The sequence below is a fragment of the Chionomys nivalis genome, chromosome X (assembly GCF_950005125.1).
Source record: "Chionomys nivalis chromosome X, mChiNiv1.1, whole genome shotgun sequence".
Taxonomy (NCBI): domain Eukaryota; kingdom Metazoa; phylum Chordata; class Mammalia; order Rodentia; family Cricetidae; genus Chionomys; species Chionomys nivalis.
This window is the reverse complement of record NC_080112.1, coordinates 83358483-83430571: the sequence shown is the minus strand read 5'-3', so window position 1 is coordinate 83430571 and position 72089 is coordinate 83358483.

Genomic DNA, 72089 nt, shown 5'->3' with positions numbered 1-72089 from the left:
CCTTACTTCTTTGCTCATCTCCATCCTTCTGCTCTTCAAGTTGACCTTGGGAGTTCAGTCCAGTGCTCTGATGTGGGTCTCTGTCTCTATCTCCATCCATCCCCGGACAAGGTTCTATGGTAATATTCGAGATATTCATCAATATGACTATGGGACAAGACCAGTTCAGGCACCCTCTCCTCTGCTGCCCATGGACCTATCTGGGGACATCCCTGTGGACACCTGGGATCCCCTCTAGAGCCAAGTCTCTTGACAACCCTAAAATGGATCCCTTAATTAAGATATCTTCTTCCCTGTTCCTATTTCTGCCCTTCCTCCATTTCAACCCTCCCACTCCCCCAAACTCTCCCCATTCCATCCCTTCTCCTTTCTCTCTCACTAACAAATTGGGAGTCAACCTAACTCAGGATCCAGGAATACCACTCTTGGGAATATACCCAAGAGATGCCCAATCATACTACAAAAGCATTTGTTCAACTATGTTCATAACAACATTATTTATAATAGCCAGAACCTGGAAACAACCTAGATGCCCCTCAATGGAAGAATAGATAAAGAAAGTGTGGAACATATACACATTAGTGTACTACTCAAGAGACTAGACTGTAAAAAACTAATCAACCAAATTATAAAATGGGGCACTGAGCTGAACAGAGAATTATCAACAGAAGAAGTTCAAATGGCCAAAAGACACTTAAGATCATGCTCAACTTCCTTAGCAATCAGGGAAATGCAAACCAAGACAACATTAAGATACCATCTTACACCTGTCAGAATGGCTAAAATACAAAACATCAATGATAGCCTCTGCTGGAGAGGTTGTGGTGTAAGGGGTACAATCATACATTGCTGGTGGGAATGCAAACTTGGGCAACCACTTTGGAAAGCAGTGTGGTGGTTTCTCAGGAAATTCGGGATCAACCTACCCCTGGACCCAGCAATACCACTCTTGGGAATATACCCAAGAGATGCCCTATCATACAGCAAAAGTATATGCTCAACTATGTTCATAGCAGCATTGTTTGTAATAGCCAGAACCTGGAAACAACCTAGATGCCCTTCAATGGAAGAATGGATGAAGAAAGTATGGAATATATACATATTAGAGTACTACTCAGCAGTAAAAAACAATGACTTCTTGAATTTTGCATGCAAATGTATGGAAATAGAAAACACTAGCCTGAGTGAGATACCCAGACCCAAAAAGATGAATATGGTATGTATTCACTCATTAGTGGACTCTAGCCATAAACAAAGGACATTGAGCCTATAGTTCACGAGCCTAGAGAAGCCAAATAATAAGGCGAACCCAAAGAAAAACATATATAGATCCTCCTGGAAATTGGAAGCAGACAATATCGCTGGACAAAAGTTGGGAGCATGGGGGTGGGAGTAGGGTGGGGGAAGGGGAGAGGGGGAGAGAGAAGGGACCAGTAAAGAATTTAATGCATTTCCCCAGTCCAGTTAAGAAATAACTTTAAAACACATATGGGAATGTATTTTAATAGTCTGAGATGATGGTGAAAGGGAGATTAAACTGGATCCAGCTAACTTTACTTATATAATTTCACTGAAATGATATTCTAGAATTAATATTGAGGCCAGCAAATTTTTAAAAAATGTACCAAGTTTATTTGTTTGATTGGCTGAATTTGTGAATCAGTGGGCTACTGAGAAAAAGACAGAGATTCCTGAAATTATTGGCCTTGGTGTTGATGAAGGAATCATAAAACTCAAAAATTGAAATATTCTAGTAGATTTGTTGTATAAAATCCAATCCTCCACAATGGGATGTAGGACAAGTTCTAATAGGTCTTAATAATAAAAATCCAGAGTCAGATATTGAGGAAAATGCTTAAAGATCAGACTGATGAAGGAGAAGAACCATGGTGACCTTAACTTTCCACTGCACAACCTAAAACACACTGAATCCCTGTTTCTTCCCACCTTATCACTTCTTTTTTCTGTCCAATGATTTCACTTCCTGTCTGTCTGTACAGGCCTCCAGACCTCTATGATTAGCTAGTGGCTTGCTCTGCTTTCTGATCTTCAGGCAAGTTTTATTCATACAAACAACATATCACCACATTTCCCCTATTTTTGTCTAATAATTTTAAAAGGTTATAAGTAATATAAGAAAAACTATATATAGTAAGTACAGTTACTATATATAATACATATAGACAATAAATACATTAACAATCTCTAGTTCATTAATAATTGACAAATTCAAAGACCCCGTACCTACCCTATCTTGGTGAATTAGAATTCGTTTTCTATTCTAATTTGCATTACCAAAAACTCTTTTTATGTCTCTTAAACTTTTACACTTTACATATCTTTAAAGAATTTATTTTCTGAATCTGTTAACAAGAAAAACGATAAGTATAAAATCATCAACTCCATCAGAGATCCAAGAAGGAAATAATACTACATGAGTAAGAAGGAAGTACAAACAAGAGATTTCCAAGAATAGTGAGAAGTAACAGAAACAGCTGGCTGCATGGACACTCATCCAAGTTTCCTTTGAAAGGTTGGGACATCCATATTTGGCATATATGCCTAGCATACTTGACAGACTTTTCTATGGAGCAAGATATTCTGAAGAACTTTCCTAAATTGTCTTGGCAAAGTTTGGCAGTCCTTTCTTTTGGTTCCTGCTAGTACAATTTGGACAACATACTGTCAGCAGTCAAGGAAAGAACACTTTTTTACCCATTGGTTAACTTTTACCACGAAGAACGTAAACTCTATATCATATCAAGTTTCTTCAATGGCCATTATCTTCTCTGAGGTAGATTGGTGCTGCCAGGAGCAGATATGTCTCATTGCAATAATAAAAAAGAATTCTGGAAAGAGAAAAAGCTCAGTTTGCAGTCACCACCCAGATGCAGAGAAAGCAAGATAGAAATGCTGCACTGAGAAAAGGTACATAGATAAGAATTATGAGTTAATTTAAGTTGTAAGAGCTAGTTAATAATAAGCCTGAGCTAATAGGCCAAACAGTTTATGATTAATATAAGCCTCTGTGTAGTTTTAGGGCAAATGGCTGTGGAACAAGGCAGGATAGAAATTTCTTTCTACACCACCACGTCTAAACAATGACAGATACCTTTAACACATTATTGACCAAAAATCACCTATGCCACCTCTTAGGCATGTGGGCATTGTATTCTCAAATTTACTTCCTGCTGTTTGGGGGCAATAGCATCGTTAGGGGATCCTAAAAAGAAGATTTAGTTTAATTGTCAAGTCCTGGGAGAGGTGGTTGTATCATTTATTGTCCAGACTCTGTGCAATGAGACAGTGCTGTGCTTGTCTCAAGTCCTGGCTAGGATAGTCTATAAGGCTGGATTATCTCATCTTGAAATTGTTCTGATCAGTTTGGAGTCCAAAGATGAACTTTAGGTGGTATAAGTTTAGTGGTGTTGTCATAGTCTTGGAAGAATTGTTGTGACTTCTTCAAATGTCAGTTTTAGGCATTATCTTGGTTGTCTGAAAAAAAAAAAAACACCTTAAACATTTTAAATGTCTTGTGTAACAAATCTCAAATAGTTTAAAGAAAAGTTTGAAAAACTCAAAACTGAAAATAGAGGCAAAAGACTATGAGATTAGTAGCAATAAAATAGTCCTTTAATTTTACTTTTCTTCTGGCCCATACCAGCTGGCTGTTTTGACATGAGACAGAGATTTTGGATATTTATTATCAAGCATTCTTGGGTTTAGAGGAGAGAGTCACATTTCAACTCCAAAGCCAGCTTTAATTTTTAATTGAACTGGGACTACAAAAAGACCATTTGTATTACATGTCCATCAAGAATAGCACAAATAAACATTTGTGAAAATGTATGAAATTTTATCTTTTTGGAATTATGTTATACAAATAGCCCATTTACTCTTTTTATTGGAACCTTTTCTTCTGGATGAGTTGAACTTTATCTTTGTCTTTTGTCTAGGATTCTTTGATTCTTCACTTGGATGAATATATTTTCTTGAAAAGACAAAAACAAAACTGTTTCTAAACCTCAACTTTTGAAAGGTTTCTTTATGGCAAGTTATATCTGATCAAATGAAAAGCATTTGTTAGTTTTAAAGTTAGTTTAAAGTGAACAGCCATGCTGTTTTACTAAATATTACATTTCTAATGAAGGGATGTTTCTTGTTCAAATCTAATCTTAACCAGTTTTGATGGCATCTATGGCTTTTCTTCTTCTGCATATATAAGCAAAACCCCTTCCTCAATATAACATATATCCTGATTTCCATTCTGGGGCCAGCACATCTTTAAAGTATACTGGCTGACATAATTCCATAATTTTTTCTACTATCCAATGTCTCCCTACAGCTTTTGTTCTTTATTATATTGAGACAATTCAAGGTTAACAAAGCATTATGCAATCTATTTGTTGGAGACTTTGTTATTCCTTTCTGCTTATTTAACACATCCTTTAGAGTTCAATTTGATCTTTCTATAACTGCCTGCCCTATAGGATTGTGTAGTATACCTATAAAATGCTTTATATTACAGTAAGCAGAAAAAATGTTTCATTTCTAAGAGACATAATCTGGAACATTGTTTGTCTTTATTTGTACAGTTATACCCATGATAATCACAACTTCTAGCAAATGTGCGATTATTGAATCAGTTTTTTATTAACACAAAGTAGTTGCCCACTGAAAATCTGAATAGGTATCAATAGTGTGGTATATACAATCTAGTTTTGCAGATTCTATACAATAGATCACATCCATCTGCCAGATTTCATTCTTTTGAGTAACCTTTGGGTTACTTCCTGTAGGTAGTTATATAAAGAACAAGTAGGATATTTTCTAATCATTTCTTTGGTTTTTGGCTATCTGATGGAAAAGTCTTTTTGAAACTTTTGTTTCAACATGTCTTTTTATGAAATTTTAATGCCCCAGCACATTTCCAATCAATAATTGATCAATTTCTGCATTAAGAGAACCATATGGAATTGAATGTGTTATATATATATATGGGATATTCCTATTTCTTATTATTTCTTATAACTGAATAAAAATAAAGTCAATTCTGTATCATCTGATGTAGATTCAGTGCTTTTAATATGCAAAACAACTCTCCATATTGCAGTAACTCTCTTGAGAGATTCCTTAAAATCCATCAGTACCATGAATATAGTACCAAATCTTGAATTTTGGACAGAATGATGAGGGCTTATATCCAATTTACTTAAAGTTTCTGATTTTTAGCCTGCCTTTTCTGATTTATTTGGACCAGTATAGAATGTAGGGGCTACAGATATTGGTGTTTACCAAATAATTTTAGGAAAGATCCAGCTAGATCTCTTCATAATCTTATTTATGTGATATTTGTTGTTAATCTCTCCTGAAAAAATTACTGCAAGCTCTTTGCCAGTGTTCATTTTCTGCCCATAATTTGTCAATTTCATTGACAGTAAATGGTACTGCAATTTCTGCTGGGTCCATTCCTGCTAATTGACAAAGTCTCAATTTTCCTTTTAGAATTAACTAGGAGATCTTTTCCATATAAGTTTTTAATTTTTTACTCACTTTATGTGGTAAAAGATCCATTCTAAGACAATATTTTCTCTCTGCAATAAAATTTCTACAGGAGAATGTTTAGATGGTAACATGACGAGAATGCAGTTAAACTTCAGACCAACAAGATCCATATGAGCGATCTGTAATTTCTCTTCCACAAAAGCCAATTCTCTTTTAGGTTCAGCTGATAATTTCATGGGACTATTTAAGTCCTTTTTACCATCTAAAGTTTTGTTTAAATTAATCAGTTAATTGGGTTTTATATTAATAGTAGGCCTTAGATTGGAAATGTTTCCTAGCAATCTTTGAAAGTCACTAAGATTCTGCTATTGATCTTTGCTAATTTGTACCTTTTGGGGTTTAATTTTTCATAAACCTGTTTTATAGCCTCAGTAATCAATAGAATTTCCTCCACATTTTTTTCTGGGGTGATTTGTAATCCCCAACTATGTAATTTTTTTTTTATTTCTTCACTTATTCTTTCTAAAATATCTACATTTGAATCAGTTAATAGAATGTCATATATGTAATAGTAAACTATAGACTGAGGATATAGGTTATGGATTATTATCATCCAGAGCGGTATGGTTTATTAATATAAGCATTAGGTTTTTTTATATGCTTGGGGAAGTAATTTCCTTTATGGTTACAGAAAATGATTGATCCAAATTTGGCAAGTGGGCCTCTGAGAGGGCCCTCAAGGAGGTTTTCAGCTGTAAAACATTACTTTGACTGTTCCTTGTTGACCTACATTCATTTGTACGATGTCTGCCTTAGACACACCTTCTCAATAATCCAAAAGGGAGAGGCATTCTGTTTGAATCATGCTTAGAAAAAAAATTATTTCTGGGAATGACCTGTTTATAATCCCTTTTTAGGTGACTATATTTGCCACAGTTGAAGTATGTGACAATTCAATTTTTCTTCAAATCTCTGAAAATTACTGATCTTGCCTTTAAAGGTCTAATTATCCTTTTGCATTGAGAATAAGCATTTTCAAAAGCCAGAGATTTAATTATTATGTGACTAACTTCTGAATCTGTTATCATTCTATTTATTGCTGAAGTCTGTCTTTGTACAAAATCCATGAAGGTTATGTGTCATACATTTGGTTTGTGATCATTATATAGAGATTGCCTTTGTACATCAGCATAATCTCCCTCTCCAAGAAGTTGGTCTTGAAAGATTTCCATACCTCTCACCCTACTTCGTTGTTCACTGCTCTTATTCTTTTCTTTAAACCAGTTCATCCATTTTAATTGAGGACCAGACTATAAGCCTGCTTTAGCAAAGTCTCTCCAGTTTCTAGGGATAATTTCATTACAAATTGACATTTGCTTCACAAAAGGTGAATGCATGCCATATGAGACTATTGCTTCCTTGAATTTCCTTAAATCTAACATTTCCACGGGAGTCCATTTAACTCTTGCATAGCCTTGGGGGTATCTATAATTTGGAAGTTCCTGTAAGGTGACTGTATAAAATAAAGTGGGTTATTTGAAAATCTTAGGCTGTTCCTCTATAACCTTATAATGCAATGCTAAAATTGATTCTCCATTAAATTCACTTGTCTGGATCTGAATATATCTATGACTTTTTAATTTTTTTAAAACCTGTATCTTAGCACTCATATTAATGAACTTTTTCCATGAAAAAATAAAAATGATAAAATCGATAATGTTTATAATTGACATTACATAAGTTATCTATATGAGTTATTTTCTTATTTAATTGTTCCATTTAAAATTGTCCAGCATTTATCGTATGGAGAACTAAATCCCTTCAGAGTAATAGTGTTTCCAATTTTTTAACATGGGGAAAAGACTGTGTCTTTTAACAAGTTTGTCCATTTAACAAATCCCAATTATCCTACCTGGCAATGTCCATGAACTGTGAGGCATAACACATCTGTGCAGGGAACACAGACAATGAACAACCTGGCTGAGGATATCTGTGGCTGCTAGTGTACAGCTGTGGGCGGCAGCCCAATGAGAGAGGGTATAAGGAAATACTGTAACCCATGGTGGAAAGAGAGAAGGGCTTTCTTTAAAACATATGTGCTGAAGAAGCACATATGTTTGTGGGCTGTCTGAAAGCAGAGCTAGTCATTCCAGAGTAGGTAAGTCCTGTGGTGTTTTGAGCCCATGTGCTTCTGGAGTTTGAGTAGCATCTGGAGACTCTTTCAAAGAGGCTACAGTAGGAAAATCCCAAATTCGTTCAGAGTCAGGCAAAAAGGAAAAGAAAGCCTAGCTGGGCATGGCAGAAGACCTCTGTGCAGCTCCTTGGGGAGCTCCACTTACAGCTCTGGCCTGTGTCAGTGGCTAAAAGCCACAGGTAAGAGGCTTTTTGTGAATTCTTATGCCACATTGGGTGCCAATATGGAGTACAAGTTCTAGCATGTTTTCATAATAAAAGCCCAGAGTCAGATATTAGGGAAAATACTGAGAGATCAGAGACATGAAAAAACAATACCATGGCCACCTTATTTCTTCATTTCACAGCCAAAAAGAGATTGAGTTACTGTTTCCTCCTGCCTTATTACTTTGTCTCTCTGCCCAGTCATACCATTCCCTGTCTATCTGTACAGACCAGCAGACCTCTATGATTAACTAGTGGCTAGCTCTGCACTGTTATCTTCAGGCAAGCATTATTTGTACAAACTAGATATTACCAAAATGGGGAAGCCCAGAAGAAAAAATTAAGTGTTAAGATAATTTTACTTTGATTTATTTATATTACTATGTATGCTTTTATTATTTATTTGAGAAGTTTATACATCAGCTTTGTTTTCATTATTTCTATACCACTTTCTCCTACCAACTCCTTTCATGCATACTCTACTACCTCTCAATTCATAATGTAGTTTTATTTTACTTTATTTTTGACATTTTAAATGTGTATTTTATTTGTTATTTTAAGAATTTCATACATATGTACAATATATTTTATCTTATCTGATGCCCACTTTATCTCAACTCCTCCCATACCAGATCTACCAAAATCTACCCCCCCAATTTGATGTTTTCTTTTTAATTTGAGGAATTTATATATCATTACACTGTATTTTAATCCCTGCCATGCCCCTCTCTTCCCCTCTAATTTCTCCCATGTCCTTCCCCAACAATCCTCCCCTTGAATTCATAAATTCTTTGCCTATATGTATTTTTGTTACACACACACACACACACTCACACATATACACATACCCTACTGAGTTCAGTTAGTGTTGTTCTTATTTGCATTATTATTTGTATTTTAGACTGACTGTCTCATTTTTATAATTATTATATTTGCATAATAATTCAGTTTATATTTGTATTTTACACTGACTGTCTCATTTTTATAATTATTATTAAATTTATTTTTAAACAATCTTTTCTCAGTTTACATACCTATCCCTATTCCCACTTCCTCTTCTCCTCCCACTCTTCCCAACTACCACCACCCCAAACCCCAATTCACTCCTTCCAGAGAGCAAGGCTTACCAAGGGGAGTCAACAAAGTCTGACATCACTTTGAGGCAGTACCAAGGCCCTCCCCATTATATCTAGGCTTCATGAGACCAGTCAAGAGAAGGAGGAGTGATAATATGGGCAAAGGGTTCATGACCATAATGGGGATACCCACAGAAACAGCTGGCTTGAGCTAGTGAGCGCTCACTTACTCTGAACTGATAATGGAAGAACCTACATAGGACCAAACTAAGCCAACTGAATTTCGGTGACAGTTGTATGGCTTGGAGAGTCTGTGGGGCCACTGGCAGTGGGACCAGGATTTATCCCTAGTGCTTTAAATGGCATTGTGGAGCTCATTCTTTTAGAATGCGTACCTTTCTCAGCCTAAAAATAGGGAGTAGAACCTGATTCCTGGCTCAATGTGATACATTCTTAGATTATGGTCTTATACCCATATACAAATACACACAATTCTAAATAAATACAAAAATATAACCTACTGGTCCATTTAGTGTTCTTCATATGCCTATGTGTATATGGATAACCACTTGGAACTGGATAACCTATCAGGAGCTAGTCCCTGGAGAAGATTGATTCTCCCTCTCTTAGAAGACATTAATAGCTTGTAGCCTTTTCAGTAGGGGTGTTGGCATGTTAATTGTTGTCATTTTGAGGGTTTTACTTATATAACCATATGGGTCAGAATACACTGGGTGCATATTCCATATCAAATAGAGAAGACTTTATCTTACAGCAGACATTACATTATAGTTCTCTGGATCTTATAATCTTTCAGCTTCTGCTTCTGTGGTGTTCCTTGAAACTTAAATCTAGGGGTTGTATTGTAGATGTATCCATTGGAAATTGATACCCAATGGTCAATTGTTCACTGCATTTTAACAAGTTGTGGATTTCTGCTTGGTCTCTGCTGCCAAACTGTCTTTATTTTGTTTAACCTAAATTTAAGTTTTATCTGAAAATAATCATATCATATCTCATGTAAAATTTATATATTGTATGTAATACATGAATATTTTGGCAGATCTTTTTAATGTAATTTAATACTTTTGTTTGATACTATAAATAACTTAGACAAACAAAAGTATCTGTTGAATGAATGAATTGGATATCTTCCCTCAATAATCAATTACTCAAAGTAGCAAACATCTTGTCACACATTAATTGCCAGGTATTTTTATGAAGATATATGATATTTTAGCTCTATATTTAGCTTCTGAGTATTATATGGAAATATTTTTAAAGGCTTGACATGAACAAAAAGAGACAAGTATAAGAGGAAATATAATTGTTTAAATACTTTTAGTTGCATGAAATATAACCTTACACATACCACCAAAAAGAAAACAATACCTCACATATACAAAGGACACTACCTGACATGTTAAAATTATTATTGTGTGATAGACGTGGCTTGTAAATAGCAAAAAAAGGGCAAAACTGAAGGGTGAAGGGTCAGAAATACTAGAAATTCCTTTTAAAAATTGTAGTAGAAAGATGGTGAATGACTCAAAATATATTTTATGGATTCTCAGTTAACAGGCTCTGGTATTTTGATGTTATAACTGGGTTACAGGCTGAGTGATTTGTAAGGAACATAATTTATTTGGCTCATAGTTCTAATGGTTGATAAGTTTAGGAACAAGATGCTTGTATCTAGCAGGTATCTGCCTGTTACATAATAAAGCATAATATAATGTATTGAATATCATAAAAGAGAGGGAGAGAAAAGGAGATTAACCCACACTTTTTAATCAAGATCCCACCTTAAAGAAAGCACAAGCTATTATGATGATGATATAACCTCTTTATGAATGAGGTAACTACAGCTTGATGTCTCTCTCCTGAGATAATAATACGGTGTCTTGTATCAAGTTTTGGAGAATAAACAAGAGCAATGTTAACAGCTGTTTTGCTTTGGGGGAATCTAAGAAAGTCCACTGATTTACCACTAGAAACAAGATAATCTGTGGGCTTAAATTTAATATTCTATTGCGCCTGGTGTTGTCACTCCCCCCCCAAATAGTAACTCCATTACATTCTTTTTACTATTGTGTGTATGTGTGTGTGTTTGTGAGTGTTTTAGGAAACTTCTATATCAATAGGTTTCCATATGGATTTGTCATACAGATCTTCAGTGTTTGTTATCTTTCCTCATTTCTGCTCCTGTACTTTCCCTTCCCATTCCAAACTCTATTTAATACTCTCTGCCCCAGTATTTCCCTTTAATGACCTTACTACTAAAAAAAAGTTTACAATTGCTGTTAGGTTTCTACATGAGATTCTAGGGTGCTATTAAAGCCACCACAAAGGTTAAATATCTTAAAGGAGGCCAAATTTAGAATGGTTAGGAAGCAGAGTAGTGGCAATTCCCCTTCTATTGAATGTGACAGAACTCTATAACCAAGGCAACTTACAAAAAGAAAGCGTTTAATTTTGGACCCATGGTTCCAGGACACATAATCAGAAACCATTTGGCAGAGAGAGAAAATTGGGAATGGAGTAGATTTTGAAACCACAAAGCCTGCCCCCGATGATATACCTCTTTCAACAAGATTACAAGCCCCTAATCTTTCTTATCAATTGGGAACCAAGCATTCAAATCTGTGAGTCTTTGGAGGATATTCTCATTCAAATAACCACAAAAGTTAAGGGTTGAAATCCATGAACTTGAGAGATGAATATAGAAGGATCAGGAGTTCAAGGCCATCTTCAGTTATCTAAAAAGTTTTTCCTTATCAGTGTTTTATCGCTGTGAAGATATATCATGACCATTGCAACCCTTATAAAAAAGCATTTAATTGGGCTGACTTATATCCAGATGATTAATATGTTATCATCATGGCAGGGAGAGAATGAGAAACTTTTAATAATGGTACAGTCTTTACATACTGATAATGAGAAGTTAGCTGAAGGATTCATGCCATTGAAAATGATAACCTTAATTTGACAGGCAAAATTCAATCCATGTCAATGGGTTATAAAACCTTACAAAATGATACTGAGCTATTATCTGAAAAGATTCATGCTGTTTAAATTGACAATCAAAATCTTTTTAAAAGTTATGATAAACTAGCAGATAGAACATGCCTCCTGGAAGGTAACCTACATGCCATCCAAAAAACTCCAATGATGCAAAGATATAATTAATGGAAAAATTGCAGAACTTGGAGTCACATGTATAGAATGAGAACCAGAAATTAATTGATTATTTGAAATCATTAGAAATATTCACAGGTCAAGAGATTCAGACATTACAAAACACAGTGATAAAAATATTTGAATAAATTAAACTTGTCAGAACTGATAAGCAAGGAGAGGAAGTACATGTAAAACACAATAATAAAGATTTAACATCACCACTACCTCTGAGAGTCAGAGATGCCTTACCAAGTGTTTTAGCTACTTATCCTGTTACTACCTCTGGAAAGCCAGCAAATACTCAATACCCAAGAGGGTATAGAGAAATGGAAACCTATAATATGAAATATCTAAAATATATTGACCATGCAGTAGTATCTTATGATATCCATTCACCATATTTTAGGGAGGTGGTAAATATATGTGCTTAAAGAAATAAAGTCACTCCATATGATTGGCTTTTATTAGTCTCAACTGTACTAGAACATGGTCCATAGCTACAGTAGATATGCTATTGGAGAGAGGAAGCCAAGGCTCTTGAACATCAAAATACAGCCAGAGAATTTGAGGACTTCCAAGATCAAATTCTTGCTGAGCCCCATTATGCTGATCCAGATAGTCAGGGTACATACAGTGAATACATCTTGTCCCTCTGCTGTGGAGCAGGCTTGAATACATGGGACAACATTTAAGAACTAAGAAGAAGAAGTAAATCATATACTAAAATCATACTAGGACCAAGAGAACACTTTAGTGACTTTTTACAAAGATTAACTACAGCTGTACAAATAGGGGTAACAGATCCAGAAACTAGATGGGTACTTAGTGAATCACTGACTTTTGAAAACACCAATTTAGAATGTAAAAAGATACTTTGGCTTTTAAAGTTCAGATAAATGGACCATGCATAAAGTTAATGTTGAGTCATATGATTATAATGCTGAGGCTTTGGGTTGGAGAAGTGATTTACAAAGGTATGAAGAGACATCAAAATACCAAATGTTTTAATTGTGGTAGAATAGGCCATCTGAGACAGAGTTGTAGACAGGGCATTCCTAGATAGAATGTTTCTTCTGGGAATGAGAAAAAATAAAAGGCCTCAATCTTCTGGGTTATATAGAAGATGTGCCAAAAGACGACATTGGACCAATTGCTGTGGATCAACAAGAGATAAACAAGGCAACCTGTTACAATTTGGAAATTGCTGGGGGATCATCTCACAGGCTCCCAAGTCAAGCTTGGTCCTGTCATCTCTAGTCACTGTGTAGGATATACCTCTCCAGAAAAATTAGGAAATCTAATGCCTGCTGGGGAAAAAAAAAACATACTGCAATGGATAATAGAATAATCATAGAGGATGAATCAAACAATCCAGTAGAAATTTGAAAACATATATTTACCAGACTTCTATAAATGATCAAAGACAAAAGCTGAGAGTACAAATAAATAGCGTTGGAAAAATCATTGGACATGAGTGCAGATGTGACTATTTCTCCAGAATTGTGGCAACTGATTTGGTCTCTTCAGGAGGCAAATGTTCAATTCCTAGAAATTGGAACTCTATCTCAAGCAAAACAAATCATGAGATGGGTTGAATCCATAGGTTCAGAAGAAAAGAGAGAAATTCTGAGGCCATATGTGGTTAATATTGTAGTGAATCCATTGGTCATGATCTGTAGTAGCAATGGAATACTCAGAGTGACATGACTGCAGTATCAGAAATGGACCATAAATCAACTCATGATTCTGGAAAGGGTATATTCAGGAACTATAAAAAACAGTTACCAACCATTCAGCCTGTACAAAACACAAAACAACAACTAACAAACACTCAAAGGTACCAATGACCCTACCTTTAAAACAGATAACTCAGAAGCCTATATGTGTTAAACAATGGGCTTTAATAATGGAGAAACTGCAGGCTTTAGAACAGCTGGTACAGGAGCAACTAGATGTTCATAATATTGAAGAATCAAACAGCTCTTGGAATTCTCCTCTATTTGTTTTGAAAAAGGAATCTTAAAAATGAAGAATGGCGACAGATTTAAGTTCTGTTAATAAGGTATTCAACCAGTGGGTCCTCTACAATCTGCAATTTCTGTGCCTTTCCTAGTGCCTAAAAGATAACCTCTTATAGTTATTGACTTCAAAGATTGCCTCTTCACTACATCTTTGCAAGAAAAAGACAGAGAAAAATTTGCCTTCACATGGCTTAGTTATAATAATTCTCAACCATTTGAGAGCTATCAATGGAAGGTCCTCATATGGTGAAAGTTAAATTACCATCTGCAATATTTTGTAAGTCAGTCATTGGAAATGATACATAAGCAATTTTCTGGACCTATAGTTTACCATTACATGGAAGACATTTTGCTATTTTGTTCAAATGTAGATACCTTAGAAAGGGTATTTGCAGAAGAAAAGAAAGTTTTGTCTTTTGGGGATTACAAATTGCTCCAGAAAAAAAATAGAAAGAGGAGATTCTATTAATTATTTAGGTTAGTAACTAGGTTTACAGAAAATTAAAACACAAAAAGTACAAATTAAGAGAGATTGATTCCAGACTCTTAATGACTTCCAAATATTGATAGGACACATTTCCAATCTACATACCACAATTGGGATAGGTCCTGATGAACTGATTTATATAAATAAAACCTCAGATGGTGAGAAGGACTTAAATAGTCCCATGGAAATATCAACTGAAGCTGAGACAGAATTGACTTTGATTTTATAAAAATTGCAAGAGGCATATGTTGATCATGTGGATTCAAATCTTAACTGCATTATTGTCAATATTACCTTCCAAATATTCCTGTACAAGAATTTTAATACAGAGAGAAGATATTGTCTTAGAATGGATCTTTTTACCATAGAAACCTATGAAAAATATAAAATCTTATGTGGAAAAGTTCTCTGAGATAATTCTAAATGGAAGATTGAGACTTTGTTAATTAGAAAGAATAGACCCACCAGAAATTGTAGTACCACTAACTAACTAATGATGAAACTGACAAATTATGGGAAGAAAGCGAACCCTGGCAAAGAGCTTGTAGTAGTTTTTTAGGAGCGATTAGTAACAACTATGCTGAAAGTGAGAGAATTTGACATATAAAGAGAACTAATTGGATTTTCCCTTACGTTGTAAGAAACACACCAATAACTGGAGCCCCAAAGTTCTATACTGATATAAATAAGTCAGGAAAGGCAGGATACAAGGAAAAAATCTGCCAAACCTTACCAATAAAAATGGTCTATCAGATACTCTGCACCTTAGCTAAAATTGGTTGCTCCAATCTTACAAATGATAATTTGGGTGATTGCCCAGGTAGTCAGTTGTCTCTGTCATTTCTTGCACCTTTTGGAAAGTTGCCTGATTACACTGACTGTTTATTCAGGTAATATTATTGCCCTTTTCAGGTCTTTGGTAGAGTTGAAGACAGATAGTTACAGTAATACTTTTCCTTAGTTATGATAAAAGATAAATTAGATACAAAACTTTAGACTCACAAAACATATTGTAACTGTAATTCTTGCTTGATATCTGTTTTTATATGTAAATTTACTGTGTTAAAGTTAAAACCTTCTTTTTTATTTATACAAAAAGGGGGAGATGATATGGGACACCCTTCTGTATATGTGTTACTTTTATTGGTTAATGAATAAAAGGTTTGGAGCAATAACTTATTATAGTAAAGCCAGGCAGGAAATTCAAACACACACATAAAGAGAGTAGGCAGAGTCAAGGAGATGTCATGTAGATGCCAAAAGAGAAAGACAGTCTCTGTTTATAGGCATACCATACCAAAATTAATCAGATCCAAAGCCTATACAGCTCAGTGAACTTCTATACAGCAAGACTAAATTAAATCCCACATTTAAAATAAATATTTCACATTTTAAGTGAAATTTTAACTAGTTATGATCTTTATACCTTTCTAGATTGCTCAATAATCTCTAGTCATTCTTAGTGCTTTCATAAAACACTGAAGATTGCTTACCTTTTCTTCCCCTGGATCAAATATCTCTTCTTCCAAACAAATATGCTTGTATTACCGTCTTCCTGTATAGTCCTTATCTTAGGATGTTCCAACTAGACTAACATATGAGAACTGTATTTTAGGTTAATCATACTTAATTCAAGTATCGAAATATGTACAGCCTATTATACCCAGATAAAAAGTTACCTTATTGATTAAGTTGTTATAAATCTCTAAACCAAAGATAGAAAAAGAATATGCATGACAAAAGTATTGAAAATAAAATTTTAAAAAATTAATAATTGATTTAATTGATGAAGTTAATGAAAAGACAAAGTAAAAACAACAGATTTGGGTTTTATTTTATTTTATTTTTGGTTTTTCGAGACAGGGTTTCTCTGTGGTTTTGGAGAAAACAACAGTTTGGATACTAAGGGGGTAAGGTGCTAGAAAATTAGAGGAATTGGGATTTATGATATGAATTTATTGAAAAATCAAAAAAATATGTTTAAAAATTATATTAGGTCTGGTGGTGGTGGCTCACACATTTATTTCCAGCACTCGAGATGGCAGGGGCAGACAGATCTCTTTAAGTTCAGTGATAACCACTCTACATAGCTAGTTACAGGAGAACTAGTAAATTCTGACTCTAAAAAGCAAACAAACAAACAAAAATTTCATTTCTGTCTTGGTATACAATTACAAAATTGGGGTGAATTGTGAGAAAAAAGATTAAAATTTAGTCTGAAATATATAAAGTATGAAATATCTCTGGGAAAGCAAAGTCAAAATTCCTAGAATCTGTTTAGATGCAAATATCTACACATTGAGCAAAAAGTGAGAAAATACAATATAATTTTACAGAGTAATACAGAAGAAAATCAGAAAAGGTACAAGTGAGAGTATATTTAGGTAAGGAAAAGAATTTATTAAAATAAAATTCCAAGCAAGTTGAATATCAAATGATTCAGTTAAATATGCAATCCATAATGAAAAAAATAGAGAAAGAAAGAATGATCCCCAGTGGAACTGTCAGATACTAAGCTGAACAAATTTATTCTTCTCTGCTCACGCAGATACCATCCACTCCAATTACTCTATACAATGCTTCAGATTAATATGACTAAGTAGAATGCCATTGAAATATTTCATCTGAAACACATTTGTAGATTAAGGAAAGTATCACTTGCTTTATTTGTCATTGTTTCACTTTTACCTTAATTATTTATTGTAAAATATGGTCAACATTAGTAGATAGTTACAGCACCTTTACACTTCCAATTCTATGTAGAATCCAAAATAGACGCATTTGTAAATGTGTGCTGTAATTTATTCATCACCTCTCAAGTAAGATGGAGTCTAGTGCATATAATGATACTGTGTCCTCTCCAACAAAAGAGTACAATAATCAATGGTTAACTACAGTGTATGATTTATGCAGAGATTTACTTTACCTGTTTTTAGAATACCACATCAATAGTTTTTGCCAACAGTAAAACAGTTAAGTCATAAGCCTAGAATTTCTTCCTTTTGCATTCCTACTTACTTATCAAGAAGTATACTTGCACTTTATAAGTAAATTGATGCAATTCATTTATACATCAAGACAAACAATTATATTCAGTGTAACATGCATCTATAGAATTTAATGAGAGAAGCAATGCTTATTATCAATACTCAAAATGTCTTGTGTGTAGCTTACAACCCCTCCGATAATGTACAATTCTGTAGGATGATACAAGGTCACAATCTAAAGATGTTGGCTTCACTTTAAAAATTCTTGCAAGATGGTTCTGAACACTGGAAATTACAAACATTTGTTTTTCCTATTAAGTATTCATATGTAAGTAGCTGTCCATAGGTCAGAATTAGTACATAGCCAGTACTTTGCAAACTCTGAAATCACTGCCAATTCCATCCCATCTTTAGCTTTCTTTACTTAGCACCTTAAATACTAGTCTCTCTCTCTCTCTCTCTCTCTCTCTCTCTCTCTCTCTCTCTCTCTCTCTCTCTCTCTCTCTCCTCTCTCTCTCTCTCTCTCTCTCCTTTCTGGAAAAGGCAGAGGTCTAATTATTCAGAAACCTCTTCAGAGGGCATCCATATGAACAAATGAAGAGAAAACCTTCAGATGATCTCTGCAACTCTGATTCAACCTAGTCTATATGCTCTTCTTGCCCTTATTTGTTTGTCACTGGTCTCAGACACCCTATGAAATCCATAGTACTACCAGAGTCTTTTTGTCAAAGATTCTCTTAACAGTGTCAAGACATTCATGTCCATGCCATTATATCTGACTCTTGACTGGAACAGAATTCCAAAGGGAAAAATGAGAGACTTTATTGACTCAGATATTAGATGTATGCATATAGTATTTCAATAGTATTTAAATATGTGATTTAAATCTATTTTTATGTCTACTCATTTCAATCACCACATCCGTTAAGATATGACAGCTGAGTCATTTCACCTAGCTCAGCTGAACATCTGACAAATTCAGAATTAACATATATGTTTCAAGATTCTTTCTCCATATTTACACAGTGTAGTTGATAACATTCTGTGCATATTTAGTTGGTATTGGTAAATTCAATTAATATGATAATCATGGAATAAAAGTATCAAAGAGGATGTTCAGAAGATGCATATTGTAGCTTATATGACAAATTCAAATCATTCATTTTTGCTTATGATGAAATATTATCTAGCTCATGCTTATAACAACAGGTTTCTTATAGTACATCCTGTGTGTTCATTATTTTGTAATGAAGAAAGTTGTGATGAAAATGTAATCAAGAATAGCATTATGGAATAAAACTGCCTGTACATAAATTCCATTTGCAGTGTTTAATGATTGACCATCTGCTGGTAAATTCAGGCACTTTGTAGGCCCCTTTGCTTCATTGTGAAATGGAATTATGATAGTCCTGAGGTTTAAATGAAACAATATAATCTCACATCTAAAGTGTTTATTATGTCCAATTTCTTATTGACATTCTTGTAATAACATGAAGTATTTACCTTTCATGATTCTGGGAATTGATCCTCCATCATAGAACTATTGGAGATTTTGAGTTAAATGTAGTTTACTAGGACTTACACTAAAGGAACTGTATTAAAGTTCTATGTGTAAGATTTATGAATGTATATTGCATTAAAAATTCATTAGCTCATATTCATTGTGCATAGTATCAATACTTGTATTCTAGCATATTATGTACTTAGATTACATAAGCTCCCATTACTTTCTCCTGTTCTTCATTTCTCACCCAATAGTTCTTTCCTCTTTGAAAACAGTCCTTTCTTCTTCATCATCACATATATGTATGTTTTTTATGACTTCAGTCCTAATGTTAATTCCTAATGTAGATGAATGCGATTGTTGTGTAAGAATAGACATGCAACACTTAACTTTCAGAATCTCGCTCATTTTCTGTAATATTATGATCTCTAATTCCATCTATTTTTCTTCAAATGACATAATTTCTATACTGATTGGACTGAGATGTCCTCCATAATTTCAGGTGTACAAGAACTCAACCTCATGTTACTGGAGCTGCTTGAGGATTTGTGAGGTCTAGACTTGTGGGAAAACCTGTGCTACTGGAGTCATTCTTTGAGAGATTAAACAACTATATCATTTCTTGTTTTTTCTCTGATTTGTGCTGGTGGATCAAGAAGGGAGCGCTCAGCTTCTGCTCCAGCTACCATGCCTGTCATGCCATGCCTCAGCTCTGCCACCATGAACTATTACCTCTCTAAAACTACAAGGCCAAATAAACATTTTTTCTATATGTCTCTTTGGTCCTGATGTTTTATCACAGTAATATAAAAGTAGCTAATACAATTTTGGGGTTATTTTTGGCACCCTCAGTATATACCTCATGCTGACATAGAACTCAAAGTAATCTTCCACTGCACTCACACCCAGTTCTGGTATAAACCACTGTGCCTGACTTTATGCCTAGCTTTTCTTTATACATGAATAAAACTTTATTTTATTACATACTACATTTTCTTCACACATTCATCTACTGATGGGCACCTAGACTAATTCCAACATATGCCATTTGTGAATAGTTAATAGTGCCATAATAAGCAAGGATGTTTCAGATGTGCTGTTAAGTCTCAAATGTGTGCTTTTTTTTTTTTTTTTTGGTTTTTCGAGACAGGGTTTCTCTGTGGCTTTGGAGCCTGTCCTGAAACTAGCTCTGTAGACCAGGCTGGTCTCGAACTCACAGAGATCCGCCTGCCTCTGCCTCCTGAGTGCTGGGATTAAAGGCGTGCGCCACCATCGCCCGCCTGCGAGGATTAATTTCTTTTAGTTCCTTATACATTCTAGTATTAATCTAATCCCCTGTCAGATGAAGAACTGGCAAAGTTCTTTTTCTTCCATTCTGCTGACATCAATTTACTCAATTATTTCCTTTGCTGTCTCAATACTTGTTATTACTTTTCTGAATTATAAATTTTTCAGGATATCCCTATTTTATCCTATAGGGTGGAATAATTTTCTTGATCATATTCATTTCTTAAATTAAAACTTTTGAATAGAAAAAATGATAAAAAATTTCCACATGTGAATATATTATTTTTCTAGCACCATTTGTTGACAAGGGTGTCTTGTTTTCTCTAATGTATTTTTTGTGACTTTTTTTTGTTAAATATTAGCTAGTTGAGCTAGGGATCTAGTTCAGTAGTTTACCACTTGTCTAGAATATTGAAAATCTTGTTTTTAATGCCAAGCACACACACATACACACACACACACACACTAAACACAAACATACCAACGAAGCAAAATCCAGATGAAATAAAAACCTTTGTGGGGTTACTTATGATTCTTCCACACTATTCTATTTACTTGTGTATTCCTTTTTCTGATAGTTGTTTTTGTTACTCTGATGGTACAGCATAACTAGAAATCAGAAGTGTGATAACTACTAGATTCTTCTTTTTGTTCAGGATGTTTTATGCTTCCACATGATATTTAAGATTGTTCTTTTTGTTTCTGTGCACAATGTTCTTAGAATTTTGGTCAGGATTGAACAGAACATATATACTGCTTTTAGTTATGTAGCCATTTTAAGTACACTCATGCTTTCATCCTTGAGCATGTCTTTCTATCTTCTAAGATCTTCTCCCCTTTCCTTAAAAAAAATAAATTAGGTTTCCATACTGCCCCTCAAATATTCCTTAATTTTATATGTCTTTGTATGCTCTCATCCCCCTCTTCTTTCTCCATCCTCACTTAAATTGTCCATTTCAGTTACTTCCCATTAGAAGTTTGGACAGATAGATCTCACTAGGAAAGGAAAATAGAATAGAGAGGTATGCACGGATGTATTTGTAGACTATGATGTCAAGTAAAATAAGACAAATACTGCATTATCCCATTCTATGTTGAATCTAAATTTTGAAATGGTAGAAGTAGAGAATAAATGATGATTACAAGGGATAGAAATTTAGAAAATCTGAGGATCATGACAATGGATACAAGATTATTTTTAAAAAGGAGTAATTACAAATTATTTATTGTTTAGACATATTATAGCTCATGATAGTACATAATTATATGCAAACAAGCACTGGAAGTAAATTGAAAACCTTTTTTTCAGATAAAATGACAAGTATTGTTTTAATTTTTATAACATAGTTTGGCAGTTAAACTTTGTAAATACTCTAAAACACAATGGTCATATGTGATAAATATGTACTAGAATTATTTGAATTGTTTTAAAATTATGTTAAAAGATAACACTGGAGACTGCATTGAAGACACACTGAAGAACAAATAACAAAATGGGGATTAATGTGCTGATAACAGTTGCCTATAGTATATAATCTACATGCCATAACAGGCACAGCGGCATCATAGATGAAATCTGCAGCACTGTGAAGTTCATATTTCATCAAACACAATTTCTAATCATAGAATCCTATTCCTTAAATGTTGGTGGTTAGCATTCAGGCCATTTATACCAGCCTGCCCTTGGGTACTGAGCAACAACAGCAGGACACATCAGCAGCAGCCACCAATGTACATCACGAAGCCACTGCTGAGTCATGCACTCTATGATCATATGCTGTATCTCCTTGTATAAAGCAATTGCCTCCAGTACTTGCTCTCTTCCTTTGAGTCTCGCTCAGAGGCCAGCTCTGCACCTTTACCTGTACCCAGTAAACCTATCTGTTGAACATTGTTGCAAGATGTGACTTTGTGGCACCTCTTAACTCCAACCAGTCAAGGCCCCTTCAATCCTTAAGTGCATCGGTGATGCACTTCCTGGTGTGCTTTTAACCTCTACAGGTACTCTAGGGTCTGGCAGAGACAATTGGGTGACTCTAATAGATAAATCCTCAATAATAAGATAAATTGGAGGATGTGACTGAAAATTTATGCTCAGTGTATCAATTGAGTTATAGTGTTACATCTATTGAGCAGTACTGAGAAAACCATCTCTTGCTCCAAAATGTAGATTAGCCTTTTGAATTTGTGTTGATGAGAAGAGTACTTGTTTGATCATATCCAGCAATTAAAATATCTACATTTTCAAAAATTTAATCCTTCCTTTTTATGTCCTATTATGCTGAATAGTATCTCCAGAGAAACTTATTTAAAAAAAAAATAGTTATGGTTTTATCCCATGCTTTTTCAGTCCCAGTCCAGCTGGCCTTGGTGAGCTCCCAATAGATCAGCCCCACTGTCTCAGTGGGTGGGTGCACCCCTCGTGGTCCTGACTTCCTTGTTCATGTTCTCCCTCCTTCTGTTCCTCATTTGGACCTTGGAAGCTCAATCTGGTGCTCCAATGTGGGTCTCTGTCTCTATCTCCTTCCATCACCTCTGCTCAGCTACCCAAGGAACTAGCTGGAGACATCTCCATGGACACCTGGGAACAGCTCTAGCATCAAGTCTCTCGCCAACCTTAAAATGGCTCCCTTAATTAAGATATATACTCCCCTGCTCCCATATCCATCCTTCCTCCATCCAAACCATCCCATTTCCCCCAAGCTCTCCCCATCCTCCCCTTCTCACTTTTCTCTCCCCATTTCCCCTTACCCCCATCCCACCCCATCCCATGTTCCCAATTTTTGCCCGGCAAACTTGTCTACTTCCAATATCCAGGAGGATAACTATATGTTTTTCTTTGGGTTCACCTTCTTATTTAGCTTCTCTAGGATCATGAATTATAGGCTCAATGTCCTTTATTTATGGCTAGAAACCAATTATGAGTGAGTACATACAATGTTCATCTTTTTGAGTCTGGGTTACCTCACTCAGGATAATGTTTTCTATTTCCATTCATTTGTATGCAAAATTCAAGGTGTCATTGTTTTTTACCTCTGAGTAGTACTCTAATATGGATATAATCCACACTTTCTTCATCCATTCTTCCATTGAAAGGCATCTAGGTTGTTTACAGATTCTGGCTATTACAAACAATGCTGCTATGAAGATAGTTGAACAAATGCTTTTGTAGTATGATAGGGCATCTCTTGGGTATATTCCCAAGAGTGGTATTGCTGGGTCCTGGAGTAGGTTGATCCCGAATTTCTTGGGAAAGCTCCACACTGCTTTCCAAAGTGGTTGCACAAGTTTTCATTCCCACCAGTAATGGACGAGTGTACCCCTTACTCCACATCCTCTCCAGCAAAGGCTATCATTGGTGTTTTTGATTTTAGCCATTCTGACAGGTGTAAGATGGTATCTCAGAGTTGTTTTGATTCTCATTTCCCTGATCACTAAGGAGGTTGAGCATGACCTTAAGTGTCCTTTGGCCATTTGAACTTCTTCTGTTGAGAATTCTCTGTTCAGTTCAGTGCCCCATTTTTTAATTGGTTAATTAGCATTTTAACGTCTAGTTTCTTGAGTTCTTTATATATTTTGGGGATAAGACCTTTGTCTTTTGAGGGGTTGGTGAAGATCTTCTCCCAGTCAGTAGGTTGCCTTTTTGTCTTAGTGACAGTGCCCTTTGCTTAGCAGAAGCTTCTCAGTTTCAGGAGGTCCCATTTATTCAATGTTGCCTTTAATGTCTGTGCTACTGGGGTTATAAGTAGGAAGCAGTCTCCTGTGCCCATATGTTGTAGAGTACTTCCCACTTTCTCTTCTAGCAGGTTCAGTGTGTTCAGATTGATATTGAGGTCTTTAATCCATTTGGACTTGAGTTTTGTGCATGGTGATAGAAATGGTTCTGTTTTCCTTCTTCTACGGGTTGACATCCAGTTATGCCAGCACCATTTGTTAAAGATGCTTTCTTTCTTCCATTGTATACTTTTAGCTCCTTTAACGAAAATCGGGTGTTCCTAGGTTCGTGGGTTAAAATCCGGGTCTTCTATCTGATTCCATTGGTTGACTTCCCTGTTTTTATGTCAGTATCAAGCTGTTTTCAATACTGTAGCTCTGTGAAAATGGCGGAAAATGAGGGCTGATGAGATGCCAAGGACAATGGCACTGGGTTTTGATCCTACTGCATGTACTGGCTTTGTGGGAGCCTAGCCTGTTTGGATATTCACTTTCCTAGACCTTGATGGAGGGGGGAGGACCTTGGACTTCCCACAAGGTAGGGAACCCTGACTGCTCTTTGGACTGAAGAGGGAGGGGGAGAGGAGTGGGGGGAGGGGGAGGTAAATGGGAGGCAGGGAGGAGGCTGAAATTTTTAATAAAAAAAATAAATATAAAAAAATGCTAGGTATTACCAAAAAATAGTTATGGATATTAATTAGAATATATCTGATGCATTTTGTAGCACATGTTAAAATAACAGTATTATTAATATTTGAAAAAGAAATAAATATTAGATGAAAGATAAACACAAAAATTCTTCTTAGTAGCCCATGAAGTTTTGGAGTTAGCAACTCTAAGAATAATTTCTTACATAATAGCAATTGGTAAGCCCTAAATATTGTTAACTATTCTCTGTGGGCATATTTGATTTGCCCCAGTCTATTGTACTCATTTTCTTTCTTAGTTGTTGATATGCTTCTATTATCTTCCTTTCTGAAATATTATATTTTAAAAAGCACAATCAAATGTATTGCCAACTATATTCCATGCTTCCAATTTTGGGCATTTATTACTTATTCCTAAGCCTTTAACGTTACATACATATCTTTTTTTTTATTTTTATCTTTAAGGATAAAAAACTTATTGCTTTTATACATTTTGTTAAAAGGTTCATAATTCTGTAAAAAAGAATGTTATGGGATATCATGTAACTCTTTGTTTATCAGCAAACATATTTAGTTGTCTTTTTATGCTTTTATAATTCATTAAGTCAAGAACTTAGAAAAATAGTAATAGAATTAAGTATAAGATTTTCATTTCTCATTAGTACTGTTTTTGCCATGGTTTTACTCACTAGTCAGTGCTATTCCATCCTCATAAATAATTTTTCTCCTTGTTAGACTAGCTTGTTTGAAGAGATACTTACTGAATTTTGGTACTTAAGTGAAACCTTGTGTGTGTGCTTATATAATTCTTATGTGTATTTGTTATGTTTATATGTACATGTATCATAGTCATTTTTAAACTCATCTTGGAAACTATGCTACTCTTACAGTAATGTTTTATATTTTTAAGTAAAACATACATTAATATGAAAATGTGAATTATTAGTCTTACATTTATCAAACTTTTAAAAAACGTTTAGCTGTTGCCATCTTTTATTCATATATCTACTTAAAAGCCATTAGCTGGAGTAGTGTATGTGCTAGTTTTGGAGTTCATTTATAACATCAGGTTGCAGTTTGCTAAGAGGCATTATGCTGATTTGAATGTAAAATCCCTTCTGCACAATACAGCTTTCAAATCATTTAAATGCCACAGTGTTTGTGTTTTCCCTATAGCATGGCCACTTGGAGCTTCTTCCTCTTCTATTAAATGCCCTCACTGTTCTCTTGCTGATTTCTGCTCTTCTCTCTCTAGCTTACTTTACATCTTAATGGTATGCATCTGCATCTGTTATTGGACAGATTGCACAAGATGAACATAAGGCAGTATTTCTGAGGTCAGCTAATTGTCCCATTTGGTTCATTCTGGTTGTAGATAATCCTTGCAATCCTTAAACTTCTGCTAATGACAAACATGTAGAAATATGTTGTTGTATTAGAAGATCATATTTTGTAATTGGAGATGAAGTCTAAATCTAATGCCTTCTCAGAATCAGTGTGACAGAGAATAAAGCAGCCAGAGAACAACTAGTGCAAAGTATATAGCAGTCAAACACCCATAAAACTAACGCAAAAGTTTAAAATTTCAAAATGTCTGTTATTTAGTATTCATACATATATTTAACGTATTTGGATACAATCTACATATATTTCTTTGCCTCCAATTCTTCCTGCAACCCTCCCCCCATAAACTCACTCCCATCTTCATGTACCACTCCCAATATCAGCTGAGTCCTTTTGTGATCTGACAACTTGAAAAACTGAAGTGACATAAGGTACATAGAGGAAGTATCTGAAGAACTATTGGTCTGTTAAGCAAGATTCAGATTTTCTTTGAAAAAAAATACTCGTTTTGCTTGATCTTGCAAAATTAAAACTAGTTCTAATTAAATTATTTAAGTTTTCTTTTCTAAGTCTCAACAACTGGGACAAACTGCTGAGGTGCCTATTTAGCATATTAAAACTACACAGCAGCCAAACATTCCCAGCCTCCCTCAGTCCCTACCTATTGCAGGGTCCTCCTGGCTTGCATTTCCCACCCCTTGTTGACTTTTCAGCCAACCTGTGATGATCTTGCCTGTTGGATCTGGGATCTGAGGACCTAAAAGAAAAGAGAATATGCTGGATTACAGTCTAATGTTGTAGACAACCTAGCTTCAGTTTAGTGTACTGATATACAGGAATATAACAAATAATGTAATGAAACAATGAAGGTTATTTGAGTTCAGAAAAGCATGGTCAGAAAAACATGTAAATAAAAGTCAGTATGCACATACTAAATATTATTAGGACAGCTCTTTCCCAACATTTTCTCAGGACAGAGCAATTTAAAATTGCCTGACAAGAACTTTAGATTATATTTGGGAAAGCATGAAAGCAAGGGAGAAGACCATAATCAGGTTCAAGGTACACTGGCCATATTTGTATTCTGTAACTATGTTCTGACATCCAATAAGAATAAACATGTCTTACAATTTGAATGTAAATGTTTGTCACAAGAGGCATGAAATCACATCCAAGAACAATCCAGGGAATAAAATGCTCCGGAGGTATTAGGGTATTAGGCCCTCTGCCTGTTTGCCTGTTTTTTTTTTTTTTTTTTTTTTTTTTTTTTTTTTTTTTTTTTTTTTTTTTTTTTCTGGAGCCTTTCAACAATCCCTACTCTGAACACTCTACCCAGGGATTTGAGCTGCTCTTCACTATATAATCCAACCATTGTGGTTGCCTGCTCTTTTGGTACATTTGCCCTCTTGATTACTTCACCTGGTCCCCTTCTCTCCCTGCTCCCTTTCCATTTCCATCTCCACATTGCCCAGCTCATTTTAGTCATGTCCATCCTGTACTCTCCCAGATGACTCTGCCTCTGGTTGTGTTCTCCCTTTTATATACAATAAAAATTCTCCTCTACCTGATATTCAATAAAGGAGCTAAAAGTATACAATGGAAAAAAGAGGGCATCTTCAACAAATTGTGCTGGCAGAACTGGTTGTCAGCGTGTAGAAGAATGAAAATAGATCCATATCTATCGCCATGCACAAAACTCAAGTCCAAATGGATTAAAGACCTCAATATCAGTCTGAACACACTGAACCTGATAGAAGTAAAAGTGGGAAGTACTGTACAACATATAGGTACAGGAGATCACTTCCTACGTATATCCCCAGCAGCAAAGACATTAAGGACAACATTGAATAAATGAAACTGAGAAGCTTCTGTAAAGCAAAGGACACTGTCACTAAGACAAAAAGGCAACCCACTGACTGGGAGAAGATCTTCACCAACCCTGCAACAGACAAAGGTCTGATCTCCAAAATATATAAAGAACTCAAGAAACTAGACTTTAAAATGCTAATGAACCCAATAAAAAAATGGGGCACTGAACTGAACAGAGAATTCTCAACAGAAGAAATTCAAATGGCCAAAAGACACTTAAAGTCATGCTCAACCTCCTTAGCAATAAGGGAAATGCAAATTAAAACAACTTTGAGATACCATCTTACACCTGTCAGAATGGCTAAAATCAAAAACACCAATGATAGCCTTTGCTGGAGAGGTTGTGGAGAAAGGGGCACACTCATTCATTGCTGGTGGGAATGCAAACTTGTGCAACCACTTTGGAAAGCAGTGTGGCGATTTCTCAGGAAATTTGGGATCAACCTACCCCAAGATCCAGTAATACCACTATTGGGAATATACCCAAGAGATGCCCCATCAAATGACAAAAGTATCTCTTCAACTATGTTCCTAGCAGCATTGTTTGTAATAGCCAAAACCTGGAAACAACCTAGATGCCCTTCAATGGAGGAATGGATGAAGAAAGTGTGGAATATATACATATTAGAGTACTACTCAGCGGTAAAAAACAATGACTTCTCGAATTTTGCGTGCAAATGAATGGAAATAGAAAACACTATCCTGAGTGAGGTATCCCAGTCCCAAAAAGAGGAACATGGGATGTACTCACTCATAATCGGTTTCTAGCCATAAATAAAGGACATTGAGCTTATAATTTGTGATCCTAGAGAAGCTAAATAAGACAGTGAACCCAAAGAAAATCATATAGTCATCTGCCTGGAGAGGGGAAGTAGACAAGATTGCAGGGCAATAACTGGGAACTTGCGGGGGAGGTGGCAAGGGGCAAAGGGGAAATGGGATGAGAAACATGAGAAGGGGAGGATGGGAGGAGCTCGGGGGATTGGGATGGTTGGGATATAGGAAGGGAGGATACGGGAGCAGCGAAGTATATATCCTAACTAAGGGACCCATCTTAGGGTTGGAAAGAAACTTGACTCTATAGGGGTTCGCAGGTGTCCAGGGAGATGTCCCCAGCTGGTACCTTGGGCAACTGAGGAGAGGGAACCTGAAATGACCCTATCCTATACTGATAAATATCTTACATATCACCTTAGAACCTTCATCTAGCGATGGATCGAGGTAGAGACAGATTCTCAATTTGGAGCAACGGTCTGAGCTCTTAAGGTCCAAATGAGGAGCAGAAGGAGGGAGAACATGAGCAAGGAAATCAGGACCACGAGGGATGCACCCGCCCACTGTGACAGTGGAACTGATTTATTGTGAGCCCACCAAGGCCAGCTGGACTGGTACTGAATAAGCATGGGTTGAAACTGGACTCTCTGAGCATGGCGGACAATGAAGGCTGATGAGAAGCCAAGGACAATGGCATTAGGTTTCGATCCTAATACATGAACTGGCTTTGTGGGTGCTTAGCCTGTTTAGACGCTCACCTTCCTGGACATAGATAGAAGACCTTCGTCTTCCCGCAGGGCAGAGAATTTGGACTGCTCTCCAGTATCGAGAGGGAGGGGGAATGGTGTGGGGGAAGGAGAAGAGGAGTGGGGATAGGGGGAGGGGAGTGGGGGGAGGGGGCAATATTTGGGAGGAGGGGAGGGAAATGGGAAACGGGGAACAGGTGGAAATTTTAATTAAAAAAGAATAAAAAAAATAGTGTGTAATGAAGAAATATAGCTTAATGGAGAGTCTTCTATAATAGTCAAGCTTGTAATCATGTTAGATTTTCTAGATGTACAGAGATATATTTCATATGGATAGGCATTCTTCAACCTTTTAAAGACTACAGAACATGGCATCTAAAATGTTTTAAGAATTTAGGACTTTTCATGACAGTGAGTCACAGATGCTCCTGGAAGCACTAAGCTACTTCAAGAGGAAGATGGGCACCAAAGAGGCTTCTCACGGAGTCAGTTATCCACTTGGATAATTGCTCTTGCCTGGACTGCTTCATGAACTGGACATGCAGGATCCACAGAGTAATTGCCTAATGATGAGATGATCCTTCGGTGTTCCTGCTTCATGAAAGAGTGGGCTAGATATTATTCATGATACAGAAGACAGTGACTGGCAAACTGCCAATATAGGTGGAACTGTCTTTGAAATTTGCCGCTTCATGGAAAAGTTTTCCAGATACTATAAGGCCTGTAGGCTGAAGATGGATGCCCCAATGTTACAAAAGAACTTTCAGTGGTGGTTCAGGTAGTAAGATGTCTCTGTCAATTCTAGAGTTTTGGAAGTTGCTTACAATGTACCTCCTGTTTACTTTGGTAATAGTATATCCTTCTGGAGTCTTTGATGGAGTTGAAGAATTTATAGTTATAATTTTCCTTAGTTGTGATAAAAGATAAAGTAGATATAAATATTTTAACTGTAATTCTTGCTTGATATTTGTTTTATTAAATGTAATTCTACTATATTGAAGTTAAAATCTTCTTTATTATTTAAACAGAAAAGGGGAAGTGATGTGGGAGAAAGAAGGGTGAAGTCATAGAGAAGCCATGAAGCCCCAATGGAGACAGACAAATTAATATTGCATTAAAATAATATTGGGTCCCAATTTGTTGAAGGAAGCCACTTGTTTGTTACTGGGCTGCCTAGAAACCTAAAATAATCACACAGAATCCATATTAAATAAATTACTGCTTGGCCTATTAACTCTAGCTTCTTATTGGCTAACTCTTACATATTAATTTAACCCATTTCTGTTCATCTGTGCATTGCCACATGGCTGTGGCTTACCGGCTAATGTTCCGTTATCTGTCTCCAGGAGGGATACACGTTTTCTCTCTGACTCTGCCCTTCTTTCTCCAAGCATTCCATTTAATTTTCGCTGCCTACCTAAGTTCTTCCATGCTATAGGTGCAAAGCAGTTTCTTTATTCATAAAGAATATTCATAAAGTAATCACAGCATACAGAGGGGACTCCCACATCACCTGTTTTATATGTTTATAATTCATCTGTATCCTCTAATTGTATTTAGTAAGAATCTTTTTAGCATGTTTGATTTGGAGTATTAAAAACAGTGCCCTGTGCATACCAGAGACACACTCTGCTGATTAGGTACTATAAATACTTACCCCAATTTTTAATAATTATTAAAATATAATCTGAAAATGTTTCAGTGGTTTGAATATATATATATATATATATAAGTAATTTGTTGTGTAATAGTCAAATTATTATAAATCATTTCATGTTTCTGAAATAATATATTCTTTTCATAATAAATATCTTGTTAAATTTCTATATCTTTAATGTTTTTCCTTTTCTTTTAATTACACTGATTCAGACTGAATATCAAATATCTGTGCTTGGGCCAACAAGATGGCTCAGTAGCTAAGTGTTCTTATCTTAGGTCTTAATTTGATCCTCAATACTTACATGAAAGAAAGGAAGAACTAACTCTTGAAAGTGCCCTGTGACACATAAACAATGTACCATGCTCACCATCCTCCAATAAAAATTAAATATCCCAAATTATGAAAGTACCTTTCTTTCTGTAGTTTTAATAATTTTGTTTTTAGAACTTGATTGTATTTATTATTACATATATAACCAATTCCCAAACTTTCCAGGGAATACTTTCTTTTTGGAGCTTAACTTTATGTCATATAGACATAGTAATCTTTATTAATGTCTTCCTTATGCATTAATATTCTAAATAACAAATTTTAACATTACTATTCTATCCTGGAATTTCTTCATTTCTTTAAAAGATAAATAATTATTGTAAGAATGTTGATAACTAAAGAAGTTAGAGAAAATAAAAACGGTGGCAACTACTGGCAACCCTGTAGAGTTCTGAGGAGTTTGAGAGTCCCATGGAGGCTCTGAGTGGTGAAACTACAGGAGAAAAATGAGTTTGTAGGGCTTTCAGTAGCTCCAGAACAACTATGAACAAAACAAGGCAAGCCTTATGGATAGATACTTTTAAAATGTGGACTATGGAAATGTAGTACGAGCTGCGGGCCTCTTCCCACAGCCCGGCTCATGGTTGCCTGGCTAGCTTATGCCCCAAAATAACGACACACAAACTCTATTCTTTTAAACACTGCTTGGCCCATTTCTGTTCATGTATGTAGCACCCCAGGTGCGCTTACCGGGAAGATTCTAGCCTACGTCCATCCTGGGTTGGAGTTTCATCGCGTCTGCTCTGGAGAGGAGAGCATGGCGTCTGTCTCTGAGAGGACCTGCCTTGCATCTGAGCTCACTTCCTCTTCCTCCCAGCATTCTATTCTGTCTACTCCACCCACCTAAGGGGTAGCCTATCAAATGGGCCAAGGCAGTTTGTTTATTGACAAATGACCTTCCTCCATCATTTCCCTTTTTTCTGTTTAAACAAAAAAAAAAAAGGAAGGCTTTAACTTTAACATAGCAAAATTACATATAACAAAACAGTTATCAAGTAAAAATTACAATATTTACATCTATTTTATCTTTATCATAACTAAGAAAAACTATAACTATAACTATCTATCTATTATTCAACTCCATCAAAGACTCCAGAAGAATACAATATTACCTAAGCAAACAAAAAGTAAGCAACTTCTAAACTCTAGAAATGACAGAGACATCTCACTGCCTGGACAGTCACCCAAAGTTCCTCTGTACCGTTGGGGCATCCATCTTCGGCCTAAAGGTCCATAGTATCCAGAGACGTTTCCATGAAGCAGGAAATTTAAAGGCAGTTCAGTCACTATCTGCTGTGTCCTGCAGAATGTCTCGCAGACTCTTTCATGAATCAGGAACCCCGAAAGATCATCTCACCTTTAGGCAAGTTCAGCAGTCCTCTCTCTGCGGGTTCTTTGTGTCCAGTTTATACAATAGTCCAGGCAAGAGCAGTTTCTTGCCCAAATAGCTATTAAACTCCATAAGGATCCTCTTCGATGCCCATCTTCTTCTTGAAGTAGATTGGTGCTGCCAGGAGCAGAGTGTCTCATTGTCATGAAAAACCCTAAGTTATTAAAGCACTTAAAATGCCATATTTTATAATCTTTGAAAGATATGAAGAATGTCTATCTAAAATATAAGCATGCACATCTAGAAAATCTAACTAACATGACTACAAACTTGACTATTATTGATAATTATCCATTAACAACCTATACATATTACATTTTTAAGTGAACTACACAATCACAATACCTTAATCAATATCAGAAATACATATACATATAATAAAATTGACCTTAAATTAATGTCAGTAAACCAAGATTCATATCAATGCAAATTATTCACATCTATATCATCTCCCTCTTGAAATGTAAAAGAACATTTATAAACAATATTTGGGAATATGGGCGCAGTTATTTCTCTCCAAACTGCTTCCTGCTGAATGGGGGCGCTGTTAATCAGATATTTCATGGTATAACCTGTGTGCTAGGTTCATCTCAGTCTGCAGTTGAGCAAAGTAATTTTTTGAGGGTGTTCACAGCAACCTTTCAGGAGGACGTGGTCTATCATACCATATTGGGATCGAAGAAGCAATCCAAAGAGTCTCATCCTCTGTGAAAACAAAAGAAGAAACTCTTTTCCAAAGTATCATATCCTTAGATCCAAATTCTGAAGTCAAGGTATTTTGAAAATATCTATCTTGGATTAATTCAGCAACATTTATAAACAAATATCTTTTAGCATCTGTTGCTCCTTCAGCACTCAAACAATTCAAACAGAGCATAATAGCATATAGTATCAAGATTCTCATTGTATTTTCCATCTTTGTGCGGCTTTATTTTAACCTCTATTTCATTTACTTTTACTTTTATATTTTCTGTATATCTTCGTCCTGGAATAACTCTTTAGGCCAGGCTGTCCTTGAACTCTCAGAGATCAGTTTGTCTCTACCTTCTAGGCACTGGGATTAAAGGCGTGTGCTACCACACCTTGAAGTCTCAGAGGTCAATCTCCCTCTGCCTCCCAAGTGTTGGGATTAAAGGTGTGTACTACCACACCCAACTACTCTCTTTCTTCCTTATTTTACTTTTAGGAACTTTAACTTTCAGCCTGCATATATTTTTAAACACACTGTAAATCATTTAAAGTTTTCTTTGTCTTTGAATCTCTCTTTACTGTATATCTCTCTTTTTCTGACCACATGAGTCTTTAATTTACCAAGCAATATCAGTAGGACGAAAGCCGTAGCTTTGACGGCTGGATCCAGCACATTCCTTAGCTTTCCAGCCTCATGGCTGAGGTACCGGCTGTAGCCATGTTTATCACCACAACTCTGTGGCGTTTCAAGGTCTTTGCCAGCAAACAAGCTGCAATACTATATCCACAGACAACACTCAAGTCCTCTCTCTGTAGTTGGCCCTCCTGCCTCAAACAGTCAGAGTTTGCCCTGGCAGGATGGACCAGAATGCCAGAGTTTTAAAACAGCACAACTTTTTTCCTGCTACGTCTGAAAACAAACAAGTATGCAGTCAGCTTTTATCAATACCTTTTAAGTGTTTCGTGGCAGGACCTCTTAATGAGCTGCAGGGTTCTGCAGCTGAAGCTGAGTCAGGAAGCCTCTCTTAGATGAGAGCGCTTGCTTGCCTCTAGCAAGCAGAGCAGACCCGAGAAATTGATGCTACCAAGAAAACACGCTTTACTCTATTCTTTCCCAAGCTTTCTCAGGCTTCCTGTGGATGCAGTTATCCACGTGGGCGCCATCTGTAGTAGGGGCTGCGGGCCTCTTCCCACAGCCCAGCTCCCGCATGGTTAGCTTTATACCCAAAATAACAACACACGCATTGTATTCTTTTAAACACTGCTTGGCCCATTTCTGTTCATGTATGTAGCACCCCAGGTGCGCTTACCGGGAAGATTCTAGCCTACGTCCATCCTGGGTTGGAGTTTCATCGCGTCTGCTCTGGAGAGGAGAGCATGGCGTCTGTCTCTGAGAGGACCTGCCTTGCATCTGAGCTCACTTCCTCTTCCTCCCAGCATTCTATTCTGTCTACTCCACCCACCTAAGGGGTAGCCTATCAAATGGGCCAAGGCAGTTTGTTTATTGACAAATGACCTTCCTCCATCATGGAAATTGGAAGGAAAGATGGAGGAACAGGGCAGTGTCAGGAGGCAGACTAGAGATGTGATGGCAGTGATAGGTGAGAGAGAAGCCTGCAGTGAACAAATGAACATGTTATTGCATAGTAGTGCCAATGGGGTGGTGTGCAGCAACCTGAAGCTTACACTCTGCCTCAACCTCCAAACATGATGCCAAACTGCAGGATTCATCTGGTTCTAAGCACTGACTATAAAGGGCAAGGAAGGTACTTTTGCTATGGTACTGATGACTGCAGAGTCACAGTTGAGAGAAAGAGAGAGAGGTTTCTGTGACAACCCCTCACTTCCCTACCCACCACTTTCCCATCTCCCAAAAAAGTAACAGCTTAGACAAAAAGCCATAGGAAATGAATGACTTTGTAAAACTGTGATAAGGATACTGAAGTGTATCTCCTCGAAATTGATGGTTACTGGCAGAAGTGCAGGTGGGGAAGGACTCAGTTTTCTTTAAGGTGTTTACCACAGGGAGTTTGATCATGTTCCATTGAGTGCATGGACAACACAATTTCAATATATTTTTTCTTTTTTTTTTTTTTTTTTTGTGAGGTAGGGATGGCATACTGGGGAGGACTGGGAAGAGTGTCTTGTGGCTCATGATGTGAAATTCTCAAATAATATATTATGAAAAGACAAAACAATTGAAGTTGCTGATAACATTAGAGTTTTATTATGTGTTACTTTACTCAATTAGTTTTATAAATATTTAAATAAAAAATAAGTAAGAAATAATTGAGTAAAATAATTTACTAAATTACTCAAATATTTATCTTACTTATTTTTCTTAATATTTCCATATCTTCTTTCAATTATCTTGTTTTAATTTGAACCAAATATTTTTAATATTTATTTTTTTGTTTTCTGTATGATCATGCCACTTTTATAAGGTTAGGTTTTATTCAAGAAATTTTATGTGCCTAAAAGTGAATATTAGTAATGAATTTTTGTAAAAAGTTATGGACTTCTACAACTTTCTCTTAACAACACTTTTGAGATATAACACCAATTTAAACTACACAATTCAATAGCTTTAGTACAATCACATGGCTAAGTAACTATCATGAAACCTGTTATTGAATATTTCCCTGAAAATAAACTTTTTACCTTGTATCTTTTTATAATTTTTTGAGAATTGAATATGCGAGAACTTTATTTTCAAAATTTTACTCCTTTATTGTCTGTTTCCTATTTTCTATATCCCTCCCACTCCTCAAATTCACAGCTTCTGACCTTTAATGATAGTTGTTGTATTTATACATATGGTCTTTCGCTTTTCTTTTACAAGACAGGATTTCTCTGTAGCTTTGGAGCCTGTCCTTGAACTAGCTATTGTAGACCAGGTTGGCCTTAAACTCACAGAGTCCTGCTGCCTCTGCCTCTCAAGTGTTGGATTAAAGGTGTGTGCCACCACTGCCTGGCTTACATATGTTTTTATAAATATAACATGCAAAGATCATTAAGTATTAATGTGGACATCCTTCTGTATATGTGTTGCTTTTATTGGTTAATGAATAAAGAAGCTGCTTTGTCCTGTGATAGCAGAGTAGAGCTAGGTGAGAAATCTGAACTGAATTCTGGGAGAAAGAAGGTGGAGTCAGGGAGAAGCCATGTAGCCGCCAGAGGAGAAAGATGCAAGCCACAAGCTGGGAACTTTGCTGGTAGGCCACAACCTCATGGTGATGCACACATTAATGGAGATGAGTTAGTTTAGAATATAAGAGGGAGCTAAAAGTATGTTTAAGCTATTCACAAAACAGTACTGCAAATAATGTACTTTCTGTGTGTTTATTTAGGGTCTAAGCAGCTGGGGATGAATGACTGGTCTCCACCAACAAAGCATTGCTCATGATTTTTGAGAAAACAAACAACTCATTTTTAAAATGGGCTATGTAATTTTAACATAGAATCAACAAATTAACAAATAATAAAGGTAAGTATTATCTCAAACAGTGCTCAACATGCTCAACAAATTGAATAATATAGCATGTAGTATTTGTGAATTTGGAACAAATGGATGGAATGTACTGGCAGAAAAGGATATTAAAATAAGAGACCATGGCCAGGCGGTGGTGGCACATTACTTTAATCCCAGCACCCAGGACGCAGAGGCAGGTGGATCTCTGTGAATTTGAGGACAGCCTGGTCTACAGGAGCTAGTTCCAGGACAGACTCCAAAGGTACAGAGAAACCTTGACTCAAAAAAAAATTGAGAGTGAGAGAGACAGCACAAGGAAGAACCTGTAATGACATTACAGTGAATAAATAGTACTATGAAAGTGATCAGAAGAGTCATTGTGCCAAAGATGAAATTATCAGTTGTTTTATATATTATATACAATTGAATTCAGGGCATCAAAACTGTTTAGTTCTTAGCATTGCAAAAGAAGTACATCTCTAGTACTCTGTCCCTCTTTTCTATTTCAACACTAAGAACTGTACCTAAGACCTTTCAAATGCTAGGCAATAGTCTACATGTGATCCCTACTCAGACCCAGATATCAAGATAGGATGAAAAAGATAATCCTGGTGATTTTAACAATTAATAAGAAAGCAGTATGATCAGACTCATTATTCATAGTTTTAATTATACTTTAAAATCTCCTTCCAATTTTAATTATTGACATACTATATACAAATTCTTTAGTTAAACATGAATTTCAATGCCTGAGAGAAAAAAAAGCCTTATTAATATATAATACATAAATAGTACTCCTATAATTCAGACATTATTCTAATCATCTTTAAACATACACTACCTCATGTAAATACCATATCAATGCTGGGTTCCTCTGTGTAACAGTCATATGTGACTTGGAATTAGCTCTTGTAGACCAGGCTGGCCTTGAACTCACAGAGATTTGCATGCCTCTGTTTCACAAGTACTGGGATTAAATATGTGTGCCACCACCACCAGACTTTAATCCATTTCTTAAAATACCAAATTTCATTTAAAACAAGTACCTTTTTTATACTTCCTAGCTACATAATAGCAAGTTGTACAATAGAATAAAACAAATTGTGTTTTTTTATTCAAGTTTGGTGATTAAAAAAAAAGCAAATTCAAAGATTAGTTGAAAAATTAACAATTTTTTGTTCTACTGCCAAACAACAATAATCTTTGAAGTCTTTGGATCTTTTATCATCTAAATCAGCTAATTTAAAAAAAAACAATGAAAAACATATTCATTATAACAAATAAAATCTCTACACAAAAGCTCCATCAAAAAACAAAAGAAGTGAATAATGTATCCTTTTTTTTTTACTTTGTTTTTTATTTATTTTTGTTGGTTTTTTTTTTCGAAGGGTAGTATTTGGTTTTACACTAGGTCCCTGAGTAGTCTTGAGTTCTTGGTTCCCCAAGCAATGTCTGATATGTGTTCCCTCTTGTAGAGTTGATCTTCAATCAAATCGCTCTTGGTTAATCACATAAACATTGTCCCACCATCACCCTAGTTTATGTTGCAGGATGCCATTGGTAGATCAAAGGGTTTGTGGCTGGATTGATGTCTTTGTTTCTTCTTTGGTAGCATGCAGAGTACCTTCCTGCACAAAAGACACCGGGATATAGTGGTAAAGTCTCTATGTGTGGGCGCCTGCATAGCTTCTCCCTTTCCACTGTTTTCTGTAGATGTTGTCTTTAGCGATGGATCTTTGCATTCTGTATGTTGAGAATGCCCTACAGTGGTGGTAACATGTAGAAGGAGCTGCGGGCTGCTTCCTGTCACCTGGCTCTGGGCCACCTGGCTAGCTTATGCCCCAAAATAACAACACACAAACTGTATTCTTTTAAACACTGCTTGGCCCATTATCTCTAGCCCTTACTGGCTGATTCTCATATCCTGATCAACACATCTCTAACAATCTGTGTAGCACCAGTCTTACCAGGAAAGATTCAGCATGTCTGACCTGGGGGCTTGCTTCAACGCATCTGCCCTGGAGAGCAGAAGCATGGTGTTTTACCTCACTTCCTCTTCCTCCCAGGATTCTGTTCTGTATACTCCACCCACCTATGTTCTAACCTATAAGGCCAAGCAGTTTCTTTATTAATTAACCAATGACCTTCCCACATCAGTAACAGCCTGATTTGTTTCTGTGTTTCCCTGATACTCGTTTTTTAAAATTTTTTTTTATTAAAAATTTCTGCCTGATCCCCGCCTCCCATTTCCCTCCCCCTTCCCCTAGTTCACTCCCCCTCCCTCTGCAGTCCAAAGAGCAGTCAGGGTTCCCTGCCCTGTAGGAGGTCCAAGGTCCTTCTCCCTCCATCCAGGTCTAGGAAGGTGAGCATCCAAACAGACTAGCTTCTCACAAAGCCAGTACATGTAGTAGGATCAAAACACAGGGACACAGTCCTTGGTTTATCAGTCAGCCCTCATTGACCAGCATGTTCAGAGAGTCCCGTTTGATCCCATGTTTTTCAGTCCAAGTACAGCTGGCATTTGTGAGCTCCCATTAGATCAGGCCCACTGTCTCAGTGGGTGGGTGCACCCTTTGCGGTCCTGACTTCCTTGTTCATGTTCTCCCTCCTTCTGTTCCTCATTTGGACCTTGGAAGCTCAATCTGGTGCTCCAATGTGGGTCTCTGTCTCTATCTCCTTCCATCACCAAATGAAGGTTCTATGGTGATATGCAAGATATTCATCAGTATAGCTATAGGATCGGGCCTTTTCAGACTCCCTCTGCTCAGCTGCCCAAGGAACTAGCTGGGGACATCTCCATGGACACCTGGGAACAGCTCTAGCATCAAGTCTCTTGCCAACCTTAAAATGGCTCCTTTAATTAAGATATATACTTCCCTGCCCCCATATCCATCCTTCCTCCATCCAAACCATCCCATTTCCCCAAGCTCTCCCCATCCTCCCCTTCTCACTTTTCTCTCCTCATCTCCCTTTACCCCCACCCCAAACCCACACCCAAGTTCCCAATTTTTGCCTGGCAAACTTGTCTACTTCCAATATCCAGGAGGATAACTATATGTTTTTCTTTGGGTTCACCTTCTTATTTAGCTTCTCTAGGATCATGAATTATAGGCTCAATGTCCTTTATTTATGGCTAGAAACCAATTATGAGTGAGTACATACAATGTTCATCTTTTTGGGTCTGGGTTACCTCACTCAGGATAGTGTTATCTATTTCCATCCATTTGCATGCAAAATTCGAGATGTCATTGTTTTTTACCACTGAGTAGTACTCTAATATGGATATATTCCATGCTTTCATTATACATTCTTCAATTGAAGGACATCTAGGTTGTTTCCAGGTTCTGGCTATTTCGTATAATGCTGCTATGAAGATAGTTGAACAAATGCTTTTGTAGTATGATAGGGCATCTCTTGGGGATATTCCCAAGAGTGGTATTGCTGGGTCCTGGAGTAGGTTGATCCCAAATTTCCTGAGAAAGTGCCACACTGCATTCCAAAGTGGTTGCACATGTTTGAATTCCCACCAGCAATGGATGAGTGTATCCGTTTCTCCACATCCTCTCCAGCAAAGGCTATCATTGGTGTTTTTGATTTTAGCTATTCGGACAGGTGTAAGATGGTATCTCAGAGTTGTTTTGATTCACATTTCCCTGATTGCTAAGGAGGTTGAGCATGACCTTAAGTGTCTTTTGGCCATTTGAACTGCTGTTGAGAATTCTCTGTTCAGTTCAGTGCCCCATTTTTTAATTGGTTAATTAGCATTTTAACGTCTAGTTTCTTGAGTTCTTTATATATTTTGGGGATAAGACCTTTGTCTTTTGAGGGGTTGGTGAAGATCTTCTCCCAGTCAGTAGGTTGCCTTTTTGTCTTAGTGACAGTGCCCTTTGCTTAGCAGAAGCTTCTCAGTTTCAGGAGGTCCCATTTATTCAATGTTGCCTTTAATGTCTGTGCTACTGGGGTTATAAGTAGGAAGCAGTCTCCTGTGCCCATATGTTGTAGAGTACTTCCCACACTCTCTTGAGCAGGTTCAGTGTGTTCAGATTGATATTGAGGTCTTTAATCCATTTGGACTTGAGTTTTGTGTGTGGTAATAGATATGAATCTATTTTCATTCTTCTACAGGTTGACATCCAGTTATGCCAGCACCATTTGTTGAAGATGCTTTCTTTCTTCCATTGTATACTTTTAGCTCCTTTGTCGAAAATCATGTGTTCATATGATTAAGGGTTAAAATCCGGGTGTTCTATTTGATTCCATTGGTCAACTACTCTGTTTTTATGCCAGTACCAAGCTGTTTTCAATACTGTAGCCCTGTAATGGAGTTTGAAGTCAGGGATGGTAATGCCTCCAGAAGTTCCTTTATAGTATAAGACTGTTTTGGCTATCCTGGGTTTTTTGTTTTTCCATATAAATTTGATTATTGTCCTCTCAAGATCTGTGAAGAATTTTGGTAGGACCTTGATGGGGATTGCATTGAATCTATAAATTTCCCTTGGTAGAATTGCCATTTTTACTATGTTGATCCTCCCAATCCAAGAGCAAGGGAAATCAGTCCATTTTATGGTATCTTCTTCAATTACTTTCTTCAAAGACTTAAAGTTCTTGTCAAATAGATCTTTCACTTCCTTGGTTAGAGTTACCCCAAGTATTTTATGCTATTTGTGGCAATCGTGAAAGATGATGCTTCTCTGATTTCCCTCTATGCTTCCTTATCCTTTGTGTATAGGAGGACAACTGATTTTTTTGGAGTTAATCTTGTATCCTGCCACATTACTAAAGGTGTTTATCAGCTGTAGGAGTTCTTTGGTGGAGTTTTTGGGGTCATTTATGTACACTATCATATCATCTGCAAATAACGAAAGTTTATAACTTCTTCCTGTCCAATTCGAATCCCCTTGATCCCTTTATGTTGTCTTATTGCTATTGCTAGAACTTCAAGCACAATATTGAAGAGGTATTGAGAGAGTTGACAGCCTTGTCGTTTTCCTGATTTTAGTGGGATGGCTTTGAGTTTCTCTCCATTTAATTTGCTGTTAGCTGTCGGCTTGCTGTAAATAGCTTTTATTATATTTAGGTATGACCCTTGTATCCCTAATCTCTCCAAGACCTTTATCATAAATGGATGTTGAATTTTGTCAAATGCTTTTTCAGCACCTAATGAAATGATCATATGTTTTTTTCTTTCAGTTTAATTATATGATGGATTACATTGATAGTTTTTTTTTTATGTTGAACCAGCCCTGCATCTCTGGGATGAAACCTACTTGATCATATTGGATAACTTTTTGGATGTGTTCTTGGATACAGTTTGCCAGTATTTTATTGAGAATTTTTACATCAATGTTCATGAATGAGATTGGCCTGTAATTAATTCTCTTTCTTGGTTGAGTCTTTGTGGTTTGGGTATCAGGGTAACTGTAGCTTCATAAAATGAATTTGGCAATGACTCTTCTGTTTCTATATTGTGAAATACATTAAGGAGTATAGGTATTGGCTCTTCTTGGAAGTTCTGGTAGAATTCTGCATTGAAACCATCTGGTCCTAGGCTTTTTTTGGAAGGGAGGTTTTTGATAACAGCTTCTAATTCTTTGTGACTAACAGGTCTATTGAGATTGTTCACCTGGTCTTGGTTTAACTTTGGTATGTGGTACTTAGCTAAAAAGCATGTCCATTTCTTTTACATTTTCCAATTTTGTGGCATACAGGTTTTTGTAGTAAGATCTAATGATTCTCTGAATTTCCTCTGTGTCTGTGGTTATGTCCCCCTTTTCATTTCTGATCTTATTAATTTGTTTGTTCTTTCTCTGCCGTTTGATTAGTTTGGATAGGGGTTTGTCAATCTTGATTTTCTCCAGGAACCAGCTTTTGGTTTCATTGATTCTTTGGATTGTTTTCTGTGTTTCTATTTTGTTGATTTCAGCCCTCAGTTTGATTATTTCCAGTCTTCTATTCCTCCTGGGTGAGTCTACTTCATTTTTTTTTTCTGGAGATTTCAGATGTGCTGTCAAGTCTCAAATGTGTGCTTTCTCCGTTTTCTTTTCTTTTCTTTCTTTTTTTTTTTTTTTTTGGTTTTTCAAGACAGGGTTTCTCTGTGGCTTTGGAGCCTGTCCTGGAACTAGCTCTGTAGACCAGGCTGGTCTCAAACTCACAGTGATCCGCCTGCCTCTACCTCCCATGTGCTGGGATTAAAGGCGTGTGCCACTATTGCCCGGCTTTCTCCGTTTTCGTTAAGTGGGCACTTAGTGCTATGAACTTTCCTCTTAGCACTGCTTTCATAGTGTCCCATAGGTTTGAGTATGTTTTGTCTTTATTTTCATTAAATTCAAGGAAGACTTTAATTTCTTTCTTTATTTGTTCCTTGACCCAGGTGTGGTTCAGTAGTTGACGGTTCAGTTTCCATGAGTTTGTAGACTTTCTGGGGGTAGCATTGTTGTTGAATTCTAACTTTATTCCATGGTTATCTGATAAGACAAAGGTGGTTACTAATATTTTTTGTATCTGTGGATGTATGCTTTGTTACCGAGTATATGATCAATTTTAGAGAAGCTTCCATGAGCTGCAGAGAAGAAGCTATATTCTTTCCTATTTGGGTGGAATGTTCTATAGATGTCTGTTAAGTCCATTTGATTCATTACCTCCATTAATTCTCTTATTTCTCTGTTAGGTTTCTGTCTGTTGACCTGTCCATTGGTGAGAGAGGAGTGTTAAAGTCACCTACAATTAATGTATCATTTGATGACTGCCTTGAGTTTTAATAATATTTCTTTTACATAAGTGGGTGCTTTTATATTAGGGGCATAGATATTCAGGACTGAGATTTCATCCTGATGAATTATTCCTGTTATGAGTATAAAATGTCCCTTTCCATCTCTTCTGATTGATTTTAGTTTAAAGTCTACTTTGTTAGAAATTAGTATGGCTATACCTGCTGGTTTTTTAGGTCCATTTGCTTGATAAACCTTTTTCCAACCCTTTACTCTGAGTAGATGTCTGTCTTTGTGGTTGAGGTGTGTTTCTTGTAAACAGCAGAATGTTGGATCTTATTTTTGTATCCAATCTCTTAGCCCTTGCCTTTTTATGGGTGATTGGAGTCCATTGATATTAAGTGTTATTAATGACCAGTGGTAGTTAACTCCGGTCATTTTTTTTTTGGTAGTAGAGTTTGTATGTTTCCCTTCTTCGAGTTGTGCTGGTGAAGGGTCACTAGACGTCTGAGTTATTGTGGGCATTGTTGGACTCCTTGGTTAGTGATTTTCCTTCTATTACTTTCTGTAAAGCTGGATTTGTGACTACGTATTGTTTAAATTTGTTTTTATCCTGGAAAATTTTATTTTCTCCATTTATAGTGAATGAGACCTTGGCTGGGTATAGTAGTCTGGGCTTGCATCCATGGTCTCTTAGTTTCTGCAGTACTTGACTTCTGCAGAAGGTCAAGTATCCATGACCTTCTGGCTTTCATGGTTTCCATAGAGAAGTCTGGTGTAAGTCTGATAGGGTTACCTTTATAAGTTACTTGACCTTTTTCCTTTGCAGCTCTTAATATTCTTTCTTTAATCTGTATGTTTTGTGTTTTGATTATTATATGGCGTGGAGATGGTTTTTTTGTTAATCCAGTCTATATAGTGTTCAGTGTGCTTCTTGAATATTCATAGGAATATCTTTCTTTATGTTGGTAAAGTTTTCTTCCATAATTTTGTTGAATATATTTTCTGGGCCTTTGAGTTGTAATTCTCCTTCTTCTACCCCTATTATTCTTAGGTTTGGTCTTTTTATTGTTTCCCAGATTTCCTGAATATTTTGTGATGAAAATTTGTTGGATTTACTGTTTTCTTTTATCAGTGTGTTTATTTTCTCTATGGTGTCTTCATAATCTGAGATTCTTTCTTTTATCTCTTGTATTCTATTGGTTATGCTTGTTTCTGTAGTCTCTGTTCATTTACCTAGATTTTCCATATCTAGCCAGCCCTCAGTTTGTGTTTTATTCCTTACCTCCATTTCAGTTTTCAATTCTTGAACTGTTTCCATTACCTGTTTGATTGTTTTTTCTTGGTTTCCCAGGGTATCATTTACGGATTTACTCATTTCTTCAAACTTTTTGTTATACTTCTCCTCCATTTCTATAAGGGAGTTTTTCACATCCTGTTTAAGGAACTCTATCGCTTTCATAATGTCAATTTTTTCCACTTCTTTTGGATTAGGGTGTTCAAGTCTGTCTGTTGTAAGATCACTGGGTTCTGGTGTTTTCATGTTGTTTTTCAGATTGATGGAGGAATTCTTGCCTTGGTACCTGCCCATCTCTTCCTTCAAATGCTATCCAATGGATCTTCTGGTATAGGATCAGGTTTCCTTGCTGGCCAGGAACCACTTTGACAAAAGGCCTATCTTGCTGCTGGCCGGCTATTGAAACAAAGGAACTCCCGCCTGCCCGGTAGCCCTCACGACCATGTCCCAACAGCCAAACAGGCTGAGCTGGCAGATCTTATGGCCCCAGGAAGGGAGGAAGAATGGAGGGTGTTCCTGGGTGCATACTGGGATGGGTTAGCATGAGAGAGGCCGTAGCAGAGGGGAGCAGCCCCTGCAGAATGACCAGGGTGTTAAGGGGGTCAGGGAATGTCTGTGCTCGGTTTCCAGGCTCCTGCTGCAGGTCAAGAACACACTCACCCCTCTGATGGGTCTTCCGGAACAGCAATGTATCCATTTTTTTAAATTTCAGTTTAACATTTCACTGTTAATACCTCCTAAGGGATCTGGCAAATGTTTTTCTCCTTAGATTTATAAAGTCAAATATTGAACCACTTAATCCACCGATGTAGCCAGATGTTTAACTAACTACATAGGATTACTGTGTTTCTTATAAAGGATGTCTTGACTCAACTCATTGAAAAATTTCATCCAAATTATAGAAATGCATGCCTTAAATTTTATTTATTTATTCATAAATAATACCATTCAAAATTTCTACTTCCTCCCCTTTTCCCATTTCCCTTCCGCTCCCCCACACACCCACCCCTCTCTTCCTCTAGTCCTAAGAGAGGGCAGGGTACTCTGCCCTGTGGGATGTCCAAGGCCCTCCCCCCTCCATCCAAGCCTAGGAAGGTATGTATTCAAATAGACTAGGATCCCTGAAAGCCAGTACATGCAGTAGAGACAAATCCCAGTGCCATTATCATTGGCTTCTCAGTCATCCCCAATTGTAAGCCACATTCAGAGGGTCCAGTTTGAGCACATGCTCATTCAGTCCCAGTCCAGCTGGCTTTGGTGAGCTCCCATTAGATCAGGCACACTGTCTCAGTGGGTGAACCAACCCCTTGGGGTCCTGACTTCCTTGTTCATATTCTCCCTCCTTTTGATCTTCAACTAGACCTTTGGGAGCTCAGTCCAGTGCTCCGATGTGGGTCTCTGTCTCTATCTCCATTTGTCTCTGGACAAAGGTTCTATGGTGATATTCAAGATAGTCATCATTCTGAATACAGGACAAGGCCAGTTCAGGCACCCTCTCCTCCACTGTCCAGGGTTCTAGCTGGAGACATCCCCGTGGACACCTGGGAACCCCACAAGAGTCAAGCCTCTTGCCAACCCCAAAATGGCTACCTTAATTAAGATATCTTCTTTCCTGCTCCCATATTTGTCCTATCTCCATCTCAACAATCCCATTCCCCCAAACTCTCTCCAATCCTTCCCTGCTTCTTTCTCTCTCCCCCTCTCCCCTTCCCTTAACCCTACCCCACTCCTATATTTCCACCTTTTGCCTGGCAATCTTGTCTGCCTCCAATTTTCAGGAGGATATATATATATATATATATATATATATATATATATATGTTTTTCTTTGAGTTTATCTTATTATTTAGCTTCTGTAGGATCACAAACTGTAGACTCAATGTCTTTGTTTATGGCTAGAATCCACTAATGAGTGAGTACATACCATATTCATTTTGGGGGATTTGGGTTATCTCACTCAGGATAGTGTTTTCTATTTCCATCAATTTGCATGCAAAATTCAAGATGTTATTGTTTTTTTACCACTGAGTAGTACTCTAATGTGTATATGTGCCACACTTTATCCATTCTTCCATTGAGGGACATCTAGGTTGTTTCCAGATTCTGGCTATTACAAATAATGCTCCTATGAATATAGTTGAACAAATGCTTTTGTAGTATGATTGACATGCCTCAAATTTTAATCCAAACTATCCAGGAAATGGAGTCACATTTTAAATTAATTAATTTATTTAAAAAAAATTTAACATTTTACATACCAATCCTATTTCCCACTTCTTCCCCTTTTCCTGCTCACTCTACCTTCCCCCACCAGCCTCCCCATGCACTCCTCAGAGAGGGTAATGTTTTCTATGAGGAGTCAACAAAGTTAGCACATCATTTTGAGGCAGGACCAAGACCCTCCCCACTATATCTAGGCTGAACAAGATATTCCTCCAAAGAGAATGGGCTCTAACAAGACAGTTTAAGCAAAAGGGATAAATCATGGTCCCACTGCCAGTGCTCCCAGAAACTGCCCTAGCTATACAACTGTCAGCCACTTCAGAGGGCTTAGTTTGGTTCTATGGTGGTTGCCCCACTTTCAGTCTGGAGTCAGTGAGAACCCATTAGCTCAGGTAAGTGGTTTCAGTGAATATCCCCATGATGATCTTGACTACTTTGCTCATATTGTCATTCTTTCCTCTCTTCAACTAGACATTGGGAGCTCAGATCAGTGCTTTACTGTGGATCATTGCATATGTTTCAATCTGTTGCTGGATGAAGATTCTATGATGACAATTTAGATAGTCATCAATGTGATTACATGAGAAGGCTAGTCCAGGCACCCTCTTCACTATTGCTTAGGGTCTAGCTGGGGTCATCCTTGTGGATTCCTGTTCATTTTCCTAGTGCCACATTTCTCTCTAGCCCCATAATGGCTCCTTCAATCAAGTTATCTCTTTCCATGCTTTCCCTCTGTGTCCTTACCCCATCTTGAACATCCCTTTCCTTCATGTTCTCCTCCCTTCTTCTCTTCTCTCCTCCCCCTTCCCTTCTGGCCTCCCTTCTTGTTTCCCCCACCATGCTCCCAATTTGATCAGGAGATTTTGTCTATTTTCCTTTCCCAGGGCTGTCTATATATGTTCTCTTAGGGTTCTCCTTGTATCCTAGCTGTTAGCAGAGGCTGCTCATTTGTTCTCCACTGACCAGATACAAAATAACCACACAGAAATTATATTAATTGTAATAATGTTTGGTCAATAGCTTAAGCATATTTCTGCCTCTTTTATCTTAAATTAACCCATTTCTATTAATCTGTTTTACCATGTGGCTGTGGCTTACCAGCAGGGTTTTGTCCAACGTCTGTCTCCTATGGCAGGTAAATGGCTTCTCTCTGACTCCACATACTCTCTCTATATATCTTTTCTAGCTTGGTTATATTCTGTTAAGCCATTGGCCGAAATCAGCTTTATTTATTTATTTATTTACTTATTAACGATTTCTGCCTAGCTTTTTTAATTTATTAACCAATAAAAGCAACACATATACAGAAGGACTTCCCACATCACCTAGCTTCTCTGGAGTCATGTACTATAGGCTGTTAATCATTTGCTTTACATCAATATCCACTTTTGAGTAACTACATGCTGTGTTTGTCTTTATGTGCCCCATTATAATTGGATTATTTGATATTTTGATGTCTAATTCCTTCTTTATGTATTTTGGAGATCAGGTCTCTGTCTGATGTGGGATTGGTGAAGATAGTTTCCCATTCTGTTGGCTATTGCTTTATTTTGTTGACTCTGTCCTTTGACTTACAGAAGCTTCCCAGTTTCAAAGGTCCCATTTATTTATTGTAGCTTTCAGTGTCTGTGTTCTTTATTTATATTTAGAAAGTTGTCTCTTGTGCCCATGTGTTTAAGGCTATTTCAAATTTTCTCTTTTGTGTTGTTCAGTGAGACTGGAATTATATCAAAGTCTTTGATCCATTTTGTCATGAGTATTTTGTTTGGAGATAAATATGGATCTTTTTTCATTCTTCTACATCCTGAACTCCGTTTATGGTAACACCATTTGCTTAAGGTGCTTTCTTCTTTCCATTGTATAATTTTGCTTCTTTATAAAAATCAGGTATTCATAGGTGTTTGATTAATATCAGGGTCTTTGATTTGATTCTGTTGGTCCACCTGTTTGTTTCTATGCCAATACCAAGCTGCTTTAATTACTGTAGCTCTAAAATAGAGCTTGATGTCAGGGATGGAGATACCTCCAGAAGTTTCTTTGTTGAATGGGATTGTTTTGGCTACTCTCGGTTTTTTGCTTTAAATATAAAGTTAAATGTTGCTGGTTCGAGGTCTGTGAAAATTGTGTTGGGATTTTGAAGAGGATTGCATTGAATCTGTAGATTGCTTTTGCTGGCATTCCATTAATATTATGTTGATCCTACATATCCAAGAGCATGGGAGACCTCTCCATTTTCTGATATCTTCTTCAATTTCTGTCTTCAAAGACTTAAAGTTCTTACTATATAGGTCTTTCACTTCTTTGGCTAGTATTGCCCCAATGTATGTTGTGTAATTTGTGGCTATTGTACATGATGATCTTTCTCTGATTTCTTTCTCAGGTCATTTATCATTTGTATATTGAAGAGCTACTGATTATTTTGAGTTGATCTTGTAATCTGTCTCATTACTGAAGATGTTTATCAGGTGTAGGCATTCCCTGTTAGAAGTTTTGTGGTCTCTTATGTATACTCTCATATCATCTTCAAGTTGCACATGTTTGACTTCTTTCTGTTCAATTTTTATTCACTTTATTTCCTTTTGTTGTCTTATTGCTGTAACTAAAACTTTGAGTACGGTTATAAATAGATAGAGAGAGAATGGACAGCCTTGTCTTGTTCCTGATTTTAGTGTAATCCCTTTGAGTTTTTCTCCATTTAATTTGATGTTGGCTGTTGGCGTGCTGTATGTTGCTTTTATTATGCTTAGATACATTCCTTGTATCTCTGATTTCTCCAAGACCTTTATCAAAAAGGAGTGTGCATTTTGTTGAAGGTTTATTCAGCATCTAATGAGGTACCCATATGTTTTCTTTCTTTCAGGTTATATGGTGGATTACATTGATAGATTTTTTGTATGTTAAATAATTCTTGCATCTTGGGTGAAGCCAACTTGACCATAGTGAATGACTATTTTTTATGTGTTCTTGGATTCGGTTTGCCAGTATTTTCTTGAGTATTTTTGCATCTATGTTCGTGAGTGAGATTGGTCTGTAATTCTCTTATTTGGTTGAGTCTTTGTGTGGTTTTGGTATCAGGTTAACTATAGCCTCATTAAAAGAGTTTGGCAACGTTCCTTCTGTTTCTATTGTGTGGAACACTTTGGGAAGTATATGTGTTAGCCTTCTTGGAAGTTCTGGTAGAATTCTACATTGAAACCATCCTTTTGTGGGCTATTTTTGGTTGGGAGTTTTGATGACAGCTACTCTTTCCTTGCAGATTATAGGTCTATTTAAATTGGTCACCTATTCTTGACCTAATTTTGGTGTATGGTAACCATCCAGAAAATTGTCCATTTCTTTCACATTTTCCAATTTTATTGAATACAGTTGTTCAAAGTATGACCCAATGATTCTGTGGATTTCCCCAGTGTCTGTTGTTATGTCCCAATTTTCATTTCTGATTTTGTTAATTTGTATGTTCTCTCTCTCTGATTTTTGATTAGTTTGCATAAGGGTTTGTCTATTTTGTTGATTTTCTCAAAGAACAAGCTCTGTTCTATCAATTTTTTTGTATTATATTTGTTTATGCTTTATTGATTTCAGTCTTCAATTTGATTATTTCCTGCCATCTTCTCCTCCTGAGCGAGTCTGCTTCTTTGTGTTCTCCAATTTTTTGTTTGTCTTTTCCTTCACTTCTTTAAGGGAGTTTTCATTTCCTTTTTAAATGTCTCTATTAATTTCATAAAGTTATATTTAAGAATGTCATTTTTTCTGCTTCTGGATTAAGATGTTCAAGTCTTCCTGTTGCATGACCACTAGGTTCTGGTGTGTTACTTTTTCGGTTGCTGAATGTATTCATGCATTGTCGCCTATACATCTCTTTGCCTCTTGGTCCAATCCTTGCAGCTGGTGTCTGTGTCTTAGGGATCCTCTCTTGAACCAATCATTGCAGTTTTTCTCTATGTCTTAGGGAGTCACTTTCGGTCTGTTCTGTGCAGTCACTGTCTGTGTCTCAGAGAGCCACTGAGGTTGCAGGGACTGGGTGGCTTTGGGTAATTGTAGATTAAGTGCTTTAATCATAGGGCATGTTGGTGCATCCTGCAGGCAGGACACTTGCCTACTGATGAGTTAGTGTAGCTGAGGTGGGTTGGGAAAGGGCCCAGGTTTTTTTCCTGTGGTCTAGGGCCTAGAGATTGTCATGTCTGGCAATGGAGCTAGTCACTCAATTCTTTGTCATCTCTGCACAGTTGCAATATGTGCCTTAAAGAGCCACTGAGGTTGTGGTGGGTGGGGGAGGTTGGGCAGAGTAGGACTTTTAGATTACTGAATCTGATAAGTGGGGGGGTTGGAACAGCCAAACTGCAGGATGCTTGCTTGTTGGTCACCTAGTAAAGCTCATGTAGGTGGGGGAGGGTCCTGGAGCTTTATCCTGGAGGCTTAAAAGTCAGAAGGCTCTGGACAGATGTTCTAAAAAATCCCGAAAGACCACAGATAACAGTCCAGACTATTTATTTCTCAAATATATTTGGGGAGTGAGAGCAAATAAAGTCAACTACTTTAAGTTTTTTATTATTATTATATTTATTTATATAATGTATTTGTGTGCATGCAGGAATGAGTGCGTGTTAATGTATATGTAACAAATGGTGGTATGCATATGGAGGGAAGAGGATATCTTGAGGCAGTCAGTTTTTTCCTTTTACAACAGGGTTATAGGAATTGAACTCAGGTCCAAAGCTTGATCTACATATCTTTAACTGCTGAGGCATCTCATACATTCCATCACATAATGTTTTTCTAAGGATTCAGCACATTGTTGTTAAGTATAATTACAATTACATACATTTGTTCTTAAATTTATTCCCTGAATAAAAATGAAATTTTGTCAAAAATCTTCTGAAACTCATTTTCCAACTTTCAGTAACCATTATTCATTTCTCTAATTATGACTTTAACTATTTTAGGTTACACACACTATTGAGATTGCATATTTGCCTTTCTATGACTCACATTTTACTAAACATACTTAATAAACATATTTTTCAACTTTAATAACTTATTGCAACAATATATCATCTTTAAGATTTAATATTCTTCTATTGTGGAAATGTGAAATTTTGTTTAACAATTTAATCATTGATGGATACTAAGGTTAACGCCATATCTTAGCTGTTGTTGATAATTTGAGGGCAGATGTCACTTCAGAATACTGATCTCATTTTCTTTTGCAATAGACCAAGAAGTAGGAATGATGAATCATGGGATAGTTCTGGTTTATGTTTTGTTTTGTTTTATTTTTCTCATGAAACTCTCTTCTGATTTCCTTTAATAACGGCTGTGATATGTTGCACTCATCTAAACAGGCTACAGATGTTTCTTTTTTATCCAATCTTGACTGAGAGTTATTCTTTGTGGTATTTTTTAATAGCTATTCTAATAGCTTTGGCATAATATTCCACTGCAATTTGAACAGCCTTATCTTAAAATTATAGATGTTATGTTAATAATTTTCATGTAACTGCTCTTTATATGCCTCCATTAAAAAATTCTTTTTAAGATTTTTACCTATTTCTGAATCTGTTAGTGAATTTTGTCACAATTGAGTTGTTTTAGATTCTTTACTATCCTGTGGGTTAGAACTTCACTTACTGACCTTTGTTTATTCAGGCATGAAGAAAGTCACTATTTAAATTTTATCATACTTGTCTAGTTTAATTTTCCTTTTTTGTGTCTTTTGTTTCCCTTCCAGATAAGCATCACTGCTTATAACAGGATCATGACAAATTCCACTAATAATTTTACATTTTAGTTTTTAGATTTCTTTTTTGTTCCATTTTATTGATTCCATATAATATATTTTGTGTGATGATTAGTATATATATATATATATATATATATATATATATATATATGTTTAAAAATAGGTCAATCAAATTTATTCACAACACTTAATATGTTGTTCTTCAGCACTATAAATGAAAATTCCTAGATAGAACCTATGTCTGGCTGTGAACCAAAACTCTTGATATGAAACTATGTCTTCAGAGACAGATAGACTTATAAGACTTTCAATACTGTGGAGAGATTGGAATATTTCAAGTTCAGAGGTTAAGTATCTTATTTTGGGCTTGTTCTAGACCTTTGAAACAGCCGTTGCATAATTCTTCTGCATCAGTGTCAGAATTAACATCTTGTAACTCAATAAACAGAAGCATGTTGGAATCTCATAACTTAGCAGAACACTACCTCCCACCAATCCAAAAGCTAAAATTGTCATCAGAAAGCATCTTGGGGCTATAGAAAAACTTCTCCCCATCTCTGTATCTTACTTTCTAGTGTACCCTAGAATGTATTTTAAACTTGATTTGTGAGTTATTTGTTCTGTAAAATTAGAAACTTCAGCAAACTGCTTACACATTAAAATATGGAATTTGTGGTAGAATATGTCACTGACAATAGCTCCAAAATATTTATTTCCATTAAGTTGAGAGCTTTATTTGTATGTGTGTGTGTTGTGTGTCAACAGCACTATGAATGCCAATAGTGGGATGGGAGTGTGAATAAAAACTTCCGGAAGAAAACTATTTCTGCAAACACTGGTTGACTAGAATTACAGGGATTTGGAAAAGTTGGAATGTTGCAGGACCAGGGGCCAATTACATTATTTCATGCTATTTTTAAACTCTAAATAGCCATTCCTTGTCCACCTCCATGTAAGAACTTACATCCTATGATAATAGATTAAAACTGCTAAGAATCTATTAACTTAGGAGACCACTAAAAAATGTAACCAGAAACAAACTTTGGCCTATAAAAAAGTTTCACCCAAACTCTTGTGTTTGCCTCTTGGATATACTGCCAATGTATCTTAAGCTCTTTCCTTGAATTATGACTTTATTAGTTATTTAAAACTATAAAATTTCATAAAGTTTCTTCTATGTTGAAATTTGGAATAACTTAGATCTGTATTCCCAAAACATGGAAACTTAAAAAGGCTACAAAATAAATGATCTTTTGTTCCCTTTAAGATTAAAACTGTGGTTTTAATTCAATAGTTCCATACTTATTTCTGCATGTCCTGAATTATAACGTGATGCTTCCATCACTAAGGACTTTTAATCTAATTCTGTAATACAATAAAATTAAATTGGCAATTTTCTGTTTAGTATGAAAAGTATCAGGATACTTCTGGCTACCAATGCTCAGAGAACAACCCCCAACCCCCATACTTGTTTTTTTTTTCCTTATTTAATAACCTTATGTCTTTGAGAAGCGTTTTTGCTTGCTTCACAACTAGAATAAGAGCCCTACTGAATCTCTTTTGTTTTGTACTAGCCCCTTGCTGTTGAATACAAAGGTCTTAGTAACTTCTAAAGAGTCATTGGGCACTTCATTTCTTTAACTGTGTTAGAAGAACCTTACTTTTGAAAAGTCTCTTGAGCTCTTTAGTTGCACTCTAACATTCTCCCTTCATTATCTTGTCAAACTTTTAGCAAGGCTGGATTTGCATTAATATCCTGAAAGTCTTCAGAAAACAGTACATATTCTGCATGAACTTTCCAGCATGTCTATTTGATCTAACTATAAATTCACCCACAAATTTACAGCTGCCCCATATGTTTCCTATTGTGAGTATTAATCTCCTATGCCTGTTCTTCATGTTATACTTACAAATTCTACTGATTTATTTTATGAAAACAGGGTCGCACTATCTAGCTTTGTCTGTTTCAGAAGTCACTATGTAAACCAGATTGGTCTCAACTCATAGATATTTGCCTTAATTTGCCTCCTAAGAGTTGGGATTAAAGTTATACACTACCACAGCCAACTTTCTACTAAAATTGTAACTACGTAAGACACTCAAAGGTTAGCATCAGATTATTGGTATTGAGATATATTTCATGGAAGATAGGAAGGATAAAAAAATAAGGCTTGAGGTTTAATTCCATGGCAAATGGAAAGTATGAGTATCATCCTGTTGAAGCTTATGAAAAAAATCATTTTCAACAAATCTTTAGACTGTTAATTATCTTTAGAGAAACATGATACCTTTGTTGTTTATGATAGCTTTTATAAATATTATCAAGAACTAATTAATATCATAGGAAAATTTTATTATTTTAAGTAGACTCTAGGAAATTTAAAAGCTTTAAGTTTCATATGTAACATATCTTTAAGTTTCATCTATTACAAGTCACTTTGCAGTTTAGTAGGACCTTCTGCAGTGTGACTAAGTGTTCTGATTCTGATTTGATATTAATTTTTCCATTTAAAAAAATCAGTCATTTTACCTAAGAACATATAAAATAATTTTTTGTAAAAGTAGCCTATTTTCTTTTTGAATATTACTTCCACCTCTTTCCTACTTATACATTTCATTATTCTTGGTTTGTTAATATGCTGAAGATCTATTCACATTATTAAACTGTAAGGTAAATAATTTGTTGCATAGAATTTCAGAGAAGGTTTTTTTGTTTGTTTTGGGGTTTTGGTGGGTTTTTCAGATTTTTTTCTTTTGTTCCCACATGAATTTAAGGAGGTACATAATGTGAGATTCCAGACACTACTGGACAGAAAAACAAGACTTGCCAGTGACCTTGATTCTACAATATTCTTTGTACAAGCAAGGTAAAGGGAGAGAAAAATATAAAAATAATTGAATACATTTTCAATGTTAACCATATAATTGAAGTTTAAGATATGGAGAACTATGAACATATCATAAAATTATGTTTCACTGGTGGAAGGCAAGACAGGATGAAGAGAGATAGGAGTAACAGAGAATTCAATGGCAGAAGATGGTTAAGATACTCAGTGGATCCAGTGGTAGAATGGACTCAATACTTTTCTTGTCTGAATTGATTCTTTGTAAATAATTTATCTGTGAAATGGAAGGTTAAAAGAGAGGTTTCTATATGCATATCATTTCCCTATTTAATTCTTCCCTTAAGATGACAAACTTCATTTGAGAAGAGCTCTGCCTCAGTTACATGTCTTATTGTTCATGGTATTATTGCTAACAGTTTTCTTACAATACTGTCCCATATGCTACATCCACAAATGCAATATATTTTCTACTCCTTCAGCCAAATTTTGGGGCACCCCTGTACTCACATTTCAGATATGATTCATAAAGGAGGTTGCACCACTCCTATGACATAGAGGAATAAAGTTACTTCTAGTTGTCTTCTGTGGATGACTTTCACTGCCTTCATTTTGTAGCATATCAAGTTTTTGTTTGGGCAGCAACTGCTTGTATACAATTAATATTTTTCCCTGCTTCCTCAGGAATTCTGTCAATGTGGCAAACACTGTCCAACCAGAATAAAGATTATTTGACTAACAAAGAATACACATTCCAATCTGAAGATAGAGGGTCATGGGTATATCAAAGAAATATCAGAACAAAGCAGAGCTGAAACACAGCAGGACAAAAACATATCATTTGAGGTTCAGGATGAAATTATCTAGACTCTAACAGTTTTGGGAAAACTCTTATCTAAAATTCTGCTGTCTGTAGAATGTATAGCATTTATTTTGAAGTGGTTCCATTTTATACCTTCACCTTTCCTTTGGGGGAATGGTCAAATTTCTGGCATCTCTAATATTCTAAGATTTTCATATTAACTTCAGCTGCACTTATCCAGATTCATTCAACAGCCTCTATGGATCTCTTTGCACACAATTTGACATTAGCATATATTTCCTGACATCAGAATTATTCTGGGATTTTAAGTCTTCGCAATCCCTAGACTCTTGAATATTTAATGCCTATAAAATAAGTACAACATGGACAACATTCTCAAGTTCAGCTGCCAGCTCAAAGTGTACCCTGCCATTCATATATCACAGTAGTACTGATGCTATTGTTCTAAAACTGAAGAGTTTATTCAATTGTCAGTTGTTTTGAGCAGAAAATCTCTTCAAGTAAAATTATCTGTTTATTCTATTCCCTTTCAAATTAATTAAAATTTCAAAATTTGAGCTTTCAGTAGGTGGAATTCTGCCTTCAGATCATATTTCCGGTTATTTTATGGTTATTTTAATGACACTAATCCCCTTATTAATTAAAGATATTTTGTCCACACCATTCATATCCCTGACATTAAACCTGCTCACACTCCCTTACTTGACAAGCCACATTTTCCATATCTTTCTGCTCTCTCTCTTTGCATCCTGAATGAGTATCATCACACCAGAGTTGAATGTAGTTAAGTCTTCAAATTTCCTTTACCAAAGCAGTCAGCCTACTACTTAAGAATTCTATCTCATTAAACCTTTCAAGACATAAGGAAAATGAAGCTAGATTTTTTTTCTTGCCAGAATATAACAACATGGATATTTTTATCACGTTTTATGATACAGTCATGTTTCCCTCTAAATTCTTATAATCTGGGCAACTTCTATTCAAATTTCTCTTGGAAAACCCCACGAGAAATGTCTACTCTGCTTACATGGTAGCTTGAATCTTTAAATTCTTTTATATTTTTCCCACAAATGAATTTCAAAGGTTTATTTAGTACTATATGATTAGGCTTATCATAGTAATGGCACCATTCGGGGTACCATTTTTATGTATTACTTATTTTATTACTGTGACCAAATATGTGACAAAGGCAAATTAATGGAATGTTTATGTTGGCTCAGAATTTGAGGTTACAGACCATTAAAATGGCAGCAAAAGCTTGAAAAAATTAGTTACATTTCATCTATAGTCAGAAAGCATAAAAAATAAATGCTAGGCATTCAGTTGATTTTTATATTTTATACAGTCCTGTACCCAAGCCTATGTGATGGTGCCAACACATTCAGAATAAATCTTATTTCCTCAGTTAAGCCATTTTGGAAACACCCTCATGGACATATGCATAATTGTATTTCCATCAGGATACTAATTTCAGTCAAGTTCAAATAAAAATTAACTATCATAATTGTCATACAAAGAAGTAATGTTCAGATACTAAAATAATTTCAAAGATGAAAATTATGGTTAAAGTTTAGTAAATACTTCAATTTGGTAATTTCTTGCATTTTTAAGTTGAAAACAAGCTAGAAAATCATTGACAAAACTTTTGAATGCTAGGTATTTCACTTGCATTAATCATATTAAAGTATCTATTTTAGAGAATATTGGTTTAGAAAAGGGACTCAAATAATAATTACTATAGTAAAATAACATTAAGAAGTAAAATATTCCATGGACTACAAGGAAAATCACTCAAATTTTATTAGTGAAGATGGATCCAATAAATTTTAGATCAAGTCCTGAGGAGTAGAAGCAAGTCTTTTATGAAAAGAAAAAACTCAAAATCAAGTCTTAAGCTATAATATGTAAGTTATTGGGGTTTCCCACTGCTTTTCGTGGGAAACATGAGTCTTATCAACAGAGAGCCTTCATTCATTAACTGATGGAAAGAGATACAGAGACCCACAGACAAATATTAGGCTGAGCTCAAGGTATCCTTGTGAAGAGAGGAAGAAAGGATTATGGAAAGTAGAGGGGTCAAGGACATCATAAGAAAACTCACAGACTCAACTCACCTGTGCACTTTGAAAAACCCAGAACTCAACTAACTAGGAGCTCAAAGAGAATAAGCCAACATCTAGGGTGCCTATATGGAAGACCAACTCCTAGAAATCCACAAAGATGCCCCAGCTAAGACTCCTAGCAATAGTGGAGAGGGTGACTGAACTGACCTTCTCCTGTAAGGTGACTACTCTAATTGTCATCACAGAACCTTCATCCAATCAATAACTGATGGACACAGATGCAGAGATCCATACTCAAGCACTGGGCCAAGCTCCAGTAGAGAGTCCAATTGACAGTTCAGTTGAGAGTGAGGAGAGATTACATGAGAAAGGGGGATCATAATCACAATTGGGAAACCCATAGACCAACAACTAGGGAGCATGCCTGGGACCAGCCTTGGCCCTCTGCATGTGGTTGACAAGTTGTGTAGTTCGGTCTTTTTGTGGGGACCCAAGCAATGAGACCAGGATCTATCTCTGGTACATGAACTGGTTTTCTGGCATCTGTTCCCTGTGTTGGGATTCCTTACTTAGCCTTGATGCAGTGGTGAGGATCTTGAATCTTCCTCAACTTAAAATGCCATGCCTTTTTGACTTGCCATGGGAGACTTTACCCTTTCAAAGGAGTGGCTGGGGTTAGGATTTGGGGCAGGAGAAGGGGGAGGAATACAGGGAAGAAGAACTGTGGTTGATATGTAAAAATGAATAAAATGTATACAAAAATGAATAAATTCAACATGCTCACCCACAACTCAGGATTCTTAGTGTATTTGACTTAAGGTAATCATATTTAAATAATAAATCATTATGTAGTGTTAAAATGCAGATATAATAGAATTAAGGAGTGAAAGTAATGGTAGTTATACAATTATAATTGATTTAGGAAATTTTGGTGTTTTGTCTTTCAACCATAGGCTCATTTTAATTTGGAAACTAATAATATTATATCATTTGAATTATTAATGAAAAACAATGAAAAGTTAAAGAAAAAAGTCTTCAGAATCTATTGAACTTATGAATAAGAAATTATCATGTTTCTGCAAATATCTAGAAAAAAATGTATGGAATCCACTATTTTAATTGAAGCATCTCCTAGTAACCCCATATCTAATCAAAAAGATAAACCCTATACAATGAAAGTATTACAACAATTTTATTATAATTTAGATCACTTGGAAATAAAGTTTTGATATATCCAATGTAAAAAGTTGTAGGGATATAGCCCCACCCATTGGGGGCGTGTTCGCCTTGGGCTAATGTTTACGGATAAATCTGCTGGGCATGATCCCAGCAGCCCCTTTTCTTTTGCTCTGCTTTTCCTGTTCTCCGCGGGAACCTGTGGTCCTGTAAGTCTATTTCCTTATTAAAGCTGTATATATCTCTATAATCTGTCTGCATTCATTCACGCCGCCACATTTTGGCGCCCAACATGGGGCTATTTTGCCCCCCTGACCCGGCACAGGGGGGGGGCGCAAGCTCCATCTTTCCCAGCTAGTTACCGGAGCTCAGGAAGTGAGATTTACAGTGCACTCCCTGCTCGCTTTCCCTTCTACCATTCCAGGCCACTACAGTCGCAGAGCAGCGACCCCCACAGAGCAGTTAATAGCTCCCTGCTTCTTCCAAACCCTCACTGCCTGATTTAAGGGACGCACCTGCGGTTTTGAAGCAAAAGCCGCCAACCCCTTCCCTTAACAGGCAGTACAATAATTTTTGTTTTGAGTTAATTGTTTCAGACTGGCTCTGGCTTAGACCACGTGGACTCAGGTGCATTTCTTTCGCCACCACTGACAGGAAAACTTCATTACAGCTACATAATTTTCTTTTATAAATAAGAAAAATGTCTAAAAACATTACCATTCAAGACTTTAACAGCCTTTTCAGTTGTACCATGTGGGAGATTTTACAAGAAGTGTCTGTCAGCCCACAGATATGGATCTTTCTGGGATTCGTAGTTTTCCTTGGTACTGTATGGTTTGATAATAAAAATATGATAAAGTCTTTACAAGACAAGGTTGAACGCTTAAAAACAATTGAGAATGACAACAATCTTCTCAAAAATCAGTTTGAAGTTCTCCAGGCAGAAAACAGATCTTTGTTTAACACAACTCGACAAACTAAACAAAATTTAAAAGAGGTACAGGCTGATGTTAAGGAAAAATTCATTACTATGGAAGAAGGAACAGCTGATTTGAGTCGTAAGCTTCAGTCCCTTTCAGTAGGAACTAAAACATTAACGGCTGATATTAAGGAAAAATTCATTACTATGAAAAAAGGAACAGCTGATTTGAGTCGTAAGCTTCAGTCCCTTTCAGTAGGAACTGAAACATTAACTGAAAAAATCAAAACTGCTAAATGTGACAATCGGATTTTGTCTAAAGCTTATGACAGATTGGTAAAAAGATTATCGATACAAGAAGACACGGTATATGCTATAAAAATTATGTCCAAAGATGAGATGTTATGTCTAATGGACAAACTTCATACTTTAAAATCCTCAATAAAGGCTTTAGAACATAATTCTAGACAGGAGATTCAGACATTAAAAAATACAATGGTAAATAAAATTAAAAAGATTGAAAAATTTCTAAATTCTGAAAAAAAAGAACAAGAGGTAGAAAGGCAAATTTTAACTAAATCTGTGGATAAATCCCTCCGGGACAATTCCCACAAAGCTCTACCTACAGTTCTACCTGCCTTTCCAGTTGTAACAACAGAAAAAATAGTTGGTTCCAGAAACCCTAGGGTCATCAAGGAAGATACATGGAAACCTGTCCGTATAAATGATCTCAAAAAAATTAAACAGGCTGTAATGACTTTTGAAATAAATGCCTCTTTTGTTAAAGAGATGCTAAGATCTTGGGCCACAACGAATAAAGTCATGCCCTCTGACTGGTTTCAACTGAGCTCTGCTGTCCTTGAGAGTGGAACACAATTAAAATGAAAATGCTTATTCAGGCAAGAGGCTAGACTTTTAGAACAGCAGAAAAAAACAAAGAAAATTGAGATTTCCATAGATCAAATTTTTGGAGAGGGGCTATTTTCTGACCCTCAATTACTCCTGGCAACACCACTCTACTCCCGAGAGAACGTTGAGCACCAAAGACACTCCACTGGGAGCTTGTCTTCTTGACAGAACTGGCCTTTGGGTTAAGAAAAGCCCATACCTCAACTTCTGACAAAGATACAGACTATCCCTAAGTGGATTAAACAGGATTGTCTTATCCTGCCAAGACAGGGTAGAATAGTTCTAAAAATGGTATGCCAGTTATCTTAGGCCTTAGCCAAAGTTGGTTGACTCAACATTTCAAACGAGACTTTGGGTGATTGCCCAGGAAGTCAGTTGTCTCTGTCAATTGTTGCACATTTTGGATATCTCTCGATTGTTAAGTAATATTTATTCCCTTCTCAGATCTTTGACGGAGTTGAAGATTATATAATTGTAGTTACTCTCTATGTTATGTAGACTCCTTGAGATAAAATGTTTAGCAAAAGTTTTGTTCTCAATATTGTTTGTTATATTTATTATTTGTTATTATTGTATATAGTTGTATTTGGTTTAGTTCTATCTTATTTAGACAAAAGGGGGAGATGTAGGGATATAGCCCCACCCATTGGGGGCGTGTTCGCCTTGGGCTAATGTTTACGGATAAATCTGCCGGGCGTGATTCCAGCAGCCCCTTTTCTTTTGTTCCGCTTTTCCTGTTCTCCGCGGGAACCTGTGGTCCTGTAAGTCTATTTCCTTATTAAAGCTGTATATATCTATATAATCTGTCTGCATTCATTCACGCCGCCACAAAAAGTTCCTCCATCTGTAATACAATCAGAAAATATCAAGAATCAGAAGTCAGTGGCAGTGAAAGATGTTATCACTTACAAACTTATATTTTAATAGGATTCAAAGTTTGTTACTGTGACACTAAAGCAAATGTTCAAAAAATCTTTATCCCAAATCTTTACAATCATTTTCTAGTTTTTTGTAGCTCATATTAGAGGATGTGTTCTTTCTTAATTAGGGTTTTTGTTGATGTAACAAAACACCATAGCCAAAAAGCAAATTGGGGAAGAAAGGATTTATTTGGCTTATATTTACAGATTGTTGTTCATCACTGAGAGAATCTCTGTCTTCCAAACCAATATAAAAACATCCAAAATGAACAAAGAAACTCCACTACTATGAACAAGAAAATTGGTAACATACTAAATAAATGAAAAAAATTCCCATTATACATTATCTACGATATCAATTATTGAGCCTCATGCTATGATGCAGCAGATAAAACAATAATATAAATGCTGACAGTAAATAAAGATAAGCATAGTCATACATGCACATGGTCACTTGAAAGAAAATGGTCCCCCCAGAAGTGACAATATGAGGAGGTGTAGCCTACTAGAAGATTTGTGTCATTGTGGAGATGGGCTTTGATGTCTCATATATTGATGTCTGAGGTTTTCTGTCCCACAGCCGTTTAGCCCCAAAGAAATGCACACAGAGGTCTACATTAATCATAAACTGATTGGCCCATTAGCTCAGGCTTTTTATTAACTTTTATACCTTATATTAACCCATTATTCTTATCTACGTTAGTCACATGGTTTGGTACCTCTTTCAGTGGGGCAGGTCACATCTTCCTTCTCCTGTGTCTGAGCAGGACTGCAGAGGGAGCTTCCCTCTTCCCAGAATTCTCCTGTTCTCATTTCCCCACCTCTACTTCCTGTCTGGTTGACCCACCTATACTTCCTGCCTGGCTACTGGCCAATCAGCATTTATTTAAAATATAATTGACAGGATACAGATCATTGTCACACATCACTTCCCCCTCTTTTTTTTAAAGCAGGAACTCTGATTCTAATATCCTTTGTTTAGCTTATCTCCTGATCATTAGCCATAACAACTTGTAACCAATATTCTAAACAAAGGAAAATATGCATAGTCTGTTTTTTGGGAATGTGGGCTTAGTTTTTCAGGCCACTTCCTGCTGGTTGGGGAGGGTAGATAATCTTATGGGGGACCTAAAGAAAATTTAGAATTATGATCAAGGTCTTGACTGGAGTATCCTATGAGGCTTGACCATCTCAGGTAGCAGTATTGAATCTGTTTTGGATATAGAACTTTGACATCTGGGCCATCTGTTCCTATTGGAGATTTCTCAGGTGGTTTTCCTTGTTCAAACCTGATATTTCTAAATTCAGAATGAATCCATAGCTTCTCATTTTCTTTGGAAACAAAAGAAAAGCCTCTTCTCCCAAGTAACGTCCATCTTTTGACTTCAATTTTGAAGGCAAGGACGGTGCCCAAGTGGATAACTGTATCCACATAAAGCTTGAGAGAGCTGGAAATAATTCTAGAAGATGATGTACCTTCCCTCAACAAAGTTTGTCCTCAGGGTTAGGGACATCATTTAGGGGTCAATTATTATTGGTATACAGTTGGGGGTTGGGGGGAAATTTTATAGGCTCAGGGATCTCTTTGAAAATAAAAGGGAAAAATTGGATGGGATATAATAGAGTAGTATGAGCTTACTCACACTAATAATAATAGTGAGTAATAGAGTGAATACTTGTTAGTTATTATTTATAGGTAATTACATTGGTATATATTCTTGTATATTGATACAACGGTAAATTATATTGAATATTGTACGCATGCATGCATGCTTCTACTTCTGCTTTAAACACTTTTTATATATTGATATAAATTTATCATACTGCAATGTACATCTATCTCTGATCAAGATACATATACATTTTTTACATTCTGAGGTCATTGTCTTCATTTGTTGCAGAATCGTTTATTGTATAATATTCTAATATGGAGTCTTAGTATTTAAGTTATATAGGTATTAGGAGTTATAGATCAATAGTCATCTATGTTTTCCATACTTATAGTTAGACTAATAAGGTTCTTTAGACACATAGAGATTATATTCTGCATAGATAGGTAATCTTCAACTGCTTCAAAGAGCTGTAGAATATGGCATTTAAATAACTTAGGGTTCATTGAAGTAAGATACAATTCCTCCTGGCAGCACCAATCTATTCCCAAGAGAATGTTGTGAACCAAAAACACTCCACTTGGAGCTTGTTTTCTTCTTGGCAAAACTGGCCTTTGGGCAAAGAAATACCCATGCCTCAACCACTGACAAGATACATGATATCCGGAAATAGATAAGCAGGACTGTCAAATCTTGCCAAGAGAGGGTAAGACCGTTTTGAAATTTTTCCTGCCTTTAAAAATGGTCTGTTGCTGGGCGGTGGTGGCACACGCCTTTAATCCCAGCACTTGGGAGGCAGAGGCAGGTGGATCTCTGTGAGTTCGAGACCAGCCTGGTCTACAAGAGCTAGTTCCAGGACAAGCTCCAAAACCACAGAGAAACCCTGTCTCAAAAAACCAAAAACCAAAAAAATAAAAAATAAAAATAAAAAAATAAAAATAAATAAAATAAAAATGGTCTGTTAGTTATTCTAGGCCTTAGCCAAATTTGGTTGCTTCAATGTTGCAAACAAGTCTTTGGGTGATTGTCCAGGTAGCAGGTTGTCTCTGTCTTTTGTTGTACATTATTGAAAGTTGCTTGATTGCACATCCTGCTTACTCAAGTAATATTATTTCCCTTCTTGGATCTTCTATTGGGTTGAAGACTAGATGGTTGTAATTACTTTCCTCTTATGACTTGGTCAAGTTATTTATTATACAAGACTTTAACTAGTTAAGATAGAATAATTATTGAATATATTTGTTTTTATTGTAAATAATTTTGTAGTAGGATTAGAAATCTCTTATTTAAACAAAAGGGGGAGGTGCTGTAGGAAGTCTTACAGCCAGTGGTTTCCTGCCCATGGGGTGTGGCCTCTTATACTATATATGCTGATGTAGAGCTCACGCCTGATCTCTTTTCCAGCCTCTCATTCTGGTTGCTGGATTTGGTTTCTGTTCTCCATTCAAGCAGAGGATTCTGATTTGTGAGTTTACCCCTAAATAAATAACCATCTATTTCTCAGTTCTGAGCTAGTGTGGGATTTCTTTTAAGCATCCTTCCACAATGTATGCTCAAGCCATATCCTGTAAGTCAGACCACTTCCTGTTGCCTGAATATTTTAGAATTCTCAGCTACTTCTCCAGCACAATTTCTGCCTGCATACCACCATTAAGATAATGGACTAAACCTCTGAAACTATAAGCCAGCCCAAATTAAATGTTTCCCATTGTAAGAGTTACTGCTGTCACAGTGTCTCATCATAGCAATAGAAACCCTAACTAAAACAATGAATGTAATAGCATAGACATTATAAATTCTAAAAGTAATTAAAAATTAAAAGAGTAATTAGGCACCATTGTTTATATTCTAGGTGATATTATTTATAATTTTTCTATTAATAGCTTTTCTAGGATAATGTATTATATGGGTTCTGATCTCACAATTTGATGATATGCATGATAAGTCAAAGAAAGTAAAAGATTCAGCTGGTTAAGGAAGTAGATCACTGGGGACTTATTTTTGAAGAAGATATTTTGTCCTGGCTGATTCTCCTTTATTATACTTCCTGGATTTTATATAGTAAACAACTTCCATTCATCATATCATTCTACCATGAATTTTCTGCCTTTTCACAGACTGATAAACAATGTAGACAGCTGACTAAAACTACTGAAACCATACGTGAAAATACTTTTTCTTTGCTTTCTTAATGCATTTTATCATGTGCTTCCAAATAGCAACATAATTTTATGAAAATCATATATATAACATATACATACACACATATTAATAATTTTCTCTGTTGACATTTTCTGTGTCATTTAGTTTTTTAATATAATTTTCATCCTTGTAAAATGCACTTCCATATGTTAGTTGGAAATGAGCAGGAGAAGTATACTCATAAGTACACAAAATATTATATATAGAGACCTAAATGTTTTAAAGTATATATGTATGTAAACTATTATTATCTATATAAAATAATAGTATAAATATAATTAAAAGTAATTTCAAGCTAATACATAGAAAATTTTAACAAAACAAAGTTTAATATCATGTCAGAATACATGGAAGAGAAAATTACATGAGACATTATAGAGTATGTTATACAATTGAACTTCACAATTCACAAAAAAACAGGAAAAGTAATTCTTTCTGTTCTACATAACATGACGGTAAAAATTAGACTATATAAATTTAAAAGGATTGAAATTTATAGAATCAAATTTAATAGTTGGTTTTTATTTAGATTTTAAAGCTCAGAACAAATTATATGTATATAATAATGCTAATATCTTGAAGATCTAAATTATTAAATGAATAAAATAAATATAAATGTAAATTTGTATATTTGAGTGGACACATAATAATATATTCCAGAACTGAAGAACATATTTGTGGAAATTGCCATCTGTTAGTCATTTGTTACATACACACAAAAAATGTTATTATGGTAGATTTTATTAGATTTACCTCTCTTACCAAGTATGCTGAATCCTAAACTACACAACAATACCCTCAGGGCATATGTTCATGTATTAAATTTCAATATGTGTTTATGAGGCTACGTACAATTCTTAAACATCAATGAAAAATATATCTGACTCCAATGGTACATAACTAAAATATATTATAAAATCTGAAGACTAAACTCTTCTTTTTCTATAAATTAAGAAAATAGCTCATTCTTCTACAGACCTAATCCCCTGCTTCATGTCATCTTTGTATCAAAAGAAAACCTGCCACACTCTCCCTATGCTCTCTGACCCCATCCCCAAGACATCACAAAGTTCTGCTTGAACCTGGTTTCTCCAAACTCATTCCAGTATCCCAACCTCCAACACCAGTGGCATTAACTCAGAACATACCACTTGAGCAGGGTCGTGGCAAAGGGAAAGACAGAGGAATCACACTTTCCAAAAATCAAGAATGGGAAAAGAAACTAAGAAATACAATAGCCACCTAAATATGACAAATCTAGAAATCAACCTATAGTAAACCCAATCCCAGATACCTACATGCCAACACAAAAATAGAGTCAACAACAACATGGACAGTATGCCTCCACTAGAGCTCAGCTATCCTACCACTGCAGGCCCTGGGAATTTAACACAGTAGAAGCAAACAAAAACATCTTTAAAATTCCTTTAAGAAGATGATAGTTGTCATTAAAGAGGAAATTAATGAATTCTATAAGGAAAGCCAGACAATGATGACACATAACTTTGGTCCCAGCACTCTGGAGGCAGAGACAATCTGATCTTTGTGAGTTTGAGGTCAGGGTGATCTACAGAGTGGGTTCTAGGACAGTCAGGGACACACAGAGAAACCTTGTCTCAAAAAAAGAAAAGAAAATCAAGAAAAATAAACAAAAAGTGTAAGAAAATGAATAAAATTGTTCAAGATGAGATAGAATAAATAAGAGAAACCCAACTGAGGGAATTCTGTAAATGAAAAATCTAGATAAGCAATCAGGAGCTACAGAACTTCACCAACAAAATGACAGAGATGGAAAAACAATCTCAATCATTGAAAATATGGTTGAGAAAGCAAATACATTGAGCAAAAAAAATGTTTACCTCAAAATATTTCTAATGTAGACATCAAGGAAGCATGGGATGGATACTATGAAAAGATCAAACTAAGAATAAAAGGAATCGAAGAAAAAAAAGAAACCCACTTCAAATTTCCAGAAAAATGATTCCAATGAAATCACTGAAGAAAAAAAATTCTAATCTAAAAAAGGTGATACCTATAAAGTAACAAGAACACTAAAATAGTAGACCAGATTAGAAAGTCCTCTCGGCATGTAATCATCAACTCATTAAATGTACAGACCAAAGGAAAAACATTAAAAGTGGTTGGGAAGAAAAAAAACACATAACATATAATGGCAAATCTATTAGAATTATACCTCATTTCTGAATGGAGACTCTAACAGACAGAAGGACATGGACAGATGTGTTGCAGATTCTAAGAGATTGCAGATGCCAGTCCTTACTATTATACTTAGCCATAGTTTCAATCACCATTGATGGAGAAAATAAGATATTCCATGATAAAGCCAAATTTAAACATCCTTTATCTACAAATAAAACTCTTCAGAAAGTGATATAAAAAACCCTCCAACCTAAGAACAGTAACTACACCCATGAATACAACTACACACCAGAAATAATCATGAAATAAAAAATATCAAAAAAAGGAAACACATACACACAAACATTCATACACACAGCACTACCAATGACAACAAAATAACAGGAATCAATAACCACAAGTCATTAATATCTCTCAGTATCAGTGGTCTTAATTCCCCAGTAAAAAGACACAGACTAACAGAATGTTACAAAATCAAGGTTCTAGCCAGGCAGTGGTGGCACACACACACTTGGAAGGCAGAGGCAGGCACATTTTTGTGAGTTTGAGGATAGCCTAATCTACAAGAGCTAATTCCAGGACATCTAAGGCAGTTACATAGAGAAACCCTACCTCAAAAAAAAAAAAAAAAAAAAAAAAAAAAAAAAAAAAAAAAAAAACAAGGTTCTATCCATAGAATTCTAAAAATTCATTTGTTGTATCCAAGAAACAAAACTCAATGGTAAGGATAGATATTAGCTAATAATAAGTTTTAAGAACATATTCTAATAAAATGAACCTAAGAAGCAAGTTTGTATTGATACTGTAATATCTAACAAAATAGACTTCAAATCAAAATGAATAAAAAGACACAAGGAAGGACATTATTTACTCATCAAAGGAAAAATCAACCAAGATGATATTTCAATTCTCAATATCTATGCCACAAACACAAAGGCACCCAAATTTATAAAAGAAACATTACTATGGCTTAAATTACATATTGACCCTCATACATTGATAGTGCAATACTTCAATATCCCACAGATCTAAACAAAAAATTCCCAATGAAGGAAAATCAAATGGCAGAGAAACACTTAAATGTTCAACATCCTTTGCCATCAGGGAAATGCACATAAAAACTACTTTGAAATTTCATCTTATACCTATCAGAGTGGATAAAATCAATAGTAAAAATGACAGCTCATGATGTTGAGAATATAAAATAAGGAAAACACTCATCCACTGTAGTTGTAAGTGCAAACTTTCACTAAAAAAATCAACATGGTGGTTCCTCAGAAAGCTGGAAATTAATCTACTTCAAGATTCTGCTATACTATTCTTGGGCATATAGCCGAGGATGCTTTATTGTACCACAAAGACACTTGCTCAAAAATGTTTACTGCTGTTCAATTCATAATAACCAGAAATGAGAAACAAGCTAGGTGTTTCTCAAAAGAATGGTTAAAGAAAATGTACATTAACACAATAGAATACTACTCAGTTCTTAAAAAAATAAACAAAACAAAAATAATTATATCATGAAATTTGTAGTCAAATAGATGGAACTAGAAAAAAATCATCCTGAGTGAGGTAATCCAGATCCACAAATATAAATATGGTATGTATTTACTTATATATGGAAATTGGTCCTTAAATAAATGGTAACCCAAACTGTAATCCATATAGCCAAAAGGTTTAGAAAGGTTTAGGTATAGAGGAAGAGATTAAGGTAGACACTTGGCTCTTCCTGGGAAGAGGAAATAGAATGGATTTTCTGAGTGGACTGGGGGCAGGTCAAGACCCAAATATGAAGATTAGTTGGGGTGAAGGAGAGGAAATAGTGTTTATGAAGGGAATACAGGGAGAGAAAACTAGAATTGAGGGGAATTTTGGGGATGGTATTGAAACCTAATAAAGTGGAAAATCTCCAAAATAATGCTAATTCTAATGAAATCTCCTAATAATGGGGGTGATGGAGTCCCACCTGCCTTTCTCTTTTCACCAAATGAGTATTCCAGTGGTGGAACTGGGTTGGGTTCAATTGAGTTGTTGGCCAAAGCATTCCATTGAAATTTCCAAACAACCCAGGCTATTATTATGGCAGTGGGTTAATCTCTGCAAACTGACCTTGGGGCCCTATTGCCGAGAACCACAACTACACAAATCACTTCATGTGTAAAGCCTAGTGTCTTTAGTTTCTGAAGGTATTCTTCAGGCTACGAAAAGGGAAACAAACACCAACCTAAAAATGAAATTTTTGACCAAAATTATGTCCTACATACAAAATACACTAGGGCAATGGTGACACTGACCTTTTGGGAATGGCCAATCAATGTCTGATTTGACTGAAGACCTAATCTGCAAGATGAAACCCATAGTGACCAAGAACCAAAGATTAATTAGCCCAGAGTCCTAGCATAAATCAAAATATTACTAGTTTATAAAATAAAAAGTAACCATTACATTACTTCTTAACAATAGTCTAATACCATAGATTTGTGCCTTATTCAGTCATCATCAGAGATGATTTACCCTGCAACAGATGGGAAAAAATACAGACCCACAGTCAGATATTATGCAGAGAGAGATACCTTGGAACACACAGCTCTTAGTGCGATGTCTCCATCAATTCCGGCCCGCTCCCGCACGGCTAGCTTTACCCGAAATAATTATACAGAAACTGTATTCTTTTAAACACTGCTTGGCCCATTAACTCTATCCCTTACTGGCTAACTCTCACATCTTGATTAACCCATTTCTAATGATTGTAGCACTATGAGGTGGTGTCTTACCGGGAATATTCTTAACCTGTATCCATCTCAGAGAGGAGAGCTATGGCGATTGCTTGAATCTGCTTCTTTCTCCCAGCATTCTGTTCTGTCTACTCTGCCTACCTAATTTTCTGTCCTATCAGGGCCAAGGCAGTTTCTTTATTAACCAAAAAAAAAACCACATAGACCCTCCTCCATCATCATCATGCTATTATTTTGTTTTATTTTATCATTATAAAAAGTAAAAATTATTTCTAGAAAAAATGATTTGTTCATTGTTACTTACTCTTCAAATTAAGGACCAGAATTCTGAAACATGTCTAGTATGGATACATAAACCATAAAGAACAGCCACTTTCCTTATTTTTGCAACCTTAGTTGTCTAAGTGTTTTGATATTAGAAAGCAAAAGCCATAAAAATAATCAGTTGTAACAAAATAATGTGAAACTTCAGATCAATTTATTGAATCAATAGTATTTACAATGAAACAGTAGCAATGTATATAATGACTATGGTTAAAATAATGTGTGATATAGTGCAAGTCTGAAGTCTGCTATGTCATCAAAAACTATAATCACATGTCTTCATTTTCTTATTTAATGAGGTGAAGCACAGTCTTAATCTTATATTAAAGGTCTTACATGTAGCACAAATTCTAGTTGG